Below are 72,089 nucleotides of genomic sequence, written 5' to 3' on the forward strand. Positions count from 1 at the left end.
AATAGACCAATCACAAGTAAAGAGATTGAAACAGTAATCAAAAACCTCCCCAAAAATATAAGTCCAGGACCAGAGAGCTTCTTGGGAGAATTCTACCAAATATTCAAAGACAATTTATCACCTATTTTTCTCAAACTATTCCAAAAAATTGAGGAAGATGGAACTATTTCTAACACATTCTATGAGGCCAGCATCACCCTGATCCCAAAACCAGACATGGACAACACAAAGAAGGAAAATTACAGGCCAATATTGCTAATGAACATAGATGCAAAAATCCTCAACAAAATATTGGCAAAACAAATACAGCAATACATTAAAAAGATAATACACCATGATCAAGGGGGATTCATACCAGCAACACGAGGATGGTTCAACATCTGCAAATTAGTCAATGTGATATGCCATATTAACCAAAGGAGGAACAAAAACCACGTGATCATCTCCATAGATGCAGAGAAAGCATTTGACAATATCCAACATCCATTCATGATAAAAACGCTCAATAAAATGGGTCTAGGAGGAAAATACCTCAACATAATAAAGGCCACACATGACAAAACCACTGCCAACGTCATATTCAATGGGGAAAACTGAAAGTCATCCCATGGAGAACAGGAACATGACAGGGTGCCAACTCTCACCACTCTTATTCAACATAGTGTTAGAGGTTGTGGCCAGAGCAATTAGGCAGGAAAAATTCGTCTCATTTCTATACACTAATAATGAACTAACAGAACAAGAACTCAAGAATACAAGCCCTTTTACGACTGCAACAAAAATAATAAAATATCTAGGAATAAATTTAACCAAGAAGGTGAAAGACCTATTCTATAAGGAAAATCTATATATATAAGGAAAACTATAAGACATTACTGAAAGAAATCACTAATGACATAAATAAATGGAAAGATATTCCCTGGACGTGGATTGGAAGAATAAACATGGTTAAAATGGCCATAATACCTAAAGGAATTTAAAGAGTCAATGAATTCCAATCAAAATCCCAATGACATTCTTCACAGAAATATAACAAAGAATCTTAAAATTCATCTGGAGCAAGAAAAGACCCTGAATAGCCAAAGCAATCCTGAGAAACACGAACAAAGCTGGTGGCATTGCAATCCCTGACTTCAAAACCTATTACAAAGCTATAGTAATCAAAACAGCATGGTGCTGGTACAAGAACAGACACACAGATCAATGGAACAGAATTTAAAGCCCAGAAACACAACCAAACATCTATGGACAGCTAATCTTTGACAAAGGAGCCAAGAACATACAATGGAGAAAGGAAATCCTCTTCAATAAATGGTACTGGGAAAACTGGACAGCCACACGCAAAAGAATGAAAGTAGATCATTGTCCTTCTCCATACAAAAAAATAGACTCAAAATGGATCAAAGATTTGAAGGTAAGACAGGAAACCATAAAACTTCTGGAAGAAAATATAGGCAGTACACTCTTTGCCATCAGCTTTAAAAGGATCTTCACAAATGCAATGTCCACTCAGACACGGGAAACAAAAGAGAAACTAAATAAGTGGGACTTCATCAGACTATATAGCTTCTGGAAGGCAAATGAAATCAAGATCAAAATGAAAAACAACCCAGCAACTGGAAGACAATTTTTGCAAATCATGTATCTGATAAGGGGTTAATCTCCATAATATATAAAGAGCTCACACATCTGAACTGGAAAAAATAAACAACCCAACCAAAAAGTGGGCAGAGGATATGAACAGACATCTTTCCAAAGAAGATATACAGATGACCAATAGGTACATGAAAAGATGCTAAACGTCTGTAATCATCAGGGAAATGCAAATCAAAAGTACACTTAGATATCATCTCATACCCATTAGAATGGCTATAATCACCAAGACAAAAAATAACAAATGTTGGAGAGGTTGTAGAGAAAAGGGAACCTTCATCCACTGCTGGTGGGAATTCAAACTGATCCAGCCACTTTGCAAAACAGTATGGACATTTCTCAAAAAATTAAAAATAGAAATAGCATATGACCCAGCTATCCCACAACTGGGTATTTATCCAAAGAACTTGAAATCAACAATACAAAGAGACTTATGCACCCCTGTGTTCATTGCAGCATTATTTACAATAGCCAAGATATGGTAGCGACCCAAGTGCCCAAAAACTGATGATTGGATAAAGAAGATGTGGTATATACATATATATATATACAATGGAATACCACTCAGCCATAAAAAGATATAATTGTCCCATTCACAACCACATGGACGAAACTTGAGGGCATTAAGCTAAGCAAAATGAGCCAGACAGAGAAATACAAACACTGTATGACTTCACTCATATGTTAAATATAAACAAATTTATGGACAAAGAGAACAACTTAGTCGTTAGCAGGGGCAAGGAGGGGGAGGGTGAACACAAAGGGCACAGGGGTACATTTATATGCTATTTGACATATATTAAGATGCAACTGAAATTTCACAATGTTATAAACTATTTAGACCACAATAAAAAATTGTAAAAAAAAATTGGAGCACATTTCTGATGAGGGAAACGTACCACCTTAAAATGAGCATGTGCAGTCTGGTTTGTTTGCTTCCCATGGAAAGCATATCTACACGTGGACACATCGTGCCTGACTCGAGTGTTTGCATCCTTGAGGCATCTTCCTGCCTTTCAGAGGGGCTCCTATCAATCTGGAGGGCAGATCCCAGGAGGGCGTGGGGAGAGGCTGAGTGGCTCCACGTGGAAGCCATACTTGCTGCTCTGTCTCCATCCTGAATGAAGGGAGGTAAGTTTAAACTCCTCAGAGTCATTTCCAGCTTTTTCCTGAAAAGAGGAAATGTGCAGGTGAGCTCAGCTGTGTCCTGGCAGACGAGGTGCCTGGCACAGGAACAGCTGGGTAGCAGACACCCAGGGCTCACAGCGAGTGGAGAAAAGGGGAAACACAATGGTGTTTGATGTGAAATTCTGTCTGAGATTGCATTGAATCTGCAGATTTCTTTAGGAAATATGGACATTTTAACTACATTTATTTTTCCAATTCATGAGCATGTAATATGTTTCCATTTTTTTATGATATCTTCAATTGCCTTATAGTTTTCAGTGTGTAGGTCTTTCACCTCCTTGGTTAAATTTTTTCCTAGATATTTATTATTTTGTTGCAATTGTAAAAGAGATTGTATTCTGGACTTCTCTTTATGCTAGTTCGTTATTATTTATAGAAATTCAACTGAATTTGTAAGTTGATTTTGCACTGTGAAACTTTGCTCTAGTTGTTATTTCTACGTTTTCTAGTGGATTCGTAGGGTTTTCTATATATAGGATCGTGTCATTTGTAAACAGTGAGAGTTTCACTTCTTCTTTTCCAATTTGGATACTTTTTATTTCTTTTTCTCACCTGATTACTCTGGCCAAATCCTCCATTAGTATGTTGAACAGGAGGTGGCAAGAGTGGGCACCCTTGTCTTGTTCCTGTTCTCAGAGAGATGGCTTTCAGTTTTTCACAATTAGTATGATGTTGACCTGGGTTTGTCATATATGGCCTTCATTATGTTGAGATACTTTCCCTCTCTACATATTTTATGCAGAGTTCTCATAAACAGAAGTTGGACCTTTTCAAATGTTTTCTCTGCATATATTGAGATGATCATGTGATTTATATTCCTTATTTTGTTAATGTGGTGTATCACACTGATTGATTTGCAGATGTTGAACTGTCCCTGCATCCCTGACATGAATCCCACTTGATCATGTTGTATGATCATTTTAGTTTATTGTATTTGGTTTGCCAATATTTTGTTGAGGATTTTTGTGTCTATGTTCATCCATGTTATTGACCTGTAATTTTCCTTCTTTTTGTTGTCCTGGTCTGGTTATGGTATCAGGGTGATGTTGGCCCCATAGAATGAGTTAAGAAGCATTCTTTCTTCTTCAATCTTTTGGAATAGCTTGAGAAAGATAGGTATTACATTTTCTTTGAATGTTTGGTAGAATTCTCCAGAGAAGCCATCGGGCCCTGGACTTTTGTTTTCTTGGGAAGACTTTGCTGACTCTTTCAACCTCTATACACTTGATTGGTCTATTCAGCTTTTCTATTTCTTCTTGATTTGCTTTTGGGAGGTTGTGTGAGTCTAAAAATTATTCATTTCTTCTAGGTTATCCAATTTGTTGGCATATTGATTTTCATACTATTCTCTTCTAATTCTTTGTATTTCTGTGGTATCCATTTTAATTTCTCCTCTTTCATTTCTAATTTTATTTATTTGAGCCTTCTCTCTTTCTCTCTTAATGAGTCTGGCTAAGGGTTTGTCAATTCTCCTTATGTTCTCAAAGAACCAGGTGTTAGTTTCATTGATCCTTTCTATGTCTGTTTGTTTGATTTTTGGTCTGTCATTTATTTTTGTTCTAATTTTTATCATTTCCCTCCTTTTGCCGACTTTGGGCTTCATTTGTCCTTCTTTTTTGAGTTCTTATAGGTGTAGTTTAAGATTACTTATTTGAGATGTTTCTTGTTTGTTGATGTGGGCCTCTGTTGCTATGCATTTGCCTCTTAGAACCATTTTGTTGTATCCCATAACAGGTAGTATGATGCATTTTCATTTTCATTTCTCTCCAGGTATTTTTTTTTATTTCTCCTTTGATTTCTTCATTGATCCAATGGTCATTCTGAATTATGTTAGAGTCTCCATACTTGTCACTTTCGCAGCTTTTTCTTGTAGTTCATTTCTAGTTTCATAGCATTGTCATCAGAAAAGATGCTTGATATGGTTTCAATCTTCTTAAATTTATTGTCTCACCTTGTTTCACAACATAGGGTCTATGTTTGAGAATGTTCCATGTGCACTTGAGAAGAATGTGTATTCTGCCGTTTTGGGATGAAATGTTCTATGTATATCTTTTAAGTCCATCTTCTCAAGTGTTTCATTTAAATTCAACATTTCCTCGTTGACTTATCGTCTGGATGATCTACCCTTTGATGTAAGTGGGGTGTTCAGGTCCCCTACTATTACTGAGTTGCTTTTAATTTCTCCATTTAAGTCTGTTAATAGTTGCTTTATATACCTGGTGCTCCTGTGTTAGGTGTATACATATTCATAAGGGTTATTTCCTCTTGGTGGAATTTCCCTTTTATTATTATATAACACCCCTATTTGTCTCTCATTGTCTTTTTTTATCTTGGAGTCCACCTCCTCTGATATAAGTGTGGCTACTCCTGCTTTCTTTTGCTTGCCATTTGCTTGCCACATCATCTGCCATCCCTTCCCTCTGAGCCTGTGTTTGTCTTTAGAGCTGAGATGTGTTTCCTGGAGGCAGCATATTGTTGGGTTTTATTTTTTAATCCATTTGGCTATTCTGTGTCTTTTGATTGGAGAATTCAATCCATTTACCTTTAGAGTGATTATTTATATATGAGGGATGAACACTGCCATTTTATCTCTTGTTTCTCAATTGTTCTCTATTTCGCTTGTTTCTCTTCTCCTGTATTTCTGACTGCCATTTCAGTTTGTTGGTTTTCTTTAATGGTTTTAGCATTATTTAGGATTTGTGTCTCTACACTGATTTTTTTGTTTAGTGGTTACCATGAGGTGTGTATAAATGATCTCATAGATGAGACAGCCCATTTTTTGTTAGCCTCTTATCTCCGCTACCTTAAGCAGGTTCCATCCCCTCCTCTTCCCCATCTAAGTTATTGTCATAACAAATTATTCTGTTTTGTGTTGTGACTCTGTGATTAAAATGAAGTGTTTATAGTTAGTATTGACGCTTTCCTTCTCTTTATCTTTTATGTTATTAAGTGGTTTCTAACCTGTTCTGACAGAGAGCTGCGAATTTATCATTTTGTCTATTTATCTCTTTGCTCCAGGCTTTGTAAAGCTTTGCCTTTTGTTTTAGGTATGAAAGCATCCTTGATCATTTCTTGTAATGGAGATCTAGTCACAATGAACTCTCTCAGCTTTTGTATATCTGGGAAAGATTTTATTTCTCCAACATATCTGAAGGATAATTTCTCTGGATAGAGTTCTTTCCTGAAAGTTTTTGTCTTCAGTATTTTGAATCAATCAGCCCATCCTCTCTAAGCCTGTCAGATTTCTGCTGAGGAATTCACTGAAAGCCTGATAGGGATTCATTTGTAGATTATTCTCTTCTGGCTTGCTGCCCCTAATATCTTTTCTTTGTCGTTGACTTTTGCCAGATTTGCTATTATATGCCTTGAAGTTGGTCTTTTGCATTCATGGAATTAGGAGTTCTACTGACTTCATGTAATTGTAAGTCCACTCCTTCACCAGGTTTGGAAAGTTCTCAGCAATAATTTCTTTGAACAAGCTGTCTGCTCCTCTTCTCCCTCTCAAATGCCTATAAACCTTGTTTTGCATTTCCTAGTTGTCAGATAATAAAGAATTTCTTCATTTTTTTTTTTTAAAGATTGGCACCTAGGCTAACAACTGTTGCCAATCTTTCTTTTATTTTTTTTTAAGGATTGGCACCTGAGCTAACAATTGTTACCAATCTTTTTTTTTTTTTTCTGCTTATTCCCCAACCCCACCCCCAGGTACATAGTTGTATATCTTAGTTGCAGGTCCTTCTAGTTGTGAGATGTGGGATACTGCCTCAACGTGGCCTGACAAGTGGTGCCATGTCCGTGCCCAGGATCCGAACCTTGGGCCGCTGCAGTGAACTTAACCACTCAGCCACGGAGCAGGCCCCTCTTCATTTTTCTTTTTAGTCTTAGTTCTCTCTTCTCCTCTGCCTGAAGCATTTCTATATTTATGTCCTCTAAAGTGCTAATTTTGTTCTCTATAACATCAGCTCTGTTTTTAATGTTTCTAGATTTTTTTAGTCTCATCCGTTGTGTTCTTCATTTCCAGAATTTGTTTCATTTTTTTTTTAGAGCTTTAATGTCTTTGGTGAAGAATTTCTTTTGCTCATTAATTTTACTCCTGAGTTCATTTAACTGTATTTTTGAGTTTTCTTGTAATTCACTGAGTTTCTCTGTGTCAGCTATTTTGAATTCTCTGACATTTAGGTTGTAAATTACTATGAGTTCAAGCATGATTTCTGGAGACTTGTCATTTTCCTTCTGCTTTGGAGTGTTAATGTAGTTCTCGTGGTGTTTGATGAAGTGCTCCCTTGCTGGTAAATAGTGGTAGTACCAGGCCACAGATTCCACTTGCAACTTCTTGGAGGGAAGGTGCCATACTTTCTGAATCCTCACCCTCAACTGGAAGTTGTGCTGACAAGGACCATCTGTGTCTGCCTGCTGGCCACAGGCACCTGGCTGGTCACATACACTGTGCAAGTGCTCTAGCGTGGAAATGCTGCCTTGGCTTGGGACCATCTGAGCTAGTGTGCCAGGTGGTGGTGGGTATTTCTTGCACAAATGCACACTGCTCTGAACTTATGGGTGGTTTACCTGGGCTGTTGTGCTTGGTGGGGTCACCTACATGGTAGCTGCCTGCACCAGATGGTATGGAGCACCAAACTGTATGCCAGTCCTACATGCTGAGCAGAACTCTCAAAATGAAAGTGTTCACAAGAATGCCTGCCTGCTTCCCCACCTCTTCCCAAAGTTTTTCACTGGCTGCCACACAAAGACCCACAACCTAGATGATTGCAACTGGGGAAAGGCAGGTGATCTGATCAAATTCTTCCACTGTTTCTAGGAGATCCAGCAACCCCACCATTAGATGTATGGTTGTGTTAGTCTCTCAGACATCTTATCATGCCCTGTGTGGAATGCTTTGTCCAATAAGGAATACCCATTTGGGTTTAAGTTAGGGGGAAGAGACTAAGGGAACAGCTCACAATGCCGTGATGCTGACATCACTCTCTCTGTAATTATCTTTTTTTACTATCAGTCCATGGAGCATTAAAAGTTTTTGTCTGTTTTTAGTAAAAAATATTATTGAGACATAGTATACAAACACTTCATAGATTTTCATTAAAGGAAACCACTACAAGGGGCACATTTATTGGGGAGTAGACATAAAAGCACATGAAAAGCTAATGCTGTGCTCTTTTACATTGTCTATCACCCCAAAAGTAGCCCTTTTCACAACTATGGATAGCATAGATTCATTTCATCATTTAGTTTCTTTAAATCTTTATATCATGTGCCTGTTTGTATCTAGCTTATTTTTTCTTTTAATGTGTTTTGGGTTTTATTATCTTTTTATTTAAATTTTTTTCTGGGGCAAGATTTACCTTGAGCTAATATCTGTTGGCAATCTCTCTTTCCTTTTCATTTCCTCCCCAGAGTCCCAGTATGTAGTTGTGTATATGTTAGTTGTAAGTTCTTCTATGTGATGCACCACCACAGAATGGCTACTGACAGATGATTGGTGTGCTTCTGTGCCTGGGAACTGATTCTAGGCCACAGACACAGCACCAAACTTTAAGCACTAAGCTGTCAGGGTTGGCTCTATATCTGGATTATTTTCCTTCATATTATATCTGTCAAATTTATTTCAGTCATTTGTGCATTTGTAGATCATTAATTCACATTGCTCCTGAATTCTCCATTTGGTAACTATCCTCTATTTACTTACTCATTTTTCTTAAAGAGCATATGTGAATATTGTACAGACTAAGTGTTACAAATGCTCCTGCTATGAATGTTTTTATGCATGTCTATTAGAGAGTATATTTTTAAAAATTCTGTTGGAAATGACCTATGAGTGGAAGTTCTAGAGCATTGAACATGCTTATGTTTATCTTTTTTCCATCAGCTTTATTGAGGTACAATTGACAAATAAAAATTGTATATATTTAAGTTGTACAACATGAAGCTTTGATATATGAATGAACCATTAACTGGTAACCATCAATGACATTCTTTTTTCTTCTTCATATACCCACATCTGGAATATTGAGTGCTCTTCCTAACTTCAGAATATTTGCATCTCAAATACTGTCTTGGTTATTCTTAGCCCATTGTATTTTGACATAATTATTCAGAATTAGATTACAAAGTGGGATTTTGACTGTGATTCCATACAGTTTGTATGATAATTGTGAGAAGAGAAAATCTTTTCAATATTGACTATTTTCCTATTAACAAAACATATCTCACCACATATATGCCAATTTATAAAGGCTACAAACACCTCCATATTCTATTAAATTAGTATAGACATGTTTTTCTTTTATGAGCTCATGCATATTTTCAAAAACCTCTAATTAAAATGTTTATTGCCTAAATCTTTCATTTTGGGGTCATAGAATGTGGCTTCTTCTTCAAAGGAAGTAAATGTCATTATTCATTTTAATTGTGTTTTATGAATAATTCAACTGAACTGAACACCAAAATTTTAAAAAATAGCTCAGGATTTTGTTTGTTTCATACTCTTCTTTCTTCTCTTAGGATAAACCAAATCTCATAGCCCCATGCTATTCTTGGTTTTGAGGTGTCTTCTGGGGAAGTATGCAGCACACATTCTCACCTCCTTTCACTGTACTCTTGGAGATTATTAGGGTATTTCGGGATGACTTTATTCCATGGGTTTCTGGGGGCATGTTAAAGCTGTGAGGAACTCAGTAATTCTCTGACTGAGCACAGAATTTTCTTGGCCTATCTACACATGGCTATTGTGTCAGGAAAATGGTGCTATAGGAGGTTCTAGCCTGAATTCTTTCACAGAAACATGGATATAAATAACCATCCATGCATGAATTTACCTTCGGGAGAGCTCTGGATTCCAGATACGAGAACATAGCACTTAAGTGGAGCACAGAAATGGGGGAAGACATTTCCAAGACTGTAGAAAGGACAGTTTCAATTTACTTGAGTCACCCTCCCCATAGACAGTGCAGTAGAGAGACATTTCCTTTGCTTAAGGGCTCTCCAGGGGAAAGGATTCAAGTGAGCATGCAATATCAGTGTGGACCCAGGCTTCAAGCCCACTCACCCTTGAACCCTATGAGGAGGTCCATGTAGGGACAGGCAGCTGCTGTTCTGCCCAAAACCTCTGGCTGGGATGACTGGTGAAAGGCTTTTTCTCTCAAATTCAATCTGTAAATACTGGAGAAATTGAATACTTCTTCAAATATGCAAACAACAATGCAAGGCTACAAAGTTCACAAAAGGTAAGAGAAACTTGACACTACCGAAGGAACAAAATAAAGCAATGGAAATCTAAAATTTGCCTGATAAAGAATTCAGAATATGTAACTTAAAGAACTTAGTGAGCTAATAGAGAACACATATAGACAACTAAACAAAATCAGGAAAACAATATTTAGACAAAATAAGAAGTTTAACAAAGAGATCAAAACCTTAAAAAAACAAAACAAATACAAAAAACAGCAAACGCAAATTCTAGAACTGAAGAATACAATGATTGAACTAAAAAAAAAATCAATAGAGAATCTCAACAATAGACTTGATCAAGCAAAATAAAGACTCAGTGAGCTCAAAGACAGATCATTTTAAATTACTCAGTCAGCAGAACAAAAAGAAAATGGAGAGGGCCGGGCCAGTGACAGGGGTAAAATCCATGTGCTATGCTTTGTCAACCCAGGGTTCACTTGTTTATATCCTAGGTATGAACGTACACACCATTCACCAAGCCATGCTGTGGCAGGCATCCCGCATATAAAGTAGAGGAAGATGGGCACAGATGTTAGTTCTGGGCCAATCTTCATCAGCGAAAAGAGGAAGATTGATGGTGGATGTTAGCTCAGGGGCTAATCTTCATAAAAAAAGAAAAAGAAAAAGAAAGTAGAATGTAAAAAAGTGAAAAAAGGCTACAGGACTTACAAGAATCCATAAGCAAACCAATATTTGCATTGTGGGAGTCCAGAAGGGGCAGAGAAATGGGAAGACAGAGAACTGGACCTTATTTCTTTCTTATTTAAAGAAATAATAACAGAAAATGCTCCAAATCTGGGGAGGGAAAGGAACATCCAGATCCATGAAGTCTAAAGGCGTCAAAATAGATTGAACATAAAGATGTCTTCACTGAGACGCATTAGAATTAAAAATTCAAATGTTTTAAAAATCTTAAAAAAAATTAACTAGACCAATAATAATCCTTCCCAAGCAAAAGGTGTAATTACTTCAGTTACTGGAAAGCATGAGAAATATAAGAACAACTAAGGTATTATCCACAACAAAATTGTGTTGTTAAATATTTTGTAAATATAATTGCAATGAAGTGAGTGATATCATTATTGTCTTTAGTTTATTAAGCGGAGATTGTTTTATACTTTAATGGATTTTTCCAACAAAATGGAACAAGTTAGAAAATATGTAATAACTAAAATAAATTACAGATAAATCCTATATGGGATGTTTTAAGAATTTCTGCTTATATGTATTTATTTAACCACAATACATTTAATTTATTATATTTGTAGGCCAATATAATCAAAACTGGAAATAAGTTAATATAAGAAGTTTCTGGAAATTGGAAAATAAATTAATATGAGAAGATATCATTACTATGCTCTTACTGAACAACAACATATAAAATACATGATCCATAAAACTTTAAAGACATTATAATATTGGAGAAATTTGAACAAATACATTTGTTTCCTTCTCCAGTGAATTAATCCTTAAGACAACGGTTAAAATATCTAAAGAAAATATCAGAATTCCTCCCCAAACCTTGGCTTATGGCCATCCTGGGCTATTAGTGATTTAACCCACAATGTCCAAGTCTCAGGGGACATTCTCAAGAGAATGCAAAAAAAAAAAAAGACACCAGATTAATCCTCCAGGTAAAGAAGTCCTGGAATCATCATTGCTAATCCAGTCAGCTAATATAAACCATTATATACTCTTTCTCTCTTTAGTAGAACCTGTTGTGAAAAACTTGAAGGAAGGTGGACTCTCATGTAGCGCTCCGTCTAAGGATACTGTGGAGAACTATGCTTGTCTTCATTTTAGAGGACACTCTCTGGGTATCTGATGCTGATTCTATGAAAGCCATTTTATAATGCTGTGCGTCCTAACTGATGGCAACGTAAAACAATACTTATTGTAGACATGCAGATTGAGGTATGATCAGCCAATTTTCAGAAACTAAGATTAACTTTATGTAGGTAATGCATTCAAAGCCCTCCCAGTAAAATTGACCTAGTAACCGGGTTTACTTCTTTCCTAGCCCTACAGATGAGTAAGGAAGGTCACTTTAGGGAATTTCCAGCATTTTAGGATATTTAAGGAATCTTGAGAAGATAGGGAGTGATCCAAATTTCTGTGAAACTTGGGAGAGAGTGTCATAATTTTGAGGCTTTTAAAAGTCTAATTTTTTATAACACTTCCACCACAGCCAACATAAGGAGACTTCTTAGGGAAGTCCTCACTCTATGTAAATGACCACACCTTATTTTGTGATCAATAATGATCTTACTTCGGGAATAGTTTTGATCAAAAATGAGAAGCATGTACGGTAAAAAAAATCTGTGCTTCAGTGGAAAATCCTGCATTATCTAGACTGGAGGACACGCCTCCGTTTCCCAACTCCATCACTAGGTAACTGTACAGGCTTAAATGGCTCATTTTGTATTTCTGTGATTCAGTGTTGTTTTATATTGTAATAATTAGACTATATTTTTAAAAAACTGTATGTTCCATAAATATATAAATCATTAAAATAAGGATTTTTTCAGTATTTAATTTTCAACTCTAAATACAACCATAGGAAAAAAGAGGTCTTCAATGATATTGATGCATATTGACTTCAAGAGATAGTAATATGTAATTCATTTTGAAATGAGCAGGATTTGGATGGTTTTACTCAACATATAGAATATGTACATCTAAAATCCAATTACACAGGAGATGTTATGGGTGTTTATTTGCAAGCAAAATCTCCTAGGTACTGACAATTTTGTATTGGAGCAAGATATGAGCCGGATTTCACTTAGAGGCTTTGAGAGACCATTTTTGTAAGATAATGTGTGTGGTTGCAGTGTGGTCAAGAGAAAATGCAGTGAAGCCAGTGTATATGAGAAAATAGAAGAATATGTTGAAATGGTTAAACTGTAAGCACTAAAATAATTATATTTGTGTTTTAAGGACATTTTCACCACCTATATAGAATTTCTATTTTAATAACTTTATTTTGTTTTCCATCCTTTTCAGTTTTTTTGTGTTGGTGGATAAAAAGTGACATATCCTTATTTCAGACCCATTACTACAAAATACTTAATATTTGAGGGATAATATAAAAGACTCATTTAGATAGATAGATAGATCTTAGAATCCAGCTATCCAACTATGTATCTTAAGGTAAAGTCACTTAAAATCTCTGAACCTCAATTTTATTATCTATAAAATGTGGGTAGTGATATCAAGCCCAACAATTAGTGGCCAATATTAAATACAATTTAATCCTAGAACATATCCTGACAAATTACATGTACAGACCTATGGGAATGGTCAATACAGGTTTACACAATTATCTTATTTTCCAAGTAGGGCATGGTCCAGATTCAAGGCTTGTTTCTTCTGTTCACTATGAAACCAGCATCAGAATTTTTTCTGCTAGTTCTTTCCTCCTATGAATAACATCATTAATGTTGAAGTCTAAATTGCAAAGTTTTTAGGGAAATTTAAAAAATCAAAAAGATGGAATATTTTGTGAATGGGCTGCAAATAGGTTATTGTTCTTCTAGTGGATAAAAACAAAATAAAATCACAAAAATAAGCTATTTGGATTTATTTTTACCTACAAGAAAAAGTCCCCTTCACTTTAGACCTTGAAATATTCAAGGCTGACAGTAAATATTTGAGATTGCTTTCCCATCATGTACAGAGGTCCTTTGGATGATATCACATGACAGCAAATTAGAACATTACCACAAGAAAAATAAAAAAAAAAAATACTCCATTGGCTGTCGTGATACCTGGCATCAAATACAAGATCTGAAGTGTCATTCATTATTTATGTTCTTTATGTTCCATGATATATATTTTTTTACCTTTAGAGTCGGATAATACTAATTCCCTCATGGAAACTTTGTCATGGACAGCCCCATGTAAAATACATATGATAGAAATGATCATAATTTCATTGGTAATTTCAAATACCACATTTTTTACCTGTCAATAATTAAGTTACTAATATAAATTATATACTATGGAATCGGTCTAATATGCTATATCATATCGAATCCAAATGACATTTATGAAAAAATTTGCTTTCCTAATTTTTCCTTTACAACATGTCAGAAGCTACACCTTATTCAAAGATGAATTGATCTGCACATGATTTGGACTCTGCTATAGGTTTTGTATAATATATTTGAAGTTCCAAATATGGAATATTTTAAGTTATATTTAAATTCTAATTTTTTATTTTAACTGTAGTAAATATACACACTATAAAATTTACCATTTTGTCCATTTTCTTTTTTTGCCCCTGAGCTATCATCTGTTGCCAATCTTCCTCGTTTTGCTTGAGGAACGTTGTTGCTGAGCTACCATCTGTGCCAATCTTTCTCTATTTTGTATGTGGGATGCTGCCACAGCATGGCTTGATGAACAGTGCATAGGTCCACGCTCAGCATCAACCTGGGAACCCTGGGCTGTCAAAGCAGAGTGCACAAACTTAACTGCTATGCCATGAGGCAGGCCCCCCATTTTATCCATTTTTAAGTATATAGTTCAATGAAATAAGATACATTCACATTATTGTCTAACCATTACCATCATAACCCCAGAACATTTTCATTTTAACCAACTGAAACTCTGTATCCATTAAACACTAACACCCATTCCTTTCAACTCCCAGCTCCTGACAACCAGCTCTCCACTTTCATCTTTAGACTACTTTGGGTAACTCAAATATGTGAAATTATGTGTATGGCTTGTCGTGACTGCCTTATTTCACTTAACATAATATCTACAAGTTTTATCCACATTGCAGCATGTAGCAAAATTTCCTTCCTTTTTAAGACTAATATTCCATTATATATATATATATATATACACCATATTTATTTATCCATTAATCTGTTAATGGATACTTGTGTTGCTGCTACCTTTTAGCTATTGTGAATAAAGCTTCTGTGAACATGGATGTGCAAATATCTGTTCTAAACTTTGATTTCATTCCTTTTGGACATATACTCAGAAATGTAATTGCTGTATCATATGGTGATTTTATGTTTACTTTTGTGGGAAACTGTCATAACATCTTCTACAAGGGTTGCACCATTTTGCATTCCCACAAACACTGCATGTGTTAAAAATTCTTCACATCCTCACTAACACTTGTTATTTTCTTTCTTTTTTTAAATAGTAGCTATCCTAATGAGTGAGAGGCGGTATCTTATTGTAGTTTTGATTTGAATTTCCCTAATAATTAGTGATGTTGAACATCTTTTCCTGAGTTTATTGGCCACTTCTATGCCTTCTTTAGAAAAATGTTTATTCAGTTGCTTTCCTCATTATTAAATTAGATTTTCTGTTGTTGTTGTTGAGTTGTAGGAAGTCTTTATATAATTCTTGTATCAATCCCTTATCTGATACATATTTTGCTAATATTTTTCCATTCTGTGGGTGGCTGATTTACTCTGTTGATAAAGATTTTCAACGCACAGAATTTCGTTTAATTTTGATGAAATCCAACTTATCTACATTTTTGTTGTTGTACATACATTTGTTGTCATATCCAAAAATCACGGCTAAATCCAATGTCATGAAAATTCTCCCCTATGTTTTCTTCTAAAATTTTGTAGTTTTAGTTCTCTGTTTAGCTCTTTGATCCATTTAAGTTAATTTTTGTGTGTGGTGAAAAGTAATGGTACAATTTCATTATTTGCATGTGGATAACCAGTTTTCTCTGCACGTTGTTGAAAAGAAGTTCCCACTGAATGTTTTTGAGACCCTGGTCAAAAATCATTTGACCACATATGTGAAGGGTTTGTTCTGGTATCTGTATTCTAGTTTATTGATTTGTGTCTGTCTTTATGCCAATACTACACTTTATTATTGTGGCTTTGTAGTAAGTCTTGAATCAGAAAATTATTTTATACGATTGTTTTGGCTATTTGGGGTACTTGAGGCTCTATATGAATTTTAGGATGTATTTGTCTATTTCTGAAAAAAACCTCACTGGAATCACGATAGACATTTCATTGAATCGGAATTTTCCTTATGGTAGTATTGACATCTAAATAACATTAAGTTTTCCAATCCATGAACACAACATGCCTTTGTGTTTATTTGTCTCTTCTTCACTTTCTTTCAGCAATGTTTTGTGATTCTCAGTGCACAAGGATGTTGCCTTCCTTGTTGAGTGTATTCCTAAGTATTATATTCTTTTTGACGATATTATAAATGCAATTCTTTCTTAAATTCTTTTTAGGGTCGCACATTTACTAGCGTACAGAAATACAAATGATTTTGTATCTTGCAACATTGCTGAATTAGATTGTTGGTTCTAAGAGATGTTTTGTGCACTCTTTAGAATAGAGCCCTTCTCCCTCCACCTGCCACCACCTCCATCTTGTTTTCCATTTTCCCATCTTTTCAACATCATTACATCCACTTTGTGTGTGGGGCTGTGAAATTGACAACATTGTTCAATTGTCTAGTATATATCGCTAAAATACAAAAATATAAATTATTGTAAAACCTGATGATCTTTTAGTTACTATGTCTATATGAGGTATTCTCATTATTATTACTATTTTCTCTGTCAAGGCACTTTTAGAATTGTAAATTTACAGGCAATACTGAAAATTTTCAGAAAATGTTCTCAAGATATTTAGAATTTTCAAGAATATATTTTTCAATAAAATATTTCTCATTTACTTTTCTGTGTTTTGTTCATGCTGTTTGAATATGGTGTATCATACATATCAATTCTGAAAAAATGTTTTTTTGATAATAATAACTCCATTATTATCTTACTATGTGCTTTCTAAGAAAGACAATAAGCATATGTTGGTTTCCCTGTATTAATTCTCTAATTCTCCTACCTTGCAAAATGACAATCTTTTTCTGTTGCTTTTGCTGTTACTTTCTTTTCATTCTGATAGATATTTTCACTTTGTCTTTGAAATTTTCACTCAATCTTTTTTTATCAGTTTCATAGTTTTTAATTTGTAAGAGGCTTTCTTGTTACCTGAAACTATTTTACATGTCTCATAATATTTATCTTGTGGGATAATATGTCACAGTTCTTTGATGATATGATTCCCATTTTTGAAAAGTACATTCTCTTTCTGCATTTTTACAATGATGTGTGACTCACTGTATATTCGTGCAGAGTGTGTGTGAATAAGTGTGTGTATGTATGTACATTTGTTCATCTTCTTCTTTCATTTTGGAAACTTCCTTAAAAGTCTGGTAGCATTCAACTCTAGAATAACATGCCAGACTAGAACTTTACATACTGTGTGGAGCTTCTTCACTTACAATGTCTCTGGAGGAGAATTCCTCCTCCTACCTCCAGGAAGGACTCTCAGAGTACTATTTCCTTTTTTCCATTTAAGTGACTGAATGTTTCTCTATCCAAATTCCTTCTTTCAGAGTCTTCAACTATTTCATCTCTCATTGTGCCTTTTGCTCACCTGCTGACTTTTAATTTGTAACATGTCTATTTCTTAATCATCATAATAATTGAGTTTTAAGAGGGAGGGATGATAAATACGTGTGCTTAAATTCACATACTTATCTAGGATTGGAAATGATTCTAAATACAAGAAAAACAAAGGGAAGAAAGGAATGAGTAAGACAAAGTGTTATAAAGTAATGTATGATGTTATATAAATGTTAGAGAAGCAGAGAGATAGAAAACATGTCATTTGGAAGAGCTTGAGCAAAGTCCTGAAAGCTACACTGAGCATGGTGTAGAGATTTTCAAGTAAAGGGTCTTCTTTAACTGCAGCATTCGGAACTTGAGTGAGGAGGCAGAAGAGAATGACTTTGTGTAAGTGGCACTTAACAATAAGGATTCGTGCAATATTTAAGAACAGATGAGCCAAATTATAATATCTAACTTCAAGAAAACATCTAACTTCAAGAAAGATTTGTCATTACTTGGCCAAGTAAATTTAAGAAATAAATATAACTCCTCAACATGAGCTGATAGGCTACTGTAGGATTAGAGGAAAGTTTTAGGGCTTAAATACGAAAGAAAAATCATCCCTTATGGGTCATAAACATTTATTGATACTAGAACTATACAATGTATACAGTTACATATATTTTCTATGCTTACATTTTGAATACAACACCTGATTTTGATGATATGTGAGTCTGTGTAGGGTAGTAAAACACACTTATCCTAATAAAGTCACAATTCAAATGTTGTTTTGAAATAATTTTAAGGATTTCTAAGAAAACACTTTGGCCACAAATATTTGCATATTCAAATTTCAATGTCTGGATTAGAAAATAAGATTTTTTTTCTTTCAAATGGATAAGTTCAGTTCATTTAAGAGCCATAAAATTTTATGTAATACACAGTCTGACTACAATAATAAGTTAAAAATAGCTTATAGTTTTGTACTTAACTTACTCTCTTGTTTGACTCTAGGAAAAATAATATCAGCTCCCCTATGGAAAATTATAATCAAACATCCACTGATTTCATCTTATTGGGGTTGTTTCCACCACCAAGAATTGGCCTGTTCCTCTTCATTCTTATTGTTCTCATTTTCCTAATGGCTCTGTTTGGCAACCTGTCCATGATTCATCTCATCTTCCTGGACACCCAGCTCCACACACCCATGTACTTTTTACTTAGTCAGCTCTCCATCATTGACTTGAATTACATCTCCACCATTGTTCCAAAAATGGTTTCTAATTATTTCTTAGGAAAAAAGTCTATCTCCTTCATTGGATGTGGGGTTCAGAGCTTCCTTTTCTTGACTTTAGCAGTTGCAGAAGCACTGCTCTTGACATCTATGGCCTATGATCATTATGTAGCTATTTGTTTTCCTCTCCACTATCCCATTCATATGAGCAAAAGAGTATGTGTGCTGATGATAATAGGATCTTGGACCATGGGCTCTATCAACTCTTGTGCCCACACCACATAAGCCCTCCAAATCCCGTACTGTCAATCCAGGGCCATCAACCATTTCCTCTGTGACATCCCAGCCATGTTGACTCTGGCCTGCATGGATACCTGGGTTTATGAGTATACAGTGTTTGTGAGCACCACCCTCTTCCTCGTGTTGCCTTTTATTGGTATTGCATGCTCCTATGGCCAGGTTCTCCTTGTTGTCCACCACATGCACTCACCAGAAGGGAGGAAGAAGGCCAATTCGACCTGCAGCACTCACCTCACTGTGGTGACTTTCTATTATGCTCCATTTGTTTACACTTATCTGCACCCAAGATCCCTCAGATCTCCAACAGAGGACAAGGTTCTGGCTGTCTTCTACACCATCCTGACCCCAATGCTAAACCCCATCATCTACAGCCTGAGAAACAGAGAGGTGATGGGGGCCCTAAGAAGGGTAATTCAGAGAATCTGTGCTGTAAAAACGTAGGCAGAGCTTTTTGCATGTGTAGCCAGGACTTGGATACAAGTTCATGTATCAGTGTACAGTAATTAGAATTATTATTTTATGCCTAGAGTGCAAGAACTAAAATTAGAGCAGAAGAAAATCACTCATGTCTGGACAAAATTATTTTGCAATAAACTAATCATTTCAACCCTTATCCTTTGTTCTTCATGGTGCATTTTCACATTAACTTCAAATTCATTTCCAAATGCATTTATTTTTTGCTGATATGCTGTCAGTGAAAATGGTTCTTGGTCATGGAAAGGAAAATGGAAACTGTCTAACTGAAATTGTCATTCAGCATAGAAGTTTTACCACTTTCAAATAAGTCTAAAACAGAAAAATAAGTGTTTCCTGAATGTCAAGATCTAACTGAAATTCAGAAGACTTCTTAGTCTTCTCACGGTAGACCCATAACTTACCAGTTAATCTTTCTTTCAATTTAGAGAGACTTATTACAGGGACTTAGCTGAAACTTCAGCAGGGATTCGGACTTCTCTTTCTTGTCTCTTTTAGGGTGATGAATCCTAGGGAAGTGATTTAACATCAGGAGTACATCAGGATCAACAATGAAAACTTGGAGGTGCTAACAAAAGTCAAGGAAATTGTGAAGTTAATTTTAAGAGGAGTGTTTCAAAGGTTTTGTCAATTAATGGGAATTAGGAATATCAAGGACATTCCCACAATCGCCCATGACATTCTGCACACACAAAGTTTACATCCTAAGTAATGTTAAAAAACAAACTCAGTTGGGGGCCGGCTTGGTGTCTCAGTGGTTAAGTTAGCACATTCTGCTTTGGCGGTCCAGGGTGCACCGGTTTGGGCCCTGGGTATGGACCTACACACTGCTTGTCAAGTTATGCTGTGGCAGGCATCCTACCTATAAAGTAGAGAAAGCTGTGAACGGATGCTACCTCAGGGCCAGTCTTCCTTAGCAAAAAGAAGAGGATTGACAGTAGATCTTAGTGCAGGGCTAATCTTCCTCAAAAAAAAAATTCAATTGAGTAAATTTTACAGATTTTATTGGCTTTATTCAATGATTCATGAATCTGAAAACATCCCTTCTAGCATCCCACCTAGACAGGAAGAAGCTCTGAAGACCTATACAAAAAGACAGACCTTTATAGTCAGAAGGAGGTGGGACAAGGAAGTTATTCTTAAAAAGAGCTGATTGGTTCAGGCAAGGTCAACTTCCCTTGGGGGATGGCGGGGTCCATCAGGTGGCTTACCTCGCTAGTGCTGACCAGTTAATTCCAGACTGAGTGGTTTGAGAATCTAGTCCTTGGAGAGGTTGAAACTGTAATTAAGTTAGGTATATGTCTTGGCTTGTTGATGGGGACTTAGCACAAGTGACTCCATTCTGGACCTGTTGTCTCTTTTGTAACAGTAGCCACTGCTACTCTTGTATTAGATAATATCTCAGATGAGATTTTCTTCTTCATTTACTACTTCTTATAGGTTTCTCTGAAATAGGTTGAGAAAAGTCAATATCTATGTACAAATTTGAGTCACTGATAATATGGGTCAGTTACTATCCTAAACAAGTCCCACTTTTATGGCCAATAAAAATCCCTCAGCTCATGTAAACTTCCCCCCGGTTGAAGTGCTGCCACTGCTCATCAGTGATAACTGCACAAATGTTCTTTATCATCTCAGGTATGGCAGGGAGGGGAAAGGTCATACTCTACAGAATTTGAAGGGCACAGCACAAAATGAAAATATGAGGTCTCTTGTTCTAGAAGCACGAAAAAGTGATTTAGTGGTCCTAAAATGCAAAGTTTTTTCCTTCAAAATTAATTTATTAGCTATAAATGAAATACAAATTACAAACAATATTTCTTGTATCATGATTTTATATATAATAAATAGTAATACTTTATTATGTAATGCCTGTATTGGTCATAATATTTTTCTGGCTCACTTTTCTCCAAATTTATTTTCATCAAAATTTATACTTTTAAGAACTTCATTTGTTATCAATATAATTGAAAATATTGTCAGTCAATGATGGCAAATGCTAAGATGCAATTAACTTTTGATGATTTTTGATTTTGAGAAGCATCTGCTTAAGTTACCGAAGCTATTATGCATGCTTATACGTTGTGAAAATTTGGACTGAATTTCTGATGTTGTATCAAAATATAAATTTTACTACATGTGGAGCTGATGATTCTCATGAGAATTTTTTTCTAAAAAGATTTCTCTTATGAATCAAATTCAACTTAGCAATCCATATAAATCAATTTCATATAAATCAAATTTAATTTTAAATCTGAATTTAATCAATGGCTTTCTAATAATTCCTCTCAAATTTCTGGTAACTTGTGGACTTTGTATAAAAATTCGAAGTGTCCTCATGTTTCTAATGCCTGTTTATTCCTTTTATCATTGTATATTCAATTACAAGTGAAATGCATGCTATTTTTTGTTGTTGCTAATAACTGGCTTTTGAAACTTCAAGGGAAAGAGTTTTCTTTTCCTTCATTAATCTTTCATATCACATTTTAAATCCTCAAATTACCTTTAAATTTTGTTTACAATTCTAATCCTGTGGATGTTTCTTTTGCAATGTTGCAGTAGTTTCAAACCATTGATTCTGGACTCTTCGATGAATTCTGTGAGTCCCTTGTATGCTTCAGTGCAATGACCATGCGTACACGTTTATTTAAAAATTGCTTTCTATCCCCAAATCCCCACCCAGTACATAGTTGTATATTTTAGTTGTGGGTCCTCATGTGTACACTTTTATTTAAAATAATTTACTGGCAAGTTTGCTTCCTAAGCTACCTAGCATTTCCTGTTCTGGCACTCAGGTGAGATAGTTAATAATTTCTTAGGTGACAGAGGGATGGGCTCTGGGACTGAAGGATAAGTCAGCCCCTGCCCCCATCATAGGTCATTGCTGCTGCCAGGCAGAGATTCTCCTTTCTAATGGGCAGTGGCCACTTCCATCATTGTTGTTACACCTGTAGCTGCTGCTTTCATCGCTACCACCAATTAAGTTCCAGGTCTCAACCCAGCTACTCCCTTGGGGTCCTGTGGTGCTTTGAACACAGATGTGTGTGTGCACATGAGGAGGCCAGGCCAATTGCCCTTTGTGCATGCTGCCTTAGCCCACATGTGCAGGTGCTGTTGCTGGACAAAAACTAGCATCCTAATGCTTCCATATAACCTAGCTCCGCTGCTCAGGTGTATACTCCGAGATAAAGTTATTAACAATTTCAAGGTTTTAACAACAGAGCATTAAACCAAGAAAGAAACCTTTCTGAGCATGAGACACTATGCAAGCAAACAGGGCACATGCCCGGGAGGGCAGGCCTGAGAAGAGTAGAATGAATGAGCAGGAGAGGAATAATATCATGCAAATCAGGAAAATGATGAGAATGTCTGCTGTTTTTGTCATTTATCATCAGTGGAAATAATCTGATGGAGTGTCATGTTGAGCAGAGATTCCCAATTCAGACTCCTTACCTATTTCAAGTAGTGACTAAGGGAGGTAATCAGGAGATATGGATCAATTTTTTGCCCTGGAACACCATGGCCTAGGCGAAACCATGCCATATCTCTGGATGTAGTTTGTTCAAGAGCAAGATGGAATCATTTTGCCCTTTGGTATCAGTAAATGGTGTAGGAGAGGAAAAATAAGTTTCCTCTATGTTTCTATGTTCCTGGCTAAAAAATCCCCTGTAATAAAAGAAAGATTAACAGGAAACAAGCGCAAGTTTCGTAACATATGCATGCTATATAGATAGGAAAGACCCAGGAAAATCAGCTCCCTGAAATGGCCAAGTCTTCACCTTAAATATCATCTTTAGCTAAAGACGAAGATGTTGGGGGAAAGGGGAGGAGCAGTTAGGGGAGGTTACCAGGAAAGGCACAGTAAACAAGAGCATGTTCTTTCTGCAGATTTGAGCTGCCACTTTACTCCATTGATAAGAGTTTCTAGAGATCTGGTCATCCTCCACCACCTGGTTAAGAGAGGGAGAAACCCTTGCAAATGGAAATTTCCCTCATAAATGTAAATATCTCTTGCAAAAGGGTGACTTCTACTCCAGTTTTCACAAGTTGTTCTATGTCTGCTGATTCTTAAAAGTAACCAGCCTATAATGATCTTTATGCCAAAGAGGCACATTTGGGGGTGGCAAATTTTGCTTTCCTTTAATGGCATCATTAAAGTCTCTCTTACTAACTTTACTACAAAAGCAAGGATAATTCAAATTTTCGTGGCAACAAATCTGGAAATGAGGATTAATAGGTCAAAGCAAATACTGAGCACTCCAGGCTATTAGAAATGACCTTGAAATTCTTTATTCCAGTAGTCCCATGGCTCAGGAAAGTAGTAAACTAATTCCCACAGATATTGTGTCTGCACAAATGAAGAAGGCCATTCCTTCTCCCATAAACTCTTACCATTAGGAAGAGCAATATAGAAAGAAGACAAATTATTCAAATATTCTACCAGTATCTCCATTGTTTGTGAGAATCTACCCCAGATCATTTTAAAAACTGGACAATAAAGTCTCTCAGGATAGAAATACCCAAGTTGTCTTCAACTCACAGGGTTCCTGGCTCACTGTTCATTATGTCTCCTTTTAGCCATTTTTATTATCATCCAGTTGTTAACCAATAATTATTACCTTGTACTTCTTCTCCTTGTCTTTTACTGAGGAAGATAGACCCTGAGCTAACATCTGTGCTAATCTTCCTCTATTTTGTATGTGGGTCAGCACCACGGCATGGCCACTGACAAGTGGTGAAGGTCCATGCCTGGGAACTGACCCTGGGCTGCTGAAATAGATCACACTGAATGTAACCACTAAGCTATGGGGCTGGCCCCGTATCTTTCATTTCTTATTCATTCTTCAATTGTTTCATGACAGGAAAATGCAAATTTTAAAGCACATGGTCTCTATTTGGATGCTTTTATAATGCACATTGTGTGCATTGAGTTTTCTTATATATTAAGTTATCAAGGTTTGATTTACAGAAAGGGAAATTCTATTTCTCTTCCTATTTTTAGTGATGAGTATCTTTCTCAGACAATGAAGTGTGGGTGAATTGTGTGATAATATGGATTAAAGTAATAATTGCCTTCTTGTAATGTTTAGTTCAACCCCAACTACTCATTTAGTTGCATTCAAAATCTGGAATAAAAAAGACAGTTGTTATTTGGACCAAATGTCTTATCACTCACTAAATAATTACTGACTAATTGCTGCATTTTACGGGACACGAAGATGTATGTGTCATACAAACTGGGAGCCAATTTCACATTTCGGTCTTAACCTCCATCCTTTTGTCTTATTTCCATGAAGTCAAACAATCATGAAATCCTCTTCATTTTCTCTCCTAAATATTTTTAAATATATTTTTTCCTCACCTATCACTGTAATCACTTGCTCCAAAGTGCACTCCAAACATTAGGAATTATCCTGCTTGTAATGATTATAGTGGTCTCCTTGGTGTTCTGTCTTATCTCAAAGGTTTTAAATGCATATTTGCAGCAGCTAACCGCCAAAGAAATGACACGCTCCCAAGACCCCATTCCTGTTTCACTCTGTGATTATGTTGATGACCTGCTCTTGGAATTGGAAGGGAGTTTGAGATGGAAGAGCGTAGTGTCTGCCCTTGTGACAGAAATAGCATCTTTAGGTCCTATTTTTCAGGATAATGATTGGGGATGTAAATAATGGTGGTTCCTTGGAGGCACTTATAGTTTAATATTTCTGTAAGAGCAGAATCTAAAATTTAAGAGAAAATAAACGATGCTTTCAAGGGTGCAGAGTACAATTCTCTGGAAGCAGTGGCTGTGTTAGTGGTTTCCATTTTCCTGCACTTTCAAATATTTACCCAGCATCACTACAATTGAATGTCCAAGTGGATTTGGACATTTGTACTTTAGAAGATATTTCTATGCAAAGCTTCAACTATATTTGGAAAAAGTCCATATCCCTTACCTTGACCCGTCTGTGAAGCTTCTTTGATCTGCATGTCCTAACTTTCTCCCACTCACAGCTTCCTGCTGCTCTCTTTCCTCAGTCATTTGAGGTCTTTGAGAGTTCTTTCCCTGAGGTTGACATGACCAGTCTCTTCTTCATGTCAGGGTGGCCTCCCTGATGATTCTATGTGATAAATCTCCCTGACTTCATCAATGCCCAGTGTGACTATATAATGTGGGCTTTAGGTGTTTATCGCTCACACTGACATTTGGGCTCCACATGGTCAGAGGCTGTATCTCCTTGTCCATTGTTTTACCCACAGTAACAAGAATGATGAGCATCACACAAAAGTGCTCAGTACGTACTTTGAATTAATAAAGAGTAAATGGAGGCGAATGAATTTCCATGAAATCCTCCCAATTGCTTGTGCCTGGTGCGAACCTTGGAGGCTATTTTTTTCAGTTTGTCATTATCTCATCAGCACCTATTGTTGTTACTGTTGTATAAAAGTGAGTTGATTGTTGAATGTCTCCAGGATATAGTTGGAAATAGTGTATTTTTTACTAAATGAGAAATTGTATCATTGGTGATTTTTAGAGGGTAAATCAATGGTAGAAAGACCTGAACACCAAAGCCAAAACCCAAAAATTAATCCCAGAGGTCATATGAAGAGCAGGAAAACGTACATACATTTTTTTTTTAATCCAAGAAGAAAAACAGGCTCCAGGAAAGCAAATAAATGAATTGTATCAAAGACTGAGGAGTCTGACTCACATTTCATTGCTCATCTGAAAGGGAAAGGGAGACAGAAGGGGATGAATCCCGACTTTTGTGTAGAGAAATTATCTCGCTATTTCTTCCTTCAGATGTTTCATGCAGCATGTTCACAATTTTCTTAAATTGTATCACATTTCAATATGCTCAGTTGAGTCCACAAATAACACAATACAGATATGTCCCTAGCATTTGCATGCCATATCACCCCATTCTTCTCTGGGAGGCACTACATAATGTGTCTTTTTCTACACCATCAAGCAATTAACTCAATTTTCTCCAGACACTGATTAGGTGTCCTACAAATTTAACTAAATTCTGACACTATTAACCTAAGGATACCATCAGATTCCACAGGTTTAGGGTTCAGTCCAAAAAGGCTGTCCCCACCTTAGATGCCAATCACAAGTCCAAGTGCCAGTGCTTCTGACCTGTGACCTATAAAATGGAGGTGCCCATGAGCCCCTCCTCATTTGTGATTAATCTGCTAGAGTAGCTCAAAAAACTCAGGAAACTGCTTTACTTACTAGGTTATAGGTTGATTACAAAGAATATTAAAGGATATGGATGAACAGCCAGATGAAAAGATAGATAGGGTGAAGTCTTGAAGGGTCCTGAACAGAAGAGCTTGGGGCTCTGCGTCTGGAAACATTCCACTTCATCAACCTAGAAGATCTCTAACCCCAGTCCTGTTGTGTATAAAAAAGGTTTTACTACTGCTATTTTACTGATACACTTAAAGGTACTTCAAACTATGAAGGGGGTTATGTAGGAGTTTTAATGGTCATAGAAAAGAATGAAGGCTTGAAAGAGTCCATCCTTCAAACTCTCCATTCACTGCCCAAGTTCACACTGCCAGTATCTTTCCCTGGCTTCTTTAATACCTTTTAAAGTGTTTTTGTGACTAGAGTCTGTTTCAAACTTATATTATATCCTATACAGTGTCATCCAAGTTTTTTTTTTCTAAAATACAAATGTGATAGTTTCATTCCACAAGCTATAATTTTCTATTGAATGCACAAGACTTTCCAAACTTAGATTCATATTCCACTGCTTCTAAAGGTACATTATGTCTACTTTTACCTGTTTGCTATCCCAAAATGTGTTCCTCTTTGGCTTGAGTATTTTTGAGAATAAAAGACTAAGGAAGAAACTTTGACCTTCCCCCTAACTGCCTGTTCCAAAGAGGAGCGACCAACACAGATAACAATAGTATTATATGAACTAGATGTGGTGGACAGGGAGGAAACTAACAAGGCCCATTTCATCAGTCTTCCCATTTTCCATCGTCTTTGCAAGGTATGGCAAACATTTGTCTATTTAACTTTTGCCTTTCCAGCTACATGTGTATTGCCTTCCTTTTCTTTGAAGTCCCAAACCAATACCACAAACATCACCTTCTGTCTTTAGCTGAAGATTGTATTTAAGTGGGGGCTTTGGCTATTCTGGTGAGTTACTCAGTTTTCCTGGCTTTCTTCCATGTTTACATGTTATAGAACTTGTTTGACTTTCTCCTGTTATTTTGTCTCGTGTCAATTTAATTCTTCGACCAGCCAGAGGAACCTAGAAGTGTAGATGAATATTTCTGCCTGCTCTACGTTCAAATTTCAACTTGTGGAAAGTTGTATTTATATTTTACATATTATAGCTGAAACCTAAGTTTCTCTTATTACTTCACATATTGCATGCTGTAGCTACCTAGTCATTTGCCTCTGTGCGTTTAGGTAAATATTTCCTTTAAATACAAATAACTTCTTTCACATCATTTGAATATATAATTTTCTTAATTTAATTTAGAATAAATTGTGATTATTCCCACATGCAGGTCATTTAATCTCAATACTTTAATTGAAATGATAAATACACCAAATTAAATAATCCCATTCAAAATTGTTTTATAAAAGTATGTTAGGAGAAGACAGACTCCAGATATCAATTACAGTTAAGATAAAGCAAAACAGGTAAGCAAAATTAGAAACATCACATTTGAATGCTTCTTTTCTTACTTCATATTCCATTAGCTATATTTTATGTATCACAAATAAATTTTATATACTGCATATATGTAATTTAAAAATTATTTTATGTGATGCTCTAAGGCTGTGCTGTCCAATGCAGTAGCCATTGGCACCATGTGGCAACTGGGCACTTGAAACATGTATAGTCAAAAGTTCAATGTCCTCTAAATTTAAAATACACATAAAATTATGAAGACCTACATTAAAAACAACATAAAAGGGGCAGGCCCCATGGCTTAGTGGCTAAGTTTGTGCACTCTGCTTCAGTGGCCCAGGGTTTCACTGGTTCTGATCCTCACTGTGGACCTAGCACTGCCCATCAGGCCATGCTGAGGTGGTGCCGCACGTAGCAGAACCAGAGGGACCTACAACTAGAATATACAACTATGTACTTGGGGGGCTTTGGAAAAAAGAAGAAGAAGAAGAAAAATATGGAAACAGATGTTAGCTCCAGTGCCAACCTTTAGAAAATAAAAATTAAAAAACATAAATGATCACATTAATAATTTTATATTGATTACATATATAAATTATAATATGTCGATAAGAGTATATCACTATATAAATAGCAATATATGTACAAACATATGTAATACAATATATTGTAATATGTTATTAATATAAATGTTAATATTAATTTTGATTATAGTGTTTGGCATTAAATCAATAAACTCTTTAAATCAACTTCACTTTTTAAATGTGGCTATTAAATTTCACTATTTAATTGTGAGTCACCTTATATTTCTACCAGACAGTGCAGCTCCAGGGTATTCTGGTCAACATGTAAAGGGAAATAAACAAGAGCAAGGGCAGCCATGACTATTCTTTTATAGAAGAGATTACCCCAAACATTCTGTTATGGCCCCAGGTCTTCCTCATTTTCAGGCTGCCGATAATGGGATTCAGCGTGTGGGTTAAACTGGTGTGGAACACTGCTAACAGCTTATATTCTTCTGGTGAGCAGAGATTCCTGTTCTAAAGACAGATGTAGACAAAAGGTGCATAGTAAAATGTCATTATGGTTAGATGTGTTGCACAGGTGGTGAAGACCATTTTTCTTCTCTCTTTTGAGTGCATACAGTAAACAGCAAAAGGGACATAGCCATAGAAAGCAGTGATTCAAAGGAAAGAAAAAAGGAAAGAGAGGCTTGTGCTCACAAAAAACATGTACTCATAGACACAGGTGTCCCTACAGGCCAGAGGCAACATAGTTGAGACATTGCAAAAGAATTGACTAAGGCAGTAAGGAATGTGGAGGGTGTAGACTGGGTGTGGCAAGGAGTTTATAAATCCCCAAACCAAGATCTTATGATCATCTTTACATGCATTATTTTACTCATTCATATGGGCTAATGGAGGGGGTGCAAATAGCCACATAACAATCACAGACCATGAAGGCCAGTAGTAAGACTTCAGAACGTGCCATGGTCAGGAAGAAGGAGTTTTGCACCCCAAACCCCAGGTAGGACATGCCTCTCTGGCCAGGGAGGAAGTTGAACACCATCTTGAGGATGGTGGTACAGATGTCCATCAGGTCCATAAGGGAGAGCTGGCGGAGGAGAAAGCACATCAGTGTGTGGAACTGGGGATCCAGGCGCATGAGGTGAACCATTGCTGAGTTATCCAACAAGGTTTGAAAGAAAATGAGGATGATAAAGAACAAGAGGAGCGCTCCAGCTTGATTTGGGGGAAATAATCCCAGCAAAATGAAGTGATTTGAAGTTGGATTCCATTTCTACATGAGAACTCACTTCTTTAACTTCCTTGAAAGAAAAAACAAAAACAAAGCACAGGACATGAAACAAAACAGGAGCGTAAAAAGAACTCTGACTTTACTAATGTTTGTTAGAATGAATTGTTTTTCCTTCAATCTTGCAGCTTTTCTTCAATCAAATTCAGAAATGAATGCTCCCTCTCCAAGTTTCCTAGTAAGCATTTCAGCAAAAGATCTTAAAGTATAAAGTCATGTCATAACCAGCAAAGATAAACAAGACAACTAAAGCATTCCTCTGTAGATAACTCCTGGCAAAGCACATGGCTCACAATTTATCCGCAAATCACAGAAATCCCTGCATCCCTGAACGTCTGTCAATCTGACACATCATATTGACAACAGTAACTGGAACAAGTGACTCAGAAACACTTTGCATGCTTGAATTCTAAGTCCTTTATTACTGAGGTTTCTTCTACGTCGTCAGTTTCTGCTCTTTCCTCCCCACTGCCACTACTCCAGCCAGGCAAACCATGATTCTTTACCTCTCATGTACTTTATAACTTCTATGTCTTTACTGAAAATGTGCCCACCACCCAAAATCAATGTCTTTGAACTATGAAAGTATGTATTGTCTGCCCTACATCTACCTTAATTATAAAATATTACTTGAATATTCTTTCTTCTGTAATGATGTTTCCATTTTCTGAAGCCCTACAGAATTCAAAGTCAAATGCGCATATTTTTATACATAGTTTTCTTCATCAGGCAAGTTACACATGACAAAATTCACAGATTACATGATATATATTTTTGCACTCCATTTTCCACTGCTTCAAGCAATAACTAGTATGACAATGAAAATGTACAACAGTATGGCCATTGGTCTCACTCTCCATATATACTCTCTCTTCATATCTATATTTATCTTTTTCTCATATATCTTTGAGTTGCCATAAATTATATGAAATGCTTTTCACCTTATCTCATTTATTGCAATTCTTTGCCAACCAAAATTCTGTTAACTTCGGTATTAATAACTCTATTTTTCAAATAAGAAAAGTAATATTCATAGATGTGACGAGTAATCTCAAATATAGTTAGTGATGCAATCAGATTTTGAGCCTGTGTGACTGTTTCAAATTTCTAGTTATTTCAATATTCCAAGTTTCCTAATTTTTGGTAAACGCTTTGTTCTGTGTACCATGCCTTATTGAAATCAAGTAGTGTAGTTATTACTCTTTTTCAAAAGATCAGGCTTAATTCCATATTTCAGAGTAGGTCAAAGCATACTGCAATTAGATGGGATATGTATATTTTCTCTGCATTTTAGTTTCTTTGCTGTTAGTGGAAGCAGAATCAAGCAATTGCAAAGTTATTCCACTAGAAAAGCAGGTATGAACAGGAGGAGCCTCTTGATTTATACATCATGTATGTTTGTACTTACTCTCTTCAGATTTAATTGATTAAACAGAGCCACTATTTAGAAGTAAAGAATAAAGAAGAGTTAAAGATGAATAATTTTTCCTTTCTGGAGAATCTTCCTACCTTTTTATGCCTATACCTTTCCTTTGGGAATTTTTACATGTAACTCAACTTTTTATAGCCCTTTTCTACTTATGTTAACTCAATTCTGGCAATTTGTTCTTTCCTTCACTCAGTCTCCCAAACATGCATAAACTGTGATTGTTGCACTTCTTATAATTTCAATATATGTTTGCTGTCTTCCTTCTCTGTGTCTCCATGTGGGATTTCCTGTTTTATGTGTGCTCATCTGTCTCAAGGAGACATTCAATGACACATTATGTCGAAGACACTGGTTTGGGTTTCAATCTTGTGTTACTGATCTTTCAACTGTAAAGAATAACAAGTAATGTTTGCTTAAGTTATTCATATTTAGTAAGTTAAAATCATATATTACTTCATATAACATTTAAACACAAGTAAAATTATGAAAAAGAAATTTCACTTTTATAGCTGTTTATTTGACAAATGCTAACAATGAAAAGTACAAAGTCAGGAACATAACACATGCACAATTTTGTTAGGCATGGATGCTAGATGGGATTGTAGACAGTCTCTACTTTTTATAACTTTCCATTAAAAAACTGATGACATAACAGATAAAGACAAAACATACAGTCACCATCCTTATAATACAATCATTCCCTCAAATGATATTCACTAAGTTTCTATTTTATGTCAGTGCAGCCAGGTATTGAAATGCTTTGGTGATTAAAACACGCAAGAATCTACAAGTACATAGTTCAAGTGTACCAAGAATAGGCCAGCAAACTCTAACTCCCAATCTGTTGTCATATAGTGATTAGTACTGTAGATAAAAATAAAGTAGAGTAAAGGGATAGACAGACAGATAAGAGAACTCAAAACAGCCACTACGTGGAGGCAATATTCAAGCAGATCTGGTCAAAGAACTTTCAACTTGAGTAAACAGCAAGCAAAATTAAAATCTGTTTTCTCAGGACAATAGCTGTGAGCCCAGGGATTTTGAAGGACAGGGCATTAGGGCATTGGTGTAGGAAATACCAGACCATGGTAAGGACTTGGATTTGTTTTGGTTGAGATGAGAAGCCTGTGAGAGTGCTATGATCTTAGGTATATTTCTAGAACTCACATGACATGTTCTGGGTGAGTAGAGAGCTGCAAGGAGGAGTGTCTGTAGGAGTCTAGGCAGGGAGGAATCAAAACAGCCCTGGAAATAAACTATGGAAGATTTTCTAGATGATAGCACCAGAGTTATTCATGGTGGTAGGGGTTGACTCTGTACTTATTTAATGTTCTTGTTTCTTCCTGAGAATTAAGTTCCTTAATAAATGCACATCCCTTGGCATAGACCATGGCTGTGACTGCAAGATGCCTAGTGATCCTCATCCTAACCTATTATGTCCTTACCACAGTGTTGATACAGACCATCATGAAATGGTTGCCTATCTTATCATTTGTATATGTCTGGTTCCCTCTCCTGACGTTTGATCTTGTCCCTTTTATATGAGTATTGTTCTGATTTTAAAAAGGAAAGTTCTAAGACCTGAGTGAATCAGGATAGTTGGTCACTATTCAGAGCTAGGGTAGCACCTGATGAACTGATCTTTATCTATGGCATTGCACGGTGACTATTGCATAGTGGTTCTCAGGATTTTATCTGCCTGCTGAAATGGACCCAAGTTTTGCATTAGAACTAAATTAATATGATTTCATACTGATAAAAGATGACTAGTTTAATTTAAAAATCAGTCTTTAGCATGTGTGTCCTGGAAATAGGAGAGAAGTGACACTTGGGGTACTTTCCACATCCTTTTATTTAATCTAGGTTTAAATTCAGGGGAGAAAGCTTACAACCAGTCCTCCCAGGAAGTATGTTTACAATAGCAAGTGCTGAACAAATATAGCTGGATCTAAGTTTATGTATTCCATGTTTATAAGAGATGCAAATTTGCATTTTGATGCTCAGCTGCACAAATTGGAACAAAGAGTATCATAAAATTCTTTGATGATAGTTATAACTATTTTGTTTCCTATATTGAAAACTGTCATCTTCTCAGGCAATGGAAACCGATAGTTACTTTCAGATCCTGTAAATCTGGGGTTTAAAGCTTCTAGTACGTGAAACATAGGAGCTAGATCTCTATTTTCTATTGATCTATTTCATTGATGCCCAAAGATTTCTTTTTTGTGTATGAGACTTATTTACTGCATTAAAATTACATGAAGCACCACCCTCTGGTTACTTTATGACTTGGAGAATATTGTTCCTGTGGCTACAAGTTGAGTCTATCATTAATGTCTCCCTTGATCATCTTAAGAAGCTTATGGCTGACAATTATAGAGTTAAAAGGAAAATTACTACACTGACAGAATCTACTATGTGTAAATATGCCAATCTCAGGGTCTTAAATTTATTTTGCAAAAGTTACAGTTTAAGTATACTTTCAAAAAGTTTTATAGACAATAAGTGTAAGATCAATAAGCAAGTTGTTTGAGCCTCAGCTAACTCAATCCCAACAACTTTGTAGAACAGCTGTGAAAATGGAATTGAGTTCTGTATGATAAGCACGCAGTAGGTCCTCAAGAAGTGTCAATATTCTTTGTCTATTCTGTAACTGAACCATTGAGTGGCCGCTTGTCCAGAGAAATAAAGTGTATTAATTAAGATCACACATATCACTCCATGGCTGCGCATCACTAAATTCTAACTCACTCGTGTTACCTCTTTTTACATTTTAACTTTACCCTTGGCTTTTCCAATTTGTTATGGAACTGTCTATTCTCTGTGCAACAGAAAATATTTCTCTAAGATAGGAAAACCATATCTCCCAAATATCTCTCTAGGTTAAAGCTAGCTCAAATCAACTTAAGTTAACAATATTACTATCACTCAACTTGTCTGAAGTTCTTCCTAATTTTGTATTGTGGGTGAGGAAGTAGATTTTTAATGACATCATTTTCTGCTAACAGTCCCTTGAATTATTTAAAATGTTTAAGCACCAAACTTTGCTGACATAGTCTCTTAGGCTATGCTACAAGATCATGTCACTCATCGATAGGCTCTGCATCAAACCACAACTCTCTTTCTGACATGAGAACATTTTCTTTACTTGCTAAAATTCACGAAAAGAAAATGCCTGAGGACACTTTGTAATATCCTTTCCTTTCTGTTCCTACTGCTCATCATTCTCTTTTAACATAAAACCTATGGCCACATTTAGGGTCCTGTTGTCCAGGACTTCTTGGAATCAGAAAACAACTTCACACCCTAGTGAAATATTTCTCCATTTGCATGTGCATTGCTTATTTAATATATTTCCTTTCCTATAACTTTGTTTCAATAAAGGCCAACTAAGACATTTCATACCTAATTCCCTCAGGTTCTAGTGTTGGAAGACAGTAAGCTGACTTGCTATATTCCGTATGCAGAACATTGCATCATCAAGTCTTAGATATTCCTCTTTACCCTTAATTGACCCTCAATGTCTATGGGGGTCAAAATCTTGGGCAACTCATTGGACTTTGCTTATTTGCAGATCCACTCAGTTCTGCACTTACATATAGCAAAGCAATCAATCCAATTAGTACCATTGAATTCTGTTGATCCCGAGAATTAAAACAAAAGGGATGAACTTGATTATTCCAGAATATGATTTTAGAGCTATAAGAGATGTCAGGTCATCATTACTGGAATTTTTTCAGTTTGAGAACTAATGTTAATCCTCTTTAATAGAGATTAAAGAAGTACTAAATAATAGCAGAACTAGTATCAGGGACAGTTTTCTGCCTATGTCCAGTGCGTTTTCAGAGGGAATTAATGGTGACTGTACTAAATTAAATTTTTCGCTGTCAAATATTTCCTTCTATTTGTATAGGGGTGAAACAATTGATCCTTGTAAAATTTAATGCAGTCAGCTGCTCTACTGAAGTAGCAAGTTGACTCTTAGTGATAATGAAATAAAATGAGCATTTAGTCTCAGACAGAAGAGTCTAGCTCCCCACTGATTAAGAAGTCAATTGGGGAAAATTACTTAAGAGTCTAGCTTGTTGACAAGTCTTTGAAGTTGTTCTAAGGGATATTCTAAGAATCAAATGGGATGATATGTGTCAAATGCTTACATAGTGCCTACCACAGAGGAAGGGCTCCATAGATTTCAGCATCTTTTATCATCCTATTCAATCTACAGATTTGTAATTCAGCTAAATGTACATTTAAAATAAAAATTGGACACTCTGACCTGAGACTGAGCATCTCTTTCTGTTTGTGGAAATGTAACTTGCTCCTTTTTAAGGTGGAGGGGTGGCAGTATTATGGATAAGGGGTTGCAGAGTTGTGATCAATGAGAGAATCCAGAGTGAGATGAATTACTCTGAGATGATATCTCTATGGAGCCCAGGGATTTCAAATGAGCTGAGAGATTCCTCATAGTTATTTAAGGAATAACCAGTTTTTTGCTTGCCTGGAGTGAAGAAGACTTTCTGAGAAGATTTTGTGAGTACAGGGAAACTTAGTAACAACAGACTTTATTTGGGGGAATATAGTGGATGGTTGTGGAAGTCTGGGAGAACAGGGTAAAGAGACTACATGAAGCAGGGTACAGATTAGTATGAGATCGTTCTTATAAATAATTTATGGATGCCTACTCAGGGATTTGAGGAAAAAATATTAAAAATGGTGACTGTTTGGGATAGGCACAGATGGTGCATATATCCATGTGCTGTAAGTGCTCCACTCAGGAGAGCATCACTTTATAGAAGGGCCCAATAATGTGGTGGAAATGTTTCCTCCACCCAGGATATGCCAGCCCCTTTCTCCAGGCAACTTGGTGCTTACTTCATGGGCACCTTTACACAGTGACTATTGTGGTGGCTTGAGTGGAGTCAATACATGGTCTCAGTGAAATGAACTTGGCCTCACCAAGGCTGATTTGGTTAAGGCCCAATCTCCCAACAAAGTAAGCCAAAGCTAAGCTACTGTTATTGCAACATTCACTGAGGGGATGTGCCAGCTACCTGGAGTCAAGCTGATTATATTGAACTCTTCCATACTATGAGGGGCAGCAATTTTTTCTTCATAATATACGCACATATTTTAGCCTCTGTATTTGGTAGCCAATGTATTTGCCTTTCTGGATAATAGATCCCTCCAAGAACCTATACAATTCCATCACTCATGGACATATATAGTACCTTACCCGTGGAATCTTATAGTATATGATTTCTGGCCAGTAGGCAGGTTTTTATGGAAAAGAAAGTTGTCAACTGACTCATTCCCATGGAACCTCCTGGTTTTTATCACATGCACCGTGACCTAGGAATACCTGTCCTGACACAAGAGTGGAAGTGCATGGTGAAAGCTCAGTCATATTTGTATTACACATATGATATATAGAATTGACTAGACTTTTTCATTTATTTTTTTAAATTTTTTCCACCTCAGTAGATAGACTTTATAACTAAAGAAACCTCAGAAACTCCAAGTTTTGTAGTCCACATTCTCTCACAATTCCATCTCAAAGTAATTGTTAGGACCTTGAACCTATGCCCACATGATGCCAGGAAGGACTCCCTCAGAAATATTCATCTCAAATTGAACATTGGAGAATAACAAACTGTGCAAAAATCACAGAGGGTGGAGTTCAGGTCCACAATGGATAATGGACAGGAAGACCCACAAGAGAAGAGATTCAGGGGATATTTCATGGGCTAAGGAAGAAAGCCAACACACTACCACCAGGGTAAAAATAAAGATTTAAACTATCCCACCTAGTATGAATTGATAATATGAACAAGTGGCCACTTTCTATCTCTCGTTCTACCCACTTCTGAGTGTGAATTTATACTGAAGTTCTCTTGTTATATATGCATTATTTTGTATTTGAATATTAGGATTTTAAAGCACTTCTTACTTAATTTAGGAATTTTACAACCTAAGGAGCTAAAAGTAGAGGTCTTCAAGAGGACTACACATCATCCAGACATCTAGATATTGAGAAGAATACAATAACTGATTGGACTTGGTGTTTCTTGTTATTTTGGGGAGGGGGTAGGTGTTTTCTATGAATGGGAAAAAGGATAGATATAGGTGTTGGACAGGCAAAGGTGTGCTTCATCCTAAGAGAGTTTGATCTCACCACTTTTTTCAAAGATTCTATTTAAACACTCATTTTATCATGAAAAACTGTTTTGAAGGTTTTCTTGTGTTTATGAAGCAGAGTATGTCAGAGACCGTTAGTTTCCTACCCTGTTTCTGTGCTATCCTTTTGATATTAACAGTAACACTATGCTTTGTGGATGACAATGGAACCAGGAAAAACACTACTTTCCCAGTCTCCTCAAAAATGTAAGTTCTCATTGAGATGATTTCTCTTTAAAAGGGCCTAATTCTTTTAATACTTACCTTGAGGAAATGCAGATCTGATGCCCATGGAAGCAGCTTCTTTATCAGGACAACAGAATAAGATCATGAATATTTCATAGACTTGCAACCACACATCCTTAAGCTGCTGGAAGAAGGAGAAATTGTAGTCTCAGGATTTCTTGCTACTTAAGTATAACGGATTCTCTAAGTGTTTCAGCCACTGCCTGCATTTTTGTTACTTGCTGCCAAATGCAGTACCTAAAAAAAAACATTTCAATGATTTGAGCTTCCTTCAAAATTTATAACATACTTCTGGGAAAATTTATGTAAATTATTTGATTGATTCCAGTTTAATTCCTCCATGTAAGCTGTGGCTATGCAATTAACAAAAGAGGACTTAAATAGTCAAAGGAGCTGATGCTAAAGAGAATTCAGGAATCCTACAAATCTTTTGAAAGTGAAAATAAAGTCAGGAAAGAAAAGAAAACCTCAATAGCTTTACTGTTGTACAACTTGCTTTTATTCAACAAGTAATATATCAAGGTTTTTACATATAATTACATACAGTATTTCTAATTTTTAAAGAAATCTACATAGCGTTCTATTATATGAATGTGGAGTATACTAATTCATAAATATTATAGCCAGAAACTTACTGATAAAAACTTGGATTCCTTTTTATTATAAACAATTGTGCAATGTATAATTTTATACATATGGCCTTTCCCATAATGCAGGCATGTTTACAGGGTAAACTAATATTTATTGTATTTCTCTTAGTTTTAAATAGGGGAAAATTGGTTCAAATTTCTGAAAAAATAGATTAAGAATATTGAATTGAAGTTTCTTGACTTGAATCTATTGGAATTTTGCCTGACATCAGGGGTGTACCAGATTGCTTACTACTGCCTATGCCCAAGTACCTAGATATATGGCCATTTTAGAGGAAAATATTTACAAACAGTGAACCTATGGCATGCAAAGCAGAGCAGGTGTGGTTTGCACTGATGGATGCTTTAAGAATGTAGAGGGAATCATGGCCTGGCAAATGCTTTTTTGTCCTTTAGAATCATATATTTTCATTGCTCTGCTCACAGTTGTCTCCTTAAAAGGTTCCAATCTCACTTTTTAAAAGGTTTGCCTGGCTTTACATTGTGTTGTGGCTTGGTTGATTCCACTATGACCTATGAGTCTCATCTCACTTTCTCACAATGACAAGACACTTAGGATTCAGGGATCCGACCTGCATCCTCTTGTCTGGAATGTTCCTTGTCAACACATCCTTATAGTCAGTATGTTTTCCTACTCTGAATTTATACCTAGAGACTGGAATGTAGTAGGGTCTGAAAAAAGACACCACCTGAATGACTAAATGAATGAATAGATGCACCACTCTGTCCTCATCACCACTGTCTGCTCCTCTCTAAATTCTCTTGCTAGTGTGTGTGAGTGTATGCAGTAGCAGCCCCTTCATAAAAGCAGTAGTTTGAAGATGATCTGAGCTCTACTAAATCGGAAGGAGGCGTATTCAATCAGAGGGTAGTAACGGGAGCACATTTACGTTATATGTCATAAGTTGAGCTGAGACTTCTATTAGCGACCTTTTCTGGCCACATTGAAAGTGGATTGATAGCCTTAAAGTGCATTCTAAAGACTTGATGCTCTGAGCTAATTCTTTCTCTGTTTTTCTTTATTAAAGATTGGCACCAGAGCTAACAACTGGTGCTAATCTTTTTTTCTTTCTTCCTTTTCTCCCCAAATCCTCCCCTTACATAGTTGCATATTTTAGTTGTGGGCCCTTCTAGTTGTGGCATGTGGGATGCCACCTCAGCATGGCCTGATGAGCGGTGCCATGTCTGCCCCCAGGATATGAACCGGTGAAACCCTGGGCCACCAAAGCGGAACGCCCGAACTTCACCACTAGGCCACGAGGCTGGCCCTGAGCTAATGCTTAATTAAACGAAAATGAGTGATTCCTTGACAGACTTTAACAGGTGCTTCTGCATGATTTTTTAAAGCCATATTGTTTCTTAAGCTTTGGATCTCAATTTAGTCATGTTTAATCTAAAATCTTCAATGAACAATAATGAAGAAAACATTGTGTCAAAGGTTAGCTTTCCTTATTTTTAATTAAATGCCTTAATCATGGAACAGATGTCAGAATTCTCCCAAGAGATTACTAAAATCCTAACAGCGAGTCTTATACAAAGGTATAAATCAGATTTGTTCTTGGACCTGTAATGGTTAATGTTATGTGTCAACTTGATTGGGCTGTCCACATAAATGATAAAAATTCAATCTATAAATCAAAATTGGGGTGAGTTTATTATATGAGCCAATCTGAGGACTGTATAGCCCAAAAGAATGGCATTCACCAAGGAAGGAAGCACTCCAAAGAAGCAAGGAGGACAGCATGGTTATATAGCATATTCGAACAAGGAACACAGGGCAGGGATATCTCCTTTTACTACAGTTGCAAGATGCTTTACTAGCACAGCAGGTCAGTGGCCACAAGATAAACACAGTAGGTCAGTTTGACCCTTAGTTTCTAGGAAGAAATGCTTATATTTAAAGAAATGCTGATATGGGAGAGAGCATACACCCGTATTTTTAAAGGCACCATTCTTTGCTTTGCAATATTGTAAAAGTTTAAAGCGTATGTACAATGCATGTTTGGCAGCCCACGTGAGGCCTTTCTGGGAAAACACGGTCAGGCTGACTTAGTTTTAAACCAAATGGCTTCCTCATATACCTCAATATTAATTTATCTTGTCATTTATTCATCAGGGCCAAGATATTTGGTCAATATTATTCTGAGTGTGTTTCTGGAAGAAATTAATATTTCAGTCTGTAGTCTGAGTAAAACCTAGTGCCTTCCCTAATCTGGGTAAGTCTCATCCAATCAGCTGAAGGCCCGAATGAAAACAAAAGGCTGCATAAGAGAGAATTTCTTCTGCCTGACTGCTTTGAAGCTGGGACATCATTTTTTCCTGCCTTCCAGACTCAAACTGAAAAATCAGCTCTGCCTGGGTCTTCCACCTGCCAGCTTTCTGACTGGAACCACAGCAGCGTCTCTCCTGGGTCTCAGCTTGCCTCCTGCAGATCCTGGGCCTTTTCAGCCTCCATCACTGTGTGAGCCAATTCCTTGAAATAAATAATAAATCGTGTATATGTATATATATACTCCACTAAGTAGATATATGCACACATATACCCACAGCCTATGGATGGAAACTCTGACTAACTCAGGCCGATATGTTTTCTTTTGCTCAGCCAGGGACATCTCGTTTCCTTGTATTTTAACGAGTACTGAAATCTTGAATCAAAAATAGTATGCATATAGTGTTTTATTTCTCTATTTTTGACTCCCAATTTTCAGGTACGGACATAAAATTTCAATGTTTGTCTTAATTTATATTAAAAGTGTTATATAATTTATAAAATACATATAAATGTTTCACAACTTCAAGTTTGCCATGAGACGGTGGCAATATCACTGTGCTCATTTCTGGGCTTGTAGTAAGAATTACTGTATCTATCATGTTACACAGCCAGGAATCTGACTCCTGTTTTATAGCGGTTTTTTTTTTTTTTTGAACATCATCAAAGAAAGACATCACTGTGCAATTTCTATACCTTAGATAAACACATGCCATAAGGTATCTAATCTAATTTATCTTTATTTTCTGTTTCATATAAATCAATTTTTAACAAATATTTCTGATTAAATTTTAATTTCAAATGAAATGCCTAGTAAAATTACAGTCTATTTCCACTTTATCTTTTCCAAATGAATTATTTTAATAGTTTTAAAAAAAGAAGCCATAAAATTTACCATCTTCAATTAGAAGTTACAACTTCCAATGCAAAATACAGGCATACCACCCAAAGATACCAGAAGTGAATTCTCTCAACCATCAATTAGCGGAAATCTGTTGAAAAGCACTATTTATGTTCTTACTCCTTAAAAACAATGTTTGGATAGAAACTTCCACTAAACACCTGCAGGACAGTGAGCCCCAGCAGAGCAGACACTTGGCCTCAGACAGCACAGGTATGAATCAAGGGTCCATCTGTTAGCAAGGGGAAGATTTCAGAATAAGTACTTACAAACCTCGTTGTGCCTCAGTTCCTACAGCTGCAGAATGAGAACCATACCCATAACAGTACTTACTCATATGGTTGGTATAATGTTTTAAATGTCTTAAAGCTTCTAAAGCCCTTAGAAGTTATATAGTAAATGTGAAATGTTAGCATAATTCCAAGGGATCCTCATTATTTGTGGAATTTTACTCAGTTTTTTACTTGATTTCCCTTGGCCTTTGTGTAAATTCAACTTGGAGAGGTGCTTAGAGGTGTATTTATTTATTCTTTCCATTTAGTTTTGGAAGCATCTTCTTACATACTAAAGCTTCCTTTCTTTACTACGTTACAATAAGACACTTCAGGAAGGCTATACAAATATTCCTATAATAAAGCTTGTGATCAAAAGTCTACAGAAACCTACAGTCCTCATGGACAAAGGCTTGCCATCAGTTATTTTGTGAGTTTGATTAAGTCATTTAACCTTCAACATCTCAGTTCAGATTTTCTTATCTTGACGAAGAACTAATTGTTCACTCCAAATATAAGTATGAACATCCTGGATTCTACATATTCAAATGTTTTGCAGACTAATCTTACAGGTTTTTTCTGCAATTTCAATGACAACAACCTGAAACAATTCCCCACTCTTTACCCAGTTTCACACAGATGCCCACAGAACCACAGCATGACATCAGTATCATTCAAATCAGAATGTACCTTTATAGATGGGAAGTGCATAATGCATGCTGACATTGTTGATAATGAAAATAATAAAATAATGGAAACTAGAGTGGTTTAAATATGTATTAAAATGGCATACATATGTTCACATATTTCAAAAATGCAAAATAATTCTGCCCTTTCTTTAACATATAAAAGAAAATGTTCAAAAAGCCAATGGCTACAAATAATAAACGATATGAGTCCTCACATTAAGAAATTACAATATATTTTATCCCAAGAATGTAAGGTAAAAATAATCGAAGCCAAGGTATATTTGATTGAAGCTGTGCTACATGAGCACAAAGGAAACACTCTTCAAATGACCAGAGACTAAAGACAGACATAATTTACATTAAAAAAAGAGAATAAACTTCAAAAACTTTTAGATAAAATGAGTCATTAAATATTGAAAGTTTCCATAAACTCTCCTTAATAAGAGAAACAAGAAAATAATATCTGCTATCTTCACTTCTATTCACATTTGCATTTCAGTTTAAATCTAACCCAAAAGCAAAAAGAGGAGAAAAATTGTACAAAGACTAGAAGTCAGTATGCATTATTATTGAAGAACATAATAGTATAAATTGAAATCCTAAAGGGAATAAAAATAAATTTATGTAAAATAAGAAGACATAAATCTTTTAGATAAATTTTCAAATTCCCTAACTGAACAAAAGTTTCAGAAAATTTACTTGAAAATGATAAAAAATAAGAACAAAGCACTATACTCTAATTGAATTCATAGTAAATTTTAGGAGACATTAGAGGAGATAATCTCATAGTCACAGAGAAAAGATTGAATTTTTAGAAGATAGAAGCTCAAACCACAAAAGAAACAATTGAGAAATGCATTTTTATTAATAATTTTACCTTGTCAAAAAGCAGTGCAAAGATTATGACATGAAAGCCGTAGTTACATTCCCACCACCGATGCACAAGACTTGGTTCCCTTTTCTCCACATCTTTGCCAGCATTTGTTATCTTTTATTTTTTGATGCTAGCCATTCTAACCGCTGTGAGGTGATATCTCACTGTGATTTTGATGTTTATTTCCCTGATGATTAGTAAACGTTGAGCACCTTTTCATATACCCATTGGCTACTTTTATGTCTTCTTTGGAAAATTGTCTATCCAAGTCCTCGATCAATGTTTTAATTGGTTTGTATGTTTTTCTGCCATTGAATTGTCTGAGTTCCTTATATATTTGTATATCAATTCCTATCAGATATATGCAAACAGTTTCACCCAACCTATAGGTTGCTTATCCATTTTCTTGATTTCTTACTTTGCTGTGCAGAAATTCTTTAGTTTGATGAAGTCATACTTGTCTATTTTTGCTTTTGTAGCCTAATCTTTTGGTGTGATATCCAAAAAGTCAAGCTCAGACCAATATCAAGGAGTCATTCTCCTCATGTTTTCTTCTACAAATTTATAGTTAAGGTCTAATATTTAAATATTTACTCCACTTTTAGTTGATTTTTTGTATGGTGTAAGATAAGATTTAAATTTAATTCTTTTGCATCTGGATATCCAGTTTTCCCAACACCATATATTGAAGAAACTATCCTTTCCCCATTGTGTGTTCTTGGTGCCCTGTGGAAATTTAAGTTGACCATTTATGCTTTGGTTTATTCTTGGCGTCTCTACTTTGTTTTAATAGTCTATGTATCTGTTTTTATTCCAGTACCATCCTGTTTTTATTAATATAACATTGTAATACAATTTAAATCAGAAAATGTGATGCCTCCAACTCGCTTCTTATTTCTCAAGCTTATTTTAGCTATTCAGGATCTTTTGTGTTTCCATATGAAGTTGAGAATTGGTATAGCCACTACAGAAAACAGTATGAAACTTTCTCAAAAATTGAAAAATAGGATTACCAGATGGTCCTGCACTCTTTATTTCTGGGTACATAACCAAAGTAAAAAATCAACACCTCAAAGAGATATCCATATTCCCATGTTTATTGCAGCGTTATTCCCAATAGCCAAGGTTGGCAACAAACTAAAGCCTGTTGACAAATGAAGGGATAAAGAAATTTTGAGATATATATCTCCATCATTTAAATAGAAGGAGATCCTTCCATTTGCAACAACAGGGATAAACTTGGAGGACATTATGCTAAGTGAAATTAACCAGACGCAGAAAAACAAAGCTTAAATAATTCATGCAGATGTGGAATTTTAAAAAGTTAAATACATAGAATGGTGGTTACTAGTGGTGGGAAGTTGGGGGAAACGGGGAAATGTTGGTCAAAGGGTATAAAATTGCTGTTATGTAGGATAAATAACTCTAGATAGCTAATGCAAGGTATGATGATTATAGTCAATAATACTGTATTCAATACTGGAAACTTGCTAAAAGAGTAGATTTCAGATGCTCTCAGCTCACAAAAAGTGGTAACTATAAAAAAATTTTAACTATGTGAGGAGATGATATCTTAATTAGATAATCATAGTCATTTCACTATGTATATGTATATAAAAGCATCTTTTACATCTGAAAAGTATATAATTTTTATTAAACAATTAAAAACAAACTTAAAACAATAAATAACCATCATAACCTAGGAAAAAATAGGTAGCATTTGTAATTAATAAATGATCAGCATATAAGGAATACTTACGAATAAATAGTCTCAAATCTCAGAAGAAAAAATGGGTAAATGGCAAGAATAGTTTAAAATAAAAGAAACCATGATTTTCAATTGAGTGAATGAAATGATATTTAACCTCATTAGAAATCCAGCAAATGCAAGTTATATGTAAAATATGATTTCCTCCATGGTCAAGAGATTCGTAAAACTGGAAGTTTGTCAATTTCAAGCTTTGGAACGGATATAAAACAATACATAATTTCATACACCTCACATAACTTGTTTACTTTTAGATGGATAAACGCTAAAATTAGAGATTCTCAATCCTCCAGATGTATCTGTGAGCACCGGTACTCACAGTGCTTTCTGTTGACAGTTTGGAGCATCTTATATGTGTGTTGTGTTTGGCAGCAAAGACCACTGACCATTAATGTTTCCCTCTCACTTTTATCCATTGACACAGCCAAGGGCCACTCAACCATCTTTGAGCACCCTCAAAGGAGTGTGCTCACACCTAAATGTAAGTTATTTCATGGGTCACTGGTCCCTTAATTACTTAATTTTTTCCCTGTCTGTGTTTTGACATCTGCTTATTCGGTCAGTGGGTCATCTTGTTTTGGAGAGCTCATGTAGGTTGCCTACAGGCTGTCAACAGATCTTAGAAGAGTATTTTTCCTGTGCCTCATCTTTCCTTTCGTCTCGTTCAGGCCAATTTCAGCTTTTAAGACCAAGTTCTCACCATGCTTTCCCAGTTGGGTTCAGACAATGAACAGGTCAAAATGTCTTCATGTATTGCCCGCTCTGGGGTCCGGCAACCTTAACCAGCAAACCGCATTCTTTGACGTTGCTAACTCAATTTCCAGTGCTTTTCAGATGTTGGTTGTATTCTACACAGTGGTGTCTCATGTTCCAAATGTTTTTTCTGACACCTGAGGTGAAAGAGGGTCAGATGGTACCAGGGTTCCATATGAGGAATATGGGAAAGTGAGTTGTATGCTTACAAGGCCTATGTAATAGTTCCTTACTCTCTTACCAGATTCCCTTTGATGTGATCAAATTTGAGACATAATCAGATGAATCTTGTGCAAAAGTTTGATTTTCACAAAGTCAAATACGTAATGCTCACAAAAATAGGAAATAAATGAATGTCTATTCAAAGTTTGTTTAACTTATCCAAGCGGGGAAAAAGAAGGTGTCAGAAGTGGTGCAAAGAGCATTTGAGTTTAACAGGGCTTTTTATAGACCTGTGAGAAGACCACACTGAAATAAACACTATTTTTTATTTTTACTTCTGTTTTTTGTTTTACAACATAGAAATAATTGGTCTTTGTCTTAGGTTCCTGGCACAGAACTCCTAAAAACCTTGGAATTTCCAGAGTGGAAGTGGGATAGGGCTGCTTTTGGTTCTGATGAGGAGACTCTTGGTGGGCCCCTAGATAGCTTGAGGATGGGAGCCGGTAGCCAGAACACCAAGCCGTGATTGGAAGTTTGGAACCTTTAGTTCCATTCCCCAATCTCTAGGGAAGAGAGAAAGACTGGAAATTTACTTAATCACCAATAGCTATCAGCATGCCTATGTAACTAAACCTCCACAAAACTCCTCAAAGACAGGATTCAGAGAGCTTCTGAGCTCACAAACACATACCAGGAGGACAGTGCAACTCAATTGCACAGGGATAGAAGCTCCTGCACTCAAGACCCTCCTGAAACTCACCCATGGACCACTTTATTTGACTGTACATTTTTATCCTTTATAATAAGCTGTAATCATTATAATAGCGTTGCTCTGCTTTTTGTAAGTCACTCTAGAAAATTATAGAACCCGAGGAAGGGGTCATGGGAACACTTTGTAGCCAAGTTGGACAGAAGGGTGGGTTACCAGAAAACCTGATACTTATGACTAGCAACTAACGGAGGCAGTCTTGTGCGAGTGAGCCCTTAAGTCTGTGGAGTCTGTACAGACTCCAGGTAGTATCAGAATTTACTAAATTGTAGGCTATCCAGTTGATGTCAGAATGTTGGAAAAGTGGTATTGGAAAAGGCACCACACATTTGGCGTCAGGAGATGAAAATCTTCTCATTGCTTGAGTTTTTGTTTTTACCTATGTAAAATTGGTTGATTTCTTATTTCATTACTGGACATAAATTATTTGCGTCTGTACTGGACACATTACAGATACATTGCATACATTGCATACACATTAATCTGCAGTGTCACAGATTCTGGGCCCTGATTATTAGTAAATAGTAAGTCAAACACAGTTGTTTTCACCCCGAGAACTAAATAATCTTTGAGCCGTCCTGTTATACAACGTCCATGTATAACATTAAAAGGGCAGACTTCTCTCTCTTTGCTTATTTTCTTTTTTAGATAATATTTCATAACACTTGGGCCAGAATCAACATAAGCCCTGCTTTCAACATGCATTTTTTCCCCATTGGAAACAATCGATGAGGATAACAATGAATATTGATACATGATTTACAAAGGGCCAGATATTCTTCCAAGTAATTTACAAATATTTTGTTTAATCTTTCTAATAATCCTACAGACTAAGCAATGTTATTATGCATATTTTACAGAAGAGGAGCATGAAGCTCACTCATAATGCTAATCCAAGACCAGGAAATGCATAAGAAATAGAAAAAGGATTTAAAAAAACACACAAAATTGGAAATCAATGGGTTTAGAGGCTATCAAAGCAATGGAGACCAGTTAAGGATAGAGGAGTCAAAATTCAACTTTACATGACTAATTTAAGGACACAGTTCTCAACGTGTAACTAAGGCTCCCTTTGAGTGATTCAAATGTTCCCTAAAGTTTTAGAACCACAAATATGAGGTGATTTAAACATAAATTCCTCTACTCTGCTACCTCAGGACAGTTAAATATAGGTATGTTGTTTAAAAATGTTAACACTGCATTCTGGTCGAATGCAGACGTTCATAGATCAAATGGCTGTTTTAAAGATGAAATATATGTAAAATGCTGAGCATATTTGCCAGCATGTAGAAATGCTTGATAAATGAAATCTATTATTATTCTCATCAAACAGAAAAAGGAACAATCTATATTTCAGGCAATTAAGGCACATTTGTTCAGTTCAAGGAGTGGAGCTCCTGTTTTCGCCTTTGAAAAGTCCTTGCACTCGCTGTCGTCCTCACAGTTCCACCTCTCTTCACCTTCCCATTCAGGGTTATTTTGCCTTTAGTAAAACCTGGGTGTTTAATTAGTTCATTGCACCACTTACTCTTGAGAAACCGTTAAATCTGTGTTCCCCTGAAAAAGGTGACTTGCCTTCGAAGGTGTCGTTGCCCCGGGGAAGGTCTTGTGTTGTGTACGAAACTTTAAGCGGTCACGTAGGACTTCCAAATAAGTATGGCCTGAGGCCAGGAGGAGGAAGAGGTACCCTCAACACTGATGTAAGCAAAGATTTGTAGTCAACCTATTAGAAAGATCCACTACCACGTCCATGTCTCAGGGATTCTGACTGTCTACCATAGAGGTGAGTCTAATTTGAGAATTATTTTCCCTTTATATTAGTAAGTAATTTCAGGTGATTCATATTTATGAAGTGTTTAGTATGCCACATCTGAATTTTGAGTTGCAGAGTAAACTTTGTAAGACTTTATTCACAAATGATACAAAATAAAAGTCTCCCCATTGTCCACATATATTCTGAAGACGTAAGTTGTGGGCTGGTCCACCCAAAACCAGTAGGCTAATAGATCTTCTTGAATAAGCAATCAATTCATTCAAATTACTGAGCTCATGATAGTGGATTGTTTCAATGAACTGTGTGGCTGTTTCAAGAAATTAACCATGTTATATCAATATCTTCTGGACATAGAGGCACTTTCTTTGTTGAGGGCAGAATGGCAGAAGGAAGAGAAAAGGAGATTGTGGAAGGAAACTCCAACAGTTTATGACGATGATCTCTACTAGAGCTTACAAGTCAGTGCAATGTGGAGAAGGAGACTGTAATCAATTTCCCTACGAGCTTCAGAAAGGGCGTGATTTTGGGATTAATAGACACAGAATTCCTCAAACATTCTCTAAATAAAGGGCCTAGAATAAATAAGAGAAATTCTGGGGGCAAACTATTTTGTTACTTTAAGAATAATGAAGAACAGTTTCCTTTTCTTTCTCTGAAGGATGTGTACATGTATACCTGGAAAACTATCCATAACCTATTCCTGGAGGGGAAGTATTTCTCTCACTTCACGAAAATATATACGCACATTTAAAAAAAAGACTGCACTCAATTTCAGTCACCTTATTTAATAGCCTAACATTAATTTGGTCCACAATTCATGTAAAGAAGAAATACTTATAATATTCTCATAATTTGCTGAGTTAATATGGACTTTTAGTTAAAGGCTAAATGTTTCACTTAGCAAGTGAATGCATTTATATATCCATAAAGCCAATAAATTCTTTATTAAAAATTCTTTGTATGATATTTAGTGAAAAAGATCAAGCTGCATTAGTTATGTACAAGAAATTAAGTAATACCTTTATATTGACCTTCCTATTAAATTATCTATTATAGTATGTTGCAAAGCCTAATTTACTAAAATACCATACATCACAATTTTTCACAATAGAGGAAGATATTACAGAGTTACTTATTTATTTACTACACTTTTGTTTTAAAGAGTCATGGTTCCAAATTTATTATTTATTTAGACACACACGTGCGTGTGTGTGTGTGTCCATGTGTGTATCTCTCTATCATCTATCTATTTCATCTTCACATTTCCAGAGCATTCAGTTAAATGATCAAATTGACATTTTGTGCCATGGCTTTCTAGCTATTGTTTATGTGGGAAAAATAGCAACTAATGATATAGACCAACAAATAAAATTGAAATTAATAATTTTGTTTCAATGTGCAAAATGACTTTGGAAATTACTTCAAAATTCATTCATGCACAAAATATCTTAATTATTTTAGTAATCTGTTAAGAAGCTTTGTAATTTAAAACATATAAATGCAGCAAGGTTAAGTAACTGACTCCTCATCACATATATAGAAAATGATTCTCAAACCAGGAGTTCTGTATCTTGAGCCCAGAGTTCTTTATCCATACATCCCCACATCAATAAGATCAGTCTGAGGGTGGTTTAAAGTTATAATGGAGGCTGAGAGAGCCTGCAGGCAAGGAATCACGGTCTGTGGCTATAAGAGGAGAAAGATATCTTAAATAGTGTACAAAACAAGGAGCTGAATGCACTAGATAGGAGGTAGTGCAAATCACTAAGGCTTGGCAAGGCCTCGATTAGGTAGACTGCTTATGTGTCTGGTATCAGTGGTTAAACAAGCCATCGCAAAGGTGCTGGTGTTCCTGTGTGTTGTTGTATCCGTTCAAACGTGAATGCTGACGTGGTGGAGGTAGCACTTTAATGAGCCATTAGCACTGACTTTCCATAGGTCTCTTAAAGAGACTGCCTATGTGTTAAATGGCTCTGCAAGACATGGGCTCTGTCTGCCGCCTAATTTTTATAGTATTAGAGTATTCACAAAATCAAACCCTTCGGGTTATAAAGCATCATCACTATCTCTGTCTCTGTAGTAAACAATTACCAATCAATTACCAGACAATTCCAGAAAACAGGCTCAGAGGGTATTGTGTCTCTAAGGCTTCGGATGAAATATTTTTGGACTGTCCATGTCAGAAATAAAGAGGTCTGCAAACCTGTCCATAAACAAAATTGGCAAATTTGTGCATTTTTCTGCTAATAAAAGAGGAGAGTTGGCTCCATGCACCTATATGCTCTTCTGCTCTTCATGAATTTACAAGTTTTGTTCTTAGTATGGAGTTTAAACGATGTCAAACACTAAAAAATCTTACTTATGTTCAGTGTATAGCAGCTCTCAATCTGTGAACCCTTCCTCATAAAGCCATGCTCATTTCTGTGGGCTCAGTCATTTTGTTTGTGTCTCCAAAGAAAATAGATCTGTTTTGTTAAATATTAAACAACCATCCTCAGAAGATAGGCCAAATATGTAATTTAAGCATTTTTAAAATATTTTTCCTCTCAGATATATTTATACTTCACCTGTGACTAATAATTATGCTTCATGTAATATGGTTGTTTTAAAACTGCTTCCTTTTCTTTTTAATCACCTTACTCGTTGTTATAGTTATTGCTATGCTCTCCAAGCATTTACTCTCATCAAAGGTCCTCTCATGCTTGCCTTTCATACTCACCTGATCGTTGCAAGCCTCCATGACGGTACATTGTGTCGTGAAACGATGCGTAGGGCATGGCTCCAAGTCCTAGTAAGCTGGGGAAAGAAATGTGCATTTTATTCCAAGTGTGATGGAAACAGACTGAAGGTTTCAGAGCAGAGAGTGATGAACTAGCATAGCCGCACTTTAAAATCAGGTAATAAAAATAGTTATTTAATGAGAGGAAGTAACATTTTCATCAATTATTGGGGATATTATGTTCCTTCAGTGGGGAAACTTTGTTATACTCATCTGTTCCCTTCTGTGGCCCTTGTAACCCACAGTGAAATAGCTGTAATTTTTTGTTTCTTAAAAAAATAACTAATTTGAGTATGTTAAAATTTCCAAAATTTGAAAAGAATTCATCTAAGACTCAAAGAAATATAAATAGCAAATGTTTAAATAAGTGTTTATTTTCTAACTTGGTTAAATTTTGGTTTCAGTACACATAAGAAAAGCACAATAATAATAATTATTAAATAATATAAAAAACAGCCAAATTAACTACTTACAATTCTATAATCTTTGAAAGCTTTTTTCTACTTTTGATTCATTTTGATCTATTATACCAACCAACCAATATATCATTGTGTGAAATACATAGACTAACGTTATTTAAAACAGTGAAAGGCTGAGTTACAGAGAAGTGGAATAACAGGTCAAGCAGAACCATCTTAACTGGGATGTAGGGCTTTGAGTCAGGACCTTGGATTCCATATCCAGCACATGTGCAGAAGTTATGAAGCCAAACTAAGGTTTGTAGATGATGAAAGTCCCTTCCTTCTCTATTTTTCCATTTGCAGAATCACACCAGAAGAAATCGTGGAGAAGAGAAACACAACATCAGACTTCATTCTTCTAGGACTCTTTAAACATACAAGACCCCACCTCTTTCTCTTCATGGTGGTGCTGACAACGGCCATTGCTTCTCTTATGGGCAATGTCGTCATGCTTCTCCTGATTTACTGGGACCCCCGGCTCCACACACCCATGCATTTCCTACTGAGCCAACTCTCCCTCATGGATGTGATGCTGGTTGCCACGATCATTTCCAAAATGGCTGCTGACTACTTGACTGGCAAGAAGTCCATCTCCCCTGCTGGTTGTGTGCTGCGGCTCTTTTTTCACTCACACTGGGTGGCGGCGAGAGTTTCCTTTTAGAGCCATGTCCTATGACCGCTACGTGGCTGTTTGCCATCCACTGAGATATCCTGTCCTCATGAGCCAGCAATTATGCCTGAGAATGACTTTGGGGTCTTGGTTCCTGGGGGCAGCTGATGGGCTCATGCAGGCTGCTGCTACCCTGAGCTTCCCATTTTGCGGTGCACGTGAGATCGACCATTTGTTCTGTGAGGCCCCCATGCTGGTGCGTTTGGCTTCTGCTGACACATCAGTCTTCGAAAATGTAATGTACATCTGCTGTGTGTTAATGCTTCTGGTCCCCTTTTCCCTCATCCTGACCTCCTACAGTTTTATCGTCGCAGCTGTTCTCCAGATGCATTCTAGAGAAGCCTGCAAGAAGGCTTTTGTCACCTGCTCCTCACATTTGGCTGTGGTGGGACTCTTTAATGGAGCTGCCATTTCCACCTACATGAGACCCAAATCCTACAGGTCAGCTGACCTTGATAAGGTCGTGTCAGCATGCTACACTGTCTTCACCCCTGTGCTGAACCCCCTCATCTACAGTCTGAGGAACAGCGAGGTCAAGGGGGCCCTGAGAAAGGTGGCTGGGGAAATGTGTAAATTTAAAATGACAGCAAACTTAGTCTCATTCTTCAAATTATTCAATGCTAAACGAGTCTAATTTCCTGAAGTCGTTAACATTTAAACATATGGTAATTCTCTCTCCTTTAATAAGGCTTGAAGAGAAAGTTAAATTCTTTGATCAGTATAATAGGAAGTTGTTAAGAATTACGTGAGACTACCATACTAAGAGAGGCTATTTTTTGAGCACTTACTATTTGCTATGCTCCACACCAAGCAATTTTTATACATTACTTTGCATCCTATTAACAACTATATGATATAAGTACTTTGACACCCATCTTCTAAGTGAGAAAATGGAGGCATGGGAAACTAATATTGTTCTCAGTATCACGCAGCAAATAAGTGTTAAAATGTGACTCCCAAACTTGTCCTTTAAGTTGGTATATTGATTTCTGTCCAGGAATTTATTTTAAACACTATGTTCTATGTCTTTGATCTGTGCATGTTATATTTTCACTGTTTTTGTAAGCAGTCTTTCACAATCTGTTTTATCTGGATCTTGAAGGCAAGCCATTTTAATTCATGTAACTTTTTGTTTAAGTAATGTATATCTTTCCCCAGGCTCTAGTTGTAATTGCAATGGCCAATCTGTTTTAAAGTACACCATGACTAAATTCTCTCTTGAAATTAATTGTGTCCATGATGCTTAAATGTTATGTTGATTCATGATGCTCATGGGGTCCATGGATATGAATTCAGACACATAAACATGCTTAGTCTTAATAGAACACATGATGATAGTGAGTGAGCAAACCTGAGTAAGTCAGCCGTCTGTTATGTGGATCACCTCACATCTGCAAATGTCCAGATAACTAGAATTATTTATCATGCAAAATATGGGCACCAAAAATAACAATACATTTCAGGGAAATAATATAGACCTGTTATCTGATGACAGTTAAATTAAATATGAAATCAAAATTAAAAAGAAAATTTCAAAATAGTTTTGGAAATTCTATGTCTGTCTCTTTATTTTTTTGATTGTTTTTCAGAGATTTTACCCTTAGCTTCTAAATAAATGTTTCTGTAGAAAATTTTCAAAAGGCACTACTGATGTGTTTTCCATCGATGTCTAAAAACAGAGGAACATCATGCAGAAGCTGTATGTGCAAAATCAGGAACAGTAAGAAAACTTGAAGTGGGGAGTTACCTTGAACATATCATCTTCAAGGCATTATTTACTTACAGCTGATACAGTTTTTAGTTAATGCAGTTAATACAAATCTCAAGCATACAGGTTACAAATTTTACCTATATATATGCTTATGTAACTACAACAAAGATCAAGATTTAGAATATTTCATATTTCTAGTACTCTTGGAGTCTTCCTTTTGCTTTTTCCTAATCAAAAACTCCAAGAAGCTAATCATTATTTGAACATATAATTAATTTTGCCATGCTTCTTTCACTCAATACTATATTTTGGAGATTCATCCATATTGCTTTTTGAGATTCCACATGTAAGTGAGATCATATAGTATTTTTCTTACTCTGATTTTCCATTTAGCATAGTACCTACAAAGTCAATCTGTGTGTCACAAATGCCTGGGTTTCCTTCTTTATTGTGGCTTAGTAATATTCCATTGTGTGTGTGTGTGTGTGTGTGTGTGTATACACACACATATACTTAATACATATATACATATGAAACAAGTTGTTTGCAGGTGTTTTCTATTGTGAATAATGCTACAATGAACATGGATGTACAGATATCTCTTTGAGATTCTGATTTCATTTTATTTGGCTATATACCCATAAGTTGGGTTGTTGGATCATATGGTAGTTCTATTTTTAATTATTTGAAGAATCTCCATACAGTTTTCCATAGAAGCTATACCAATTTACATTACCAACAACAGTGCACAAGACTCCCTTTTCTTCACACCCTCAGCAACATTGTTATCTCTGGTCTTTTTCATGATTGTCATTCTTACGGATGTGAGGTGAACCCATTGTGGTTTTGATATGCTTTTCCCTGGTGATTAGTGACATTAAGCATCTTCTCATGTATTTTTTGGTCATCTGTAAGTCTTTATTGGAATAATGTCTATCCAGGTCCTTTGTCCATTTTTTCAACCAGGTTGTTTGTATTTTTGCTATTAAGTTGTAGGAGTTCCATATGCATTTTGGATATTAACCTCTCATCACATAATTTGAAAATATTTTATATGTTTAGTATGTTGGCTTTTCATTTTGTTGAGTATTTTATTGTAAAGAAGGCTTTTAGTTTAATGCCATCCTATTTGTTGATTTTTGCTTTTTCTGCTTGTACTTTTCATGTCATGTCCAAAAATATCAATGTCAAAACCTACATTGAGGTCTTCTAAGACCTTGTCGTCTGAGAGTTTTATGGTTTCAGGTGTTCCATTAAATTATTTCATCCATTTCCAGTTAATTTTTGTGAGTGGTGTAAGATAGGTGTCCAATTTTATTTAATTGTGTGTGAATATCCAGTAGTTCAAATACTGTTTATTGAAGAGAAAATCCTTTTCTCATTAAGCATGCTTAGCTCCTTTGTCAAATATTACTGGACCATATATGCATGAGTCTGTATCTTGGCTCTCAATTCTGTTCCATTGTTGTATATGTTTATTTTTATATCAGTACCATCTAGTTTTGATTAGCATAGCTTTGTAATATTGTGTAAAATCAAGAAATGATTTCCGTTGCTCCCAGCTATGCTATTTTTTCTCAAGATTGCTTTGAATATTCAGCATCTTTTGTGATCCCCATACAAACTGTGAGATATTTTTTCTATTTCTCTGAAAAATGCTCTTGGAATTTTGATAGTGATTGCATTGAATATATAGATGGCTTTAGATAAGTATTGACATTTTAATATTAACTCACTGATCCATCATTATGGGATGTTTTTCCATTTGTTTGTGTCTTCTTCAAATTTTTTCTTATACTTTATAGTGTATAGACTCCCCGCTTTGCTTGAATTTATTCCTAAGTATTTTCTTGATGGTATTATAAATAAAATTGGTTTTTTAAATACCTTTATCATATATTTTGGTGTTAGTGCAAAGAAATAAAATTGACTAATTTAATTTGATTGATTTTGTACCCAACAGCTTTACTGAATTGAATTATGCTAAGGATTTCTTGGTTGAGTCTTTAAGATTTTCATCCATAAAATTATGTTACCTCCAAACAGAAAAAAATTTACTTTAACTTTCAGATTTTGGTGTCTTTATTTCTTTTTCTCAATGAATTGCTCTGGCTAGGACTTCCAATACTATCTTGAAATCGAGTGATGAAGATGTGCATCTTTCACTTGTTCATGATTTAGATGAAAAGCTCTCAAACTTTCACTATTGGGTCTGATGTTAATCACGGACCTTACATATATGAACTTTATTATGTTCAAGTACATTATTTCTTTACACAATTAGTTGAGAGCTTTTATTATAAAAGAAGGATAAATTTTTCAAGTAATTTTTCTGCATCATTGAAAGAAGAATAAGATTTTTACCCTTTATTTTACAAATGCGGTGTATCACACTTGTTGATTTGCGTATGTTGAGCCATTTTTGTATCCCAGAGACAAGTGCCACCTCATAGTGATGTGTGATCCTTTAAGTGTGCTACCGAGTTCAGCTTGGTAGTATTTTGCTGAGAATTTTTGCAACTATATTTGTCAAAGTCATTGGCCTGAACTTATTTTTTAGTGTACTTATCTGGCTTTAGTGTCATAGTGGTGCTAGCTGAGTAAAATAAATTCGACAGTTTTCTTTCTTTTACAAATTTTTGGAAAATTTCGAGAGGGACTGATGTTAATTCATCTTTACTTGTGAGGAAGAATTCACCAGTGACACAATCTGATCTTGGTCTTTTCATTGTTGCGCTGTTTGATCACAGCTTCTAGCTCCTTAGTCATTATCAGTCTGCTCACATCTTCTGTTTCTTTATGATTTTGTTTTGGTAGGTATGCATTTCTAGGAATTTATCCATTTCTTCTGTGTTGTCCAATTTCTTGGCGTGTAATTGTTTATAATAGTTTCTTTTGATCTTTGTACTTTTTAAAGATTTTATTTTTTCCTTTTTCTCCCCAAAGCCCCACAGTACATAGGTGTATATTCTTCATTGTGGGTCCTTCTAGTTGTGGCATATGGGACGCTGCCTCAGCGTGGTTTGATGAGCAGCGCCATGTCCGCGCCCAGGATTCGGACCAACCAAACACTGGGCCGCCTGCAGCGGAGCGCGCGAACTTAACCACTCGGCCACGGGGCCAGGCCCTGATCTTTGTATTTTAATGGTATCATTTGTAATGTCTTGTCTTCTAATTATATTTATTTGGGTCCTCCATTTTTTGGATGTTAGTTTTGCTAAAGTTTTGTCACTTCTGCTAATCATTTAAAAAAGCTCTTACTTTTGTTCATATTTTAAATTGTTTTCCTATTTTCTATTTCACTAACTTCTGCTCTACTTTTTAATATGTCTGTCCTTCCTTCTGTGAACTTTGATCTTAGTTTTTGCTTCTTTTTCTAGTTCCTTGAGTAGTAGTGTTATCTTGTTTATTTGATATATTTTCTTATGTTTGTGTTTATATTTTTAAACTTGCCTCTTGGTATTGCTTTTGCTGCAATCCATAAATTTTGGTGAGCTGTGTTTGCATTTGCCCCCAAGATATTTTTTTGTGATTTTCATTTTCATTTCTTCTTTGATTTTTTTAGTTATTCAAGAATGTGTTGTTTAATTTCCATACTTTTTAAAATTTTCTTATTTTCCTGCTTTTTTTGATTTCTAGCTTCGTACTATTGTGGTTGGAAAAGATACTTAATATAATTTCTAACTTCTTGACTTTGAGGAGATCTGTTTTTTGGTCTATTTGATTTACTCTGGAGAATGTTCTGAGTACATATGTGAAAAATGTATATTCTTCTGTAGTTGGATGAAATGTTCTGTGTAAGTCTTTTAGAACATTTTTCTAGACTGTTGTTCAAGTCTTTGCTTATTGATTTTATATCAGCATGTCTCTCCATTGATGAGAGTCAGATATTGAAATCCTCTACTATTATTATATTGCTGATTATTTCTCCATTTAGTTTTGTTAGTGTTTGCTTTATATATTTAGATGCTCATATCTTCTTGATGAATTCACTTCTTTATCATTATATAATAACCTTATTGATCTCTTTGGCAATGTTTAGCTTAATATCTAATTGGTCTGATATGAGTATATCTACACTTCTTCTATTTTGCTTACCATTTACTTGAAATATCTTTTTGCGTCCCTACCCTTTCAGTCTCTGTGTATCCTTAAAGCTAAACTGTGTCTCTTGTACACAGCATATCGTTAAATTTTGTTTTATTTATATATTCAGCCATTTTATGTTTTTGGTTTTTGTGAGGAAGGTTAGCCCTGAGCTAATATCTGTCCCCGTCTTCCTCTACTTCATATGTGGCACTCCTGCCACAGCATGGCTTGATAAGTGGTGTGTAGGTCCGCACCTGGGATCCGAACCGGCAAACTGCTGGCCACCCAAGTGGAGCACAGGAGCTTAATGCCACCAGGCTGACTGCACATTATATGTTTTTTTTTAGTGGAGAATTTAATCTATTTATCATTAAAGTAATGTTGATAGGTAAGGGCTCACTATCACCATCTTTTTAGTTGTTTTCTGACTGTTTTGGATTTCTTTGTCATTTAGATTGTAAAGTTCTATGATTTCAAGATAGGTTTCTGGACACTTGGCATCCCAGGGATAAACCCAAGTTGATCACAGTAACTGATCCTTTCGATATGTTCTTGAGTTCAGTTTGCTTTCTTGAGACTTTTTACATCTATATTCATCAAAGAAACTGGTCTATTGTGTCGTTATCTGGCTTTGGTATCAAGGTAAACCTGGACTTTTTAAATGAGTTTGGGAATCTCCACTCTCCTTCAAGTTTTTGGAAGAGCTTGAGAAGGGTTGATGTTAACTCTTTAAATGTTTGGTAGAATTCACCAATGAAGACAGCTATCCCGGACTTTTCTGTTCTGGGAGGTTTTTGTTTACTGATTCAGTCACCTTGCTACTTATTGATATGTTCAGATTTCCTATTTCTTCCTAATTCATTCTTAGCAGGCTTTGTGTGTCTAGGAATTCATCCACTTCTTTAAGGTGGTCTGATTTTTTGGCATAATAGTTATTCATAGAAGTGTTTTATGATCCTAAGTATTTTTGTATCTTCAGTTGTGATGACTACTCTTAAATTTCTTATTTTACTAATGTGAGACTTTTTCTTAGTGTAGCTAAAAGTTTGTCAATTTTATCTCCTCAAGAAACCACCTTTAGTGCTATCGACTTTTTTTCTTTATTTCTTGGTCTCTATTTCATTTATTTATGCTATGATATGTGTCATTTTCTTCCTTCTGCTAAGATTTTGGAGAACACATATTCCACATCTGGGAATATTGCTAGCTCCCACCTGTAACACTACCAGAAAGAAAGCTATATTTGTGTGAGGAATTGAACAAAAGTAGGCCATGTCTGAATTATAAAAGAAGGCGGCTCTCCCAATGCCTTTGGGCCCTTATGGCACCCACTCAAATATAATTTTGGAAGTGACTGCCACCCATACTTGTGCAGCCTGGAGCTTATTGCGAAAGCCCATGAGCATCTTCCAGCAGTTACCATTGGGATTTTGGCAGAAAACTCCCAGCTGCTGCCACCCGGTACGCACTGTGCAAGAGAAAAAAAACTGCATGTGTTTGAACTCTTCCTTTAGTTCTGTCCTAGCTCAGCTCAAGACCACTAGGGACACATCCATTCCAGTAAAGGCAGCTTTACCAAATTACTGCAATGACAAGGGCGACAAGCGCCAGAAATGACAGTGTCTCATTAAACAAAATAAGAGTGTTCTATATTTGAGGAAAGGGTGGAGTTTAGGTAAAATTTAAAGAATGGTGGGTTTGTAGAGGCTCAATGAAAAGCAAGACTCCGTGTAAATGGTCAACGTTATATCTGGGCTGTACATTAGATACGAGGGTGCTTTTCCCTGGAACTACAGAGTGAGATTACGTGAGACATTTTGTGTCAAAGTCTTCTTATCTGAATTTCTGAATCTGTGTTGAAAAGTGAGATTGCATGTCTACGTCCATGTAAATTAGGTGCTCCAGAAGGGAGGCATACCTCGTTCTTACCTACATAATTAAAACAGCAGTCTTTTGAGGCCAGCCAGGTGGCGCAGTGGTTAATTTCCCACTTTCCGCTTCAGCTGCCTGTGGTTCACAGGTTCGGATCTCATCAAGCCATGATAAGCATCCCACACATAAAATAGAGGAAGATGGGCACGGATGTTAGCTCAGGGCCAGTCTTCCTCAGCAAAAAAGAGGAGGAATGGCAGCAGATGTTAGCTCAGGACTAATCTTCCTCAAAAAAAAAAAAAGCAGTCTTTGAAAGTCTAAAATTTCAGAGAGATCTGACAAAAGATCTTTCTTGAGCTAGCCCTAAGTGCCCGAGAGGTCACATGTCACTTTCTCCCAGAATAGCCATACACACATAAATAATTACTCAATAGCAAAATATTTTCAGCATAGAGTTCATTATGAGGAAGGGTGTGGTGGAGAAAATGCAAAACTCCAAACAGAAAGTTGAATGTAATTAGCTCAGGATAGGATCAGAGAGAAAGGAGAAAAGAAACAGAAAAAGACTGACAATGAGTTTCAAACACTTTGAAATATTGAGGTAATCAAAAAGTAATGTCAATCTGCAAAAACAGAAACTAGTTTAAGAGGTAGAGTGTTTACTTGGAATCAAATAATTACAATTTTGGAAGCACAGATTCAGGTAGAAACCCAAATAATATCCTATATGAAAGATGACATGAGTGGAGCCACATTAGAATAGAGACAGCATGGCCATTTTAAAGAAATTGTTGTGCATGTCTTGTTTTATCTTCCAAACTAAATCAAACTGCCAACATTCCAAGAAGGCAGTAAGAGCAAGAAGATCCTGTTTGTAAGGACTGATAAAATTGGGCTTTCCTGATGACTGCATTGATAACCAATGAATGAAGTTCCGATCTAGCCTTTTGCCTCATGATCAAATCTCAAAGCAGTCTATAAAGAACAAACCGAGCCTTACCTCATCTAGCACCAATAAACTCGTCTTTGATACAACTCACCTCATCTTCCTCCCTTTTTCCCATAAAAACCCTGAGTCCTTCTGCTGTAATCAGAACGTTACTCGGGTTTCTCACTGAATCAGTGCTCCCCAAATTGCAATTCTTTGATCCCAAATAAACACTTTGCCTCATAAACTGGTTTCTGTTTTTGTAGATTGACACCCTCTAGGGAGTAAAAGCCTGGGGCATTTAAAGGCGAAGAAGTGAAGTTGTATTACAAAGAATTTTAATTGGAGTTGGAGACAGAGAGCTAGCCTGCGCTTAACATTAACTATTAATTCTATCTTCCAAGAGTCCACAATTCTCAGTTTTTCTAAAATTTATTTTTAATTGAGTTCATAATAATTTGCATCATTGTGAAATTTCAGTTGTACATTATTTCTTGTCTACCACAGCATAAGTGCTCCCCTTCAACCCCTGTGCTCACTCCCCACCCCCTTCCCTTGGTAAACACTGAATCATTTGCTTTGTCCATGCGTTTGTTTATATTCCACATACGTGTGAAATCATATGCTGTTTGTCTTTCTCAGTCTGGCTTATTTGGCTTAGAATAATTCCCTCCAGGTCCATCCATGCTGTTGCCATTGCGATGATTTTGTCTTTTTTATGGCTGAGTAGTATCCCATTGTATATATATACCACATCTTCTTTATCCAATCATCAGTTGATAGGCACTTGTATTGTTTTCATGTCTTGGCTATGGTGAATAGTGCTGCAATGAACATAGGGATACATATGTTACCTTGGATTGTTGGTTTCAAGTTGTTTGGGTAGATACCAGAGGTGAGACAGCTGGGTCATAAGGTATTTCTATTATTAGCATTTTGAGGACTCTCCATACTCTTTTCCATAGTGGCTGCACCAGCTGCATTCCCACCAGCAGTGTGTGAGGGGTCCCATTTCTCCACACCTTCTCTAACATTTGCTATTTTTAGTCTTAGTGATTATAGCTATTTTAACAGGCGTAAGATGGTATCTTAGTGTAGTTTTGATTTGTATTTCCCTGATGATTAGTGTTGTCAAACATCTTTGTAAAAAAATTTTTAATTTTTTTACTTGCAGTAACATTGGATTATAACATTATATAGCTTTCAGATGTACATCGTAATACCTTTCAAATTCTGTGTAGATTACATCATGTTCACCATCGAAAAACTAATTATAGTTCACCCCCCGACATGTGAGCCTAATCACCACTTTTGCCCTCCCCTCCCTTCCCCTATGGTAACCACCAATCCAATTGCCATTGCTATGTGTTTGTTTGTCATTGTTTTTATCTTCTACTTATGAGTGAGATCATACTTTGATTTGACTGTCTCCCTCTGACTAATTTCAATCAGCAGAATACCCTCAAGGACCATCCATGTTGTCACAAATGGCTGGATTTCATCCTGTCTTACGGCTGAGTAGTATTCCATTGTGTATAAATACCACATCTTCTTTATCCATTTGTCCCTTGATGGGCACCTAGGTTGCTTCCAAGTCTTGGCTATTGTGTATAATGCTGCAATGAACATAGGGGTGCAAATATCTTTATACCTTTGCATTTTCAACTTCTTTGGATAAATACCCAGCAGTGGGATAGCTGGATCATATGGTAGATCTGTTCTTAATTTTCTGAGGATATATATTGCTTTCCATAGTGGCTGCACCAGTTTGCACTCCCACCAGCAGTGTGTGAGGGTTCCCTTCTCTCCATATCCTCTCCAACACTTGTTGTTTCCTGTCTTGTTAACTATAGCCATTCTGACTGGAGTGAGGTGATACCTCATTGTAGTTTTGATTTGCATTTCCCTGGTAGCTAATGATGTTGAGCATCTCTTCATATGCCTGTTGGCCATCCGTAGATCTTCTTTGGAGAAATCTCTGTTCAGATCCTTTGCCCATTTTTTAATTGGGTTATTGGTTTTTTGTTGTTGTTGAGCTGTATGAGTTATTTGTATATTTTGGATATTAATCCCTTATTTAATATATGGTTTGCAAATATCTTCTCCCAATTGTTAGGTTGTCTTTTCATTTTGTTGATGCTTTCCTTTGCTGTGCAGAAGCTTTTTAATTTGATGTCCATTTGTCCATTTTTTCTTTTGTTTCCCTTGCCTGGTCAGACATGGTTCTTGAAAATATACTGCTAAGACCGATGTCAAAGAGGGTACTGCTTATGTTTTCTTCTAGAATTATCATGGTTTCATGGTTTCCAGTCTTGCACTCAAGTCTTTAATCCATTTTGAGTTGATTTTTGTGCATAGTGTAAGGTAATGGTCTTCTTTTATTCTTTTGCATGTAACTGTCCAGTTTTCCCAACACCATTTATTGAAGAGACTGTTCTTTTCCCATCGAACGTCTTTTCATGTGTTTATTGGCCATCTGTATATTTTCTTTGGAAAAATGTCTGTTCGTATCCTCTGCCCCTTTTTTGATCAGACTGTTTTTTGTTGTTGTTGTTCAGTTGTCTGAGTTCCTTATATATTACAGAGATTAACCCCTTGTTGGATATATGATTTGCAAATGTTTTCTCCTACTTGGTGGATTGTCTTTTAGTTTTGATCCTAGTTTCCTTTGCCTTGAGGAAGCTCTTTAGTCTGATGAAGTCCCACTTGTTTACTTTTTCTTTTGTTTCCCTTGTCTGAGAAGACATAGTATTTGAAAGATCCTTTTAAGTTTGATGTCAAAGAGTGTACTGCCTGTATTATCTTACAGGAGTTTTACGGTTTCAGGACTTACCTTCAACTCTTTGATTCATTTTGAGTTTATTTTTGTGTATGGCATGAGGTAATGGTCTACTTTCATTCTTTTGCAAGTGGCTGTCCAGTTTTCCCAACACCATTTATTGAAGAGACTATCTTTTCTCCATTGAATGTTTTTGGCAACTCTGTCAAAGATTAGCTGTCCATGTATGTGCAGTTTTATTTCTGGGCTTTCACTTCTGTTCCCTTGATCTGTGTGCCAGTTTTTGTACCGATACCAAGTTGTTTTGATCACTATGGCTTTGTAGTACATTTTGAATCAGGGATTATGATGCCTCCAGCTTTGATTTCATTCTCAGGTTTACTTTAGTAATTCAGGGTCTTTGCTTGCCCCATATGAATTTTAGGATTCTTTGTTCTGTTTCTATGAAAAATGTCATTGAGATTCTGATTGGGTTTCATTGAATCTGTAGAATGCTTTGGGTAATATGGAATTTTCATTATGTTTATTCCACCAATTCATGTGCATGGAATCTCTTTCCATCTCTTTATGTCATCATCTATATCTTTCAATAATGTCTTATAGTTTTCATTGCATAAGCCCTTCACCTCCTTGGTTTAATTTATTCCTAGATACTTTATTCTTTTTGTTGCAATTATAAATGGAATTATATTCTTGATTTCTCTTTCCGTAAGTTCATTATTAGAGTATAGAAATGCAAACAAGTTTTGTAAGTTTTGTACCCCGCAACTTTACTGTAGTTGTTAATTATTTCTATTAGTTTCCTGATGGATCCTTTAGGGTTTTCTATATATAAGATCATGTCACCTGTAAACAGCAAGAGTTTCGATTCTTCACTCCCTGTTTGGATTCCTTTTATTCCTTTCTCTTGCCTAATTGCTCTGGCCAAAACCTCCAGTACTATGGTGAATAAGAGTGGTGATAGTGGGCATCCTTGCCTTCTTCCTGTTCTCAGGGGGACGGTGTTCAGTTTTGGCCCATTGACTATGATGTTGGCTATGTGTTTGTCATAAATGACCTTTATTCTGTTGAGGTAATTTCCTTCTATCCCCATTTTCTTAAGAGTTTTTATCATAAGTGGCTGTTGGATCTTGTCAAATGCTTTCTCTGCATCTATTGAAATGATCATGTGGTTTTTATTCCTCAGTGTTGACATGGTGTAGCACATTGATTGATTTGCGGATGTTGGACCATCCCTGTGTCCCTGGTATGAATCCCACTTGATCGTGATGTATGATCCTTTTGATGTGTTGCTGAATTCGGGTTGCCAATATTTTGTTGAGGATTTTTGCATCTATGTTCATCAGTGATATTGGCCTGTAGTTTTCCTTTTTTGTGTTGTCCTTGTCAGGCTTTGGTATCACAGTGATGTTGGCCTCGTGGAATATATTAGGAAGTGTTCCATCCTCCCTAATTATTTGGAATAGCTTGAGAATGATAGGTATTAAATCCTCTCTGAATGTTTGGTAGAATTCCCCAGGGAAACTTCTCATCCCAGGCTTTTATTCTTTGGGATGCTTTTGATTACAGGTTCAATCTCTTTCCTTGTGATTCGTCTATTCAGATTATCTATTTCTTCCTGGTTCTGCTTTGGGAGGTTGTAAGAATCGAAGAATTTATCCATTTCCTCTATGTTGTCCATTTTGTTGGCATATAGCTTTTCATATGATTATCTTATAATCTGTTGTGTTTCTGTGATATCCGTTGTTATTTCTCCTCTTTCATTTCTAATTTTATTTATCTGAGCTTTCTCTCTTTTTTTTCTTTGTAAGTCTGGCTAGGGGTTTGTCAATTTTGTTTATCTTCTCAAAGAACCAGTTCTTTGTTTCATTGATCCTTTCTACTGCCTTTTTTGTTTCAATAGCATTTATTTCTGCTCTGATTTTTATTATTTCTCTCCTTCTGCTGACTTTGGGCTTTGCTACTTCTTCTTTTTTCTGATTCAGTTAGGATTACTTTGAGATTACTTAGTTGAGATTTTTTCTTGTTTGTTAAAGCAAGCCTGTAGTGTGATGAATTTCCCTCTTAATATGGCTTTTGCTGCATGCCATATGAGTTGGTATGGTATGTTTTCATTTCCATTTGTCTCCAGATATTTTTTGATTTTTCCTTTAATTTCTTGAATGATACATTGGTTGTTCAATAGCCTGTTGTTTAGTCTCCACATCTTTGTCCCTTTCTCAGACTTTTTCTTGTAATTAATTTCTAGCTTTATAGCATTGCGATCAGAAAAGATGCTTGTTATTATTTCAATCTTCTTAAGTTTATTGAGGCTTGCCTTTGTTTCCCAACATATGGTCTATCCTTGAGCATGTTCCATGCGCAGTTGAGAAGAATATGTATTCTGCTGTTTTTGGATGGAGTGTTCTATATACGTCTATTAAATCCAACTGGTCTAGGTTTTCCTTTAATTCCACTGTTTCCTTGTTGATTTTCTGTCTGGGTGATCTATCCGTTGATATGAGTGGAGTGTTGAGGTCCTCTACTATTATTGTGTTATTGTTAATATCTTCTTTTATGCTTGTTAATAGTTGCTTTATGTACTTTGGTGCACCTATTTATGGGCCATAGGTATTTATGTGTCATGTCGCCTTGGTGAAGTGTCACTTTAGTCATTATATACTGCCCTCTTTTGTCTCTCTTTACCTGCCTTATCTTGAAGTCTACTTTGTCTGATTTAAGTATGGCAACACCTGCTTTCTTTTGCTTGCCATTAGCTTGGAATATCATGTTCCATCCCTCCAGTCTGAACCTGTGTTTGTCATTGGAGCTGAGATGTGTTTCCTGGAGGCAGCATATTGTTGGGTCTTGTTCTTTAATCCATCTTGCCACTCTTTTGATTGGAGAATTCAATCCGTTTACATTTAGGGTGATTATCGATATATGAGGGCTTAATGCTGCCATTTTATCACTCATTTATCAGGTCTCCTGCATTTCCTTTGTTTCTTGTCCTGTGTATTTTGGTCTACCAATTGAGTTATGTAGTTTTTTATGTTGTGTTTTTTGTTTGTTTGTTTCCTTCTGATTTATTATTTGTGCCTACATTCTGCTTTTTTGTTTCGTTGTTACCATGAATTTTGTATTCAAAACCTCATAGATAAGATGCTCCATTTTCTGATGGCCTCTTATTTCATTAGACTAAACTGATTCAGTCCCTTTCCTTTTCCCCTCCTAGGTTGTTTTTCTCACATCTTATTCCATCTTGTGTTGTGAGTTTGTGATTAAAGTGACAAGATTATCTTTGTTTTTGGTGTTTTCCTTCTCTTTATCTTTAATCTTATACTTGAGTATTTGCCATCCTGTTCTGATGTATAACTACAATTTTCTGATTTCATCTACCTATTTATCTCCTTACCCTGTGTTTTGTAAGCCTTTTCTCCCTTTTTTTCAGGTATGAGGACCTTCTTGAGGATTACTTGTAGAAGGAGTCTCATGGCTATGATCTCTGTTAGCTTTCTGTTTATCTGGGAATGTTTTTTATTTCTCCATGCTATCTGAAGGATATTTTTGCTGGATAGAGTATTCTTGGCTGAAAGTTTTTGTCCTCCAAAGATTTGAAATTGTCATTCCAGGCTGTCCTAGCCTGTAAGGTTTCTGCAGAGAAATCCACTGAAAGCCTGATAGGAGTTCCTTTGTAGGTTATTTTTTCTACCTTGCTGCCTTTAGCATTTTTTCTTTGTCATTCTCTTTTGCCAGTTTCACTACAATATGCCTTGCAGTAGGTCTTTTTACATTGACATATTTAGGAGATCTGGTAGCCTCTTTCACATGGATTTCCATCTCCTTCCCTAGGTTTGGGATGTTCTCTGCTATTACTTCTTTGAACAAGTTTTCTGCTCCATTCTCTTTCTTTTCTCCCTCTTGAATACCTGTAATTCTTATGTTGCGTTTCCTAATTGAGTTGGACATTTCTCAGAGACTTTCTTCATTTCTTTTAAGTCTTAGTTTTCTCTCCTCCTCTGTTTGGAGCATTTCAACATGTCTATCCACAATGATTATGCTGATTCATTCCTCTATGATGTCCACCTGAGGATTCAGGGAATCCATATTTCTCTTCCATTGTGTCTTTCATCTCCATTATTTCTTATTGATTCTTCTTGATAGTTTCAATCTCTTTTGTGAAGTAGCTCCTGAACACACTGAATTATTTCTCTACATTCTCTTTTAACTTGTAGAGTTTTTTGGTGACAGCTACTTTGAGTTCTCTGTCATTTAGATTACATATTTCTTTGTCTTCAGGACTGATTTCTGCATACTTGTCATTTTCTCTCTATTCTGGAGATTTACTATAACTTTTGATACTGCTAGAGAGTGTGGCTCTGTTTTACTGCATCATGGTATTATTTGGTCACAGTTACCTCCTATCACCACTGGGTGGGGGTCAAGAGCCACATATTCTGAGTCCTCTGCATTTTGCTGAGATCCCAAGCACTGGAGTCAGGCCTGGGCTGGTGGAGGGAGAGGCAGTTTCTTCCACATGCTCTCAGGAGTTTCTCCCTCTACCCTTGCTGTCTCCTCTCCTGTGGTGTTGGCTTGATGAGGTCATCCCTGCTTTAGTATTCACCTCAGTAGGGGCTTTCCCCTTGGCCATGAGGACCTTTGGGGATCTTTGGTGTTCCTGCAAATGAGTGTCCCCTCCCCAGTTCCTTCCCTCTTGGAGGCTGCCCATGGTTCCAGATCCTAGTCTTTTGGAGAGGGAGAAAAGTTTTCTCTTACTCTCTTCCACCTCCTTTGAAGGGAGTTCCAGCTTCTCTGCCCTCCATTGTACGGCTGTTTGTGTCCCCCAGAGTTCTTTTGTGTTGTGTTTGGATGCCCTCTGTTGTAGTATGAATGTCTTTTTGTTGTGCGGTGGAGAGGCGAGATTACCAGACAAGCTCACTCTGCCATGATGCTGATGTCCCAGAGTTTTAGTTTTGCAAGATGAAAAAAGTTTGAATTTTTGGAGCAAAGAGCCTGGAGCACTGGATCAGGGTCAGCCCACAATCTTCAGTTTTTGTGGTCTGGATGTCTGTTCTCCTGCTGACTTCTCAAACAATTGCTTGTGAAACAACTGCCATTTTGACACAGTCTGAGAGTTTGGCCCAGTCTAATGTTTAAGACAGCAAGGCTGTTTCTCTTGAAAGGCAGCTCCAACTCCATATTAAAATGGCTCCATTATAGTCGATTTTGACATTTTCCCCTTTTGATTGAGATCTTTCTTTGAAAGCATTGCTGATCAACTATTGGAAAGCATTGCTGATCAACTGTTAAAAAACATTGCTGATCAGTCATCATAGCATCCTCCATCCTTCATTTTAAGGAAAGCTCATTCCCAGTATGTCATGTCCCACACAAGGAGAAACACAATTTCCTTAAGAGCTTTAAGTCCTACTTGAGCAAAAACAGCACCAGAGCAGACACCATCATATTTCTTTAAGGGCAAATACTGTCTATAGTTCCTTGAATTTTCTCAGGTGAAGGCTCATAAGTGTTAGCAGTCATATAAATGCATTGAGTGATTATTATCCAAGTGGTATTCTTATAACATTGAGTTATGCACAGGAGACAGTTTTACAACAGTGAGAATTTCTATTATAATAAATAAAACACTAAGTTGAAACTGGAGAATAGACCCAAACCAGGCCATTCCTGAGGGTAGCCAGTTAAAGTGATCAAAAACCATGGAGTGTCAGTGGGCACAACATTTAACAATTCGGTTTGTGTTCAGATTTTGTCTAGTTCAGTTTTTATTTCAATACAGGTGTTTGCCAAGGAAGAGATACCAAGGAATAGAGGCGTTTACTGCAGGAAAAAGCCATCCTGTTCAGCTGGGAGATAAGCACAAAAAATTCTATTACCTAATACAAGTTGTGCAAGAGGATCCACAGACTTTTCTTTGGCAGCTATTTCTTTAGTGACAGATATAGCAATATCTGTCAGGGATTTAGAGAAATTTATGATCATATATTTATCCATGACGGTGCCTATCCTAGGAAATAGGTTTTTTTTCAATCTGGCAGCTGTGCTGGGGTTTCTACCAACAGGCACTGAACACCCTTGACTATGTGTGTAACTAATTTTACATTTTAGTCTGTGAAGTAAACTCAATGGTGATGCCCAATACAGAGTTTTTGATTGGTCACATAATGAAAAAAGTTTAACCAACAATCCAGTTGCATAATGACCTCTAGTTTGGTAGAAATTTAAACAATGTGATTTACACAGGCTTTTCTGCAAAATGTAAGAGAAGCTAGACCCTAAGGGAGTACATACCATGGAGTCATTATAATGAAATTGACAAAACCAAGGATTTGATTGGTCAGGCAAAGAATTCTAGACACTTAGGACAAAGAATTAGGAGAGGAATGGCAGAGAGATTGGTAATTAAATGTACTAAAGAATCTCTAGACTTATGTACAGAACGGTGCTCCTGAGGACAAACCCAACAGTCAGAAACATTTCCCCCTTTTTGAATAGATTGGGAGATGCAGAGAAGAATATTATTTTTCTAACAAAGAGAGAGAGATAAATAAGGTAAGAGACACATTGAGTAAAAGGCGTACAGTCCTGGTCCAACCGTTTGGGAAGAGCTGTCTGTCTCAGATGTCAGTTGCTTCTCCTCCTGTACAATTAGATTTGGAGTCCTCCGGAATTTGTTTAGCATCTGCACCAGCGTCTGATGACTATATTTTTGGTGGAGCCTTCTTTAGCTGTGAGATGTATCATCAAATTTGAATGCTTTCTAGTTCTGTATCAGTGTCAGTGGTTAGGAGCACTTGGTAAGGTCCTTTCCAGCAGGGCTTGAGAGCTTTCTTCCTCTGATGATGCTTCCAGAATATCCAGTCTACAGGCTCTAGACTGTGACCATAAGATCCTTTAAATTGGAATCCAGAGAAGCTTCTTTAACCTCTTGATCATACGCTTGAGTATAAGACATTAGAGAGTCACAGTAGCTTGTGTCGTACCAGCATAGGACAACAAAGGGTCTGCTGAAGATTGCATATCGGTAGACATTGATCTAATGGTGACTAATTTGTGTGGAGTGAGATGATGCTTTTGAAAGAGGTTACTTTGAACGATTAGTGTGACCAAAGGCATTACCTTAGCCCAGGGAAGTCCAGTCCACATGTATGTAACAAAGCCTCAAGGACAATGAACAGGACTGAAATATGACATCTACAAAAGTGCAAACATAGTTTTTCTCTTTACAATTACCCTCATTTTTGTACCAAAGAAAATCCCACTAAAACTAATTTGTTTATATTAAAAAAAATTGGCCTAATTTTTTATATAAGTAAAAATACTGACAGAGGCTTTCTGAATTCCTGAAGGATAAGGTAGAAAGAAAAAGTAAATGTTTTATATTTTTTCACAAAGGTATGTCTTACCAAATTTTTGATAGCTTAGGAAAAAGAATTCTTAAATTCTGGAAAAACAAAACATTTAGAGTATCTTCTTCAGTTCACATAATCTCATGTAATTAATACGTATATCTTGATCATTTGTTAGGATATTTTGAAGCCGTCATTCTCTCCATTAAGTGTCTGTAATTACCTACCCAGTTCAGTGTTATGATGTGAAAGTTTTTCAGAAACCTGTATTGTAGACTGTGTCAAAATCTTTTCCATGAATCTCTCTGAAGGTGAAACATATTGCAAAAGCATCAAATAAACAATAACTCTGTAAATGACAAAAGACTTAAAATGGCATGGCTAAAGATTTGATTACAATAAAATTGACAATAAAATTTGATTATTCCTGTGACATATAATATTTTTAAGTAACTAGAATTACGGGAGATAACATATGAGGACATAGATTTTTAAAAATTTGGCACTGTATTTGGAACGTTTATATTAACAACATACACATATGAGGATATCCATAAAGAAAGTTTGTCTTTACTTGTTTGATAATGCTTCACATGTAATTTGACATATCAAATAAACATAATTAGATTGCAATGTCTGTTATTATGAGAAGAGAGAACAAATTCTCTGAGAAGTCCCATGGACTCTCTGGTAGTTCTCAAAGGTACTTGTAGGGCAAAAAAAGATTTTGCTTATGATTTAAATTTTTGGGAAGTTTGTTGGAAATATCAA

General features: G+C 36.2%; 2 pseudogenes; both read left to right on the forward strand.

Annotated features, from left to right (window-relative positions):
• Positions 1-18,515: 18,515 nt before the first annotated feature.
• LOC139044092 (olfactory receptor 2L5-like) lies at positions 18,516-19,454 on the forward strand (annotated as a pseudogene).
• Positions 19,455-52,146: 32,692 nt separating this feature from the next.
• Positions 52,147-53,186, forward strand: LOC139044093 (olfactory receptor 2T12-like; annotated as a pseudogene).
• Positions 53,187-72,089: the final 18,903 nt, after the last annotated feature.

The sequence above is a fragment of the Equus asinus genome, unplaced genomic scaffold (genome assembly GCF_041296235.1).
Source record: "Equus asinus isolate D_3611 breed Donkey unplaced genomic scaffold, EquAss-T2T_v2 contig_589, whole genome shotgun sequence".
NCBI classification, from domain to species: domain Eukaryota; kingdom Metazoa; phylum Chordata; class Mammalia; order Perissodactyla; family Equidae; genus Equus; species Equus asinus.